This window comes from Artibeus jamaicensis, unplaced genomic scaffold, assembly GCF_021234435.1.
Source record: "Artibeus jamaicensis isolate MK-2021 breed Jamaican fruit bat unplaced genomic scaffold, CSHL_Jam_final contig_387, whole genome shotgun sequence".
Lineage (NCBI taxonomy): Eukaryota > Metazoa > Chordata > Mammalia > Chiroptera > Phyllostomidae > Artibeus > Artibeus jamaicensis.
The window spans coordinates 10,631,110-10,692,057 of record NW_026521812.1 but is presented as its reverse complement, the minus strand read 5'-3'; the positions used below and the strand labels follow the sequence as shown (position 1 = coordinate 10,692,057).

General features: G+C 38.8%; 1 long non-coding RNA gene and 1 pseudogene across 1 annotated transcript; both read right to left on the bottom strand.

The window, feature by feature from the left end:
• Positions 1-697: 697 nt before the first annotated feature.
• Positions 698-28,664, bottom strand: LOC119045014 (X-ray repair cross-complementing protein 5-like; annotated as a pseudogene).
• Positions 28,665-33,445: 4,781 nt separating this feature from the next.
• LOC128627360 (uncharacterized) lies at positions 33,446-43,380 on the bottom strand. The gene is made up of 3 exons (XR_008391534.1): positions 43,208-43,380; positions 36,685-36,779; positions 33,446-34,431 (listed from the first exon to the last, which is right to left on the bottom strand). It is a non-coding gene; the product is annotated as an uncharacterized LOC128627360 (long non-coding RNA).
• Positions 43,381-60,948: the final 17,568 nt, after the last annotated feature.

Genomic DNA, 60,948 nt, shown 5'->3' with positions numbered 1-60,948 from the left:
CACCAAGATTTAGGCAAAGGGTCAGCACAACATTTTTTTAAAACTACAGACAATAAAGATTTTAAACTTGCTTACTATACAATCTTGGTTACAACTGCTCAACTTTGTTATTGCAGCTTCAAATCCACCATAGACATGGTAAAAATAAATGGACATAGCTGTTTTTCAATAACACTTTATTATAAAAACAGGTAGCTGGCTGGATTTAGCCCATGGGCTGCATGTAGTTTGCTGACTCCTGATTAGACTAAACCTTGTAATGTTGTCTATACCAATATAGAATCATAATTGTTTATAAATATAGAAGAAAATATCTTCCTTTATTTTCTTCAAGAGTCTCTAGTTGTTGCATATTTTATTCTAAATATAAACATATACCAAGGAACAAAATATTAAGAATTCAAATAAACAGGCAGATAAAAAAATATGCCGTGGCCATCAGATGAAACCGTTTTATTCCTTCATTAATTTATTTCACATTTGTAGGTAGCCTATGGTGCATAGGTCACTGTGTTCAATATTATAAGGGATGCAAATGAGGATAAGATCTTGACTCTTTCATTAGTAAGTTAAGAGCCCAATAGGGAAAATAACACATTCATAAACATGTATAATACAAAGTAAACAAGGAAATGTATCACAGAAAAAATAAAGATACATTTTCTTTACATGAGGAAGAAATTACTTTTGGCTAGCTTAAGGAAATATTGAGGTTTGGGAGAGAGTTCAGAGTCCCTTTTGTGAAGGAAATGATTTATACACCAGGTCTTGTGGATCCAGGCAAGCAGAAATTAGAAAGGCACCACCAAGAGGAGAGGCATAAAAAACAAAGAGAACAAATATAAACGAAAGGCCAATAGTTTTTATAAAGCATAAACAGTGTGGAAGAAAGATGAATAATTATTTTTTATAGGACGAGAAGACAGGCCGAACATAGAGAAAGCCGAGGATTTTCACAGGAGCACAGTAGTGGGTGTCTAACCCGCTGCTGAGTTGGCCTCGACTCCTGACCGCTCTGTGAGTGGATGATGTCCGCATGTCCCTGCACAGCTCAGCAGGCTCCTGCCTACAGCTTTTTTTACGGAGCCAGTTCATCTCATATTTGTTCTTCCTCTTCTCCTGCTGCCTTGTATGTTTCCCAGCATGGTTGTCTTTTCCAAAGAGCCCCACCAACCCTGTCTTTTCATGATGTCCCTGAAGTAAGACACAAGACATAGGAGGAATTAAAAGGTGTCAGAGCAAAGTGGATCCAGAGAGACCAGTCTGAAGCTCACACAGTTGTTTGGAGCCCACTTAAAAAATAATAATAATAACTTTATGTATAAAATTAATACATATCGAGAACAAGAGAAGTAGTCACAACAAATTAGAAACTTTTAAAAGCAGACAAATAATACAAACATCACACAAGGCAGCGGCTGTGGCAACACTTGGATTCCATGTCCATCTTCTCGCTCGCTGCTCCCTATTGACTGGCTGTGCTCTCCAATAACATCTCCATATAACAAGGAAGAAGACGCAGCTTTTCTTCTAGCATCACTGATCCAAATGTGTTCATTATCTATACCATGTAAAAATGTCTTTCAGTTTCACAAAATAGTATTGATAATGAGTCAATTTTTAGAACCGCTATCAAATTTAGGGCCCTGTGAATTAGGAAATTTCAGAGCATACCAAAGTTTTCTGTGCAGTGACTAATTATAAATATTCTTTGGACTGATGACAAATCAATCATGAATTACTGATGTCCTTGTTCACTGCATATCATTAGTTTCATATTTTCTGTGTAGGAGGAAGCATTGTGTGTTAAGAATTTAATTTTTTTATCAATGTGATCATCTGAATTATGTCTTGTCATTAATCTGATTATCTAACAGTTCAAGAACCTATTCACTGTTTTCTTTTGCAACATATTCTTTTCTCTTAGTGAACTTAGAGGGCAGCAACAGTAGAGGGTGAAGAAGCCTTTAGTAAGGCAATATCTGTGGGTCACTGAAATAACACTTTGAATGATTTTAATTATGAATTATATATTTCTACAGTTTGGTCATCTTATTACCTATTTCAATGATCAGTTGTACTCATGGCACTTGAACTGTTTTAAATATTTAAACAATATAAACAAAAAATGTATTATCTCATAAGGTCATAAAATCATTAATGTTTTCCCTGATGAATAACAGAGTTTATCATGATATATTTTTAGTGCCATCTAGTGTTTAAAACACTTCATAGATAAATAAATAATTGAGTTTTAATATTTCTGTCAACATATATTCTTTGGTTCCACATCTCAGTGATTCCTTCCAAGATTTTATATTAAATAGTAATAATAAAATGGATAATGATAAAGCCAAATTAGCTTACATAAATTAAATTAAATTAATTCTAGTGCAATAAAATGAATTACATTATCCCTTCACTATTCTAGGAGATGTCTGGCAGGACCTCAGCCACCATAAAACAAAGAGACTAGTTCTCATTAAAATGCAAAGTCAGAATGTTTTCATGGACTTTTAAGTCTAAAAGGATTTGATTCAAACCATGTTAAAGTTAAGTTGTATATAATCATTATAAATACATTTTTATTTTATTACTAACTGTATAGCTATATTAAAAGCAAAAAAATTATTTGGCAAATTAATAGATTTTTGTCACAATCACCAAAAACAAATGTTTAAGTGCTGCTGGGAATCGCTCTGCCTGGTTTCAAGAGTTGTAACTGCCCTCCATGGATAAGGCTGAGTGAGCAACCTCTGGACTGTGAGCCATTAGGAGACAAAGCTTATCTTTCTGGCAGGAGCACTGCTTCTGCTTCATCCTCTGCCCCCAGTGCTTGGTCAGTTAGTCAGTGATGGGTAAGACCCCTCAGAGTGGGGCAACCTAAGCCAGACAGGATCACTTGGGAGGCCCCCAAGGAAGGACTTGGGGGGCTACAGCAAAGAGTAGGTTATGGACCCTCACCCCCCTGGCTATTCTGACAGAGCCTGAGTCCCCATTTTTGTCTGGGAGAAGCATTCCTGGCTCTAATCCATTTAAGCCTAGGAACCTAGGATGGGGAAGGCAGTGCAGCCCTTTGCTGGCTAGAGTGGGTTCTGGGGTGATCGGCATGAGAAAGAATTCACAAAGTCCTGTGAAGCCTGCTTTGCTAAGAGTGCTTTCATTCATATGATAAGGGTCCAAGCAGGAAATGAGTATGTCTCCCAAAGTTTCTGCAACCCCCTTACCTGACAGACACTGACTCAGACTACGCCTTCAGATCTCTTTGAAATGTTATCTATTGTTTGATCCTTGCCACCTGACATTGATTGATGAGCTTTACCCGTATTCCTGAACCTAATAAATGCTGTTGAAGAAGAGATTCTTGGTCTTTCTCCTTTGAGAGATTGGCCACCTCTCCTCCCCAAGCAGATCATATCTTGGCAGTTTTATTTTCAGCCATGGAGGATGGGGGACTTGCAGGCAAAGTTGCCCCCACAAAGCATTTTAGTATTATAAAAATAACAAAGCTTTCTTGGTTTTTATACTTTTATCCTATAGCAAATAATACTAGATTAACAAAACAAAAGTGTACTTAAATTATATTATTGCTATGTATGAAATATAAAACTAAAAGTAAAAAAATTTCTATAAAGTTAACATGAGAAATAATAAAGTTTAGGCAACAGACATTCTTTGTTCCCCTCTGACTATGAATTCATGGACTATATAAAAGAGCTGAGGTTACCTATTATTAAAGTCACATTGCTCTTATATTCAGATGATGTACATTGAGAAAGAAGTCAAAACAAATTACAGATTTTAACAAAGTAATGCATACTACAAATACCACAAAATCTTCAAAATACCATAATTTTTTACCTGTTTTTAATCTTGGCTAATTTTTTAAAACTCTAAGTAGGAAACTTCACTCCCTTTGTTCACAAAGACCTTTGTGAGGATGTGATTATGCCACACAGCAGGCACCCTCCTTGGACACCAGTCCTTCTAAGTGGAAGTGAATGCTCACTCTTCAGTCCTGAGGAGGCTCAGCCCCACGGTCACCCTCTCTGTTTGCCTGACTGCTCGGTCTGGTCCAGGCCTGCCCAGACCAGGAGCTACCATACCAGGCATTACAGGACAAAACCGTTATCATCTGCCAGGAAGGCGTGGAACAACAAGTAAGTTATCGATCAGCAGTGTGGCCTTCTAAACCCTAGTCGACCTCAGGGAAAGACAAGAGAAAGCCAAGCGACAGTGGCTGGCTGGAAATTCCCTTGACTAAAACAGAACCCTGGACAGCAGCAGCAGCAGGAGGTGTGTGGGGTTGTTTCTGAGAATCTGTGTATATTGACAAGGGACACAGGCAGGCCTCTCTGACTGGGAGTCCAATACAGTACATTGCGCTGTGAATTTATCTCTGATCCATAAACATATACTTTCTCTCTCTCCAATTTTCTATCCCTTCTAGATACTCGGTAAATACACTTGAAGTGATTTCTCCCTTTAAAAGAGCTAGTGCAAATGAGAAAACCTTTTATGTATAGAAAAGCAACTTTTACCTCATTAGTTTCTGCTTAATATAGGCTCTATTAAATTCCACCTGCTAATTAGAGTAGACATTTTAAAAGAGCTCCCCCAAAATGTTCCTCGAATTACTCATTTTTAACCTTAAAATTTATTCTGACTGGCAATTCTTACTTAGAGTCAATTAGAACAGTAGTCCTCAATGAGCTGAATATAAAGACAAACAAGAAAAAGAATTATAAATTTGACTTGCTATTGTGTTTTGCTTTAAACATTTCATTAAAAATTGGTTCAAATGTGACATAATGGTACCATATAAGCAAAACTTTTATTATTGCAACATTTTCAAATCACATGTTATATATCTTTTTATTTTTCCAAAATTGATTTCTAGGAATGTCACATGTACATCTTTTATTTTTAAATACTGTTTTTCTTTAGACCATCTATTCTATCTTCTTTTTCACATAGAACCATTTCAATTCAATTGCTGGCAAATGAAAAGTTATTTTAAAAAATTGTCTATAAACTCCCAACACATTCATTAATCCATTTCAATATTTCACAATGTTCTCTGTACCAAAATTCTTTTAAACAACTAACTCTGCTGTTCTTGAATATATATAATTGATACCCAAGATAATTTTCTAAGGTCCTGCGTTCAAAGAAAATCAATATTAATGCATCATTCTCTTTCATGTACATGAACCCCCCCCCCAGAAAGATGCCTTGTGAACTCTGCCTCTAGGTAGTAACAAATTGTCTCTTTTTTCTAGGTCTTCACTGAAAACCCTCTAAGGCAAAGTAGTTTATCTACTTAAATATTTATTTCCTTGTTTATTCATTTAATATTGAAATCCCTTTTTGATTACAAAAAGTTTGAGGCATTTTACCATTTTAAAAGATAGTTTTTAAAATGAAGCACAAAGGAAGGCAGAGGCAAGTAAAATATTTAAATACTAAGTAAACAAGTATCACCAGAGGAGGAGGAGCATCTGCCTCCCGCTCTGTTCATTTGCTTTGAGTCTTCACAGCCTCACGCATCTCTGACAGAGCCTGGGATGCTTTTTCCTTCCTACTACAATGCTCTTCCACCTCACTCCACCTAACCCATTATCTCTTTTTTATTTTATTTATTTTTTGTTTTATTTTGCAATTACAGTTGATATCCAGTATTAATTTATATTAGTTTTAGGTGTACATCATAGTGATTAGATGTTTATACAATTTACCAAGTGATCCCCCTGATAATTCTAGTACCCCCTTGGCACCATACATAGTTATTACAGTATTATTGACTATATTCCCTGTGTTGTATTTTACATCTCTGAGACTATTTTATAACTACCAATATGTACTTTTTAATCCTTTCACCTTTTCCAACCATCCCCCATCACCTCCTTTTTCATGGCTCAGTTAATTTCTAGTCATTCTTCAGGTCTGTGGTGGGTTGTCTTTTACAAAAATGGCCACAACAGTACTTCCCATCATGAGCTTTCCCAGAGCCTTGCCCTCCTCCCATTAGAAGGTAGACTCCACATCCCCTTCCCTTACATGTGGGCTGACCTTTGATAACTGCTATAGCTTCTATCTGGCTCTTTCTCTCTCAGGATGCTTGGATCTGGAGCCCAGTCATTGTGCTATGAGGAAGTCCAGGCTTTCGGAAGAGGCCACCTGTGGCTGCTTTGGCAAAGAGTCCCAGCTGAAGTCCCAGCCCACAGCCCCCAACTGACTAAGTGCTCAGCTGATTCCAGTTCCCAGCTTTAGAACTCCACCCCACCTTCCTCCACTCCCCTTCCCTGACACACAACCATCTTCTGTTTGAAGCTCCAGACACCAGGGATCGGGCACAAAAAAATGTCTGCTATGTCGTGACCAAATTCATGACCCATAAAATTTATGAGCATCATAAATGGTTGTTTTATTGCCACCAAACTGAGCCAATTTGTTTTCCAACAGTAGATAACTGAAAGAGATTTCACTCAAAGTTCTCCTTCCACTAGCTGGGTCAGACCTCACTCCATTACAGGAAAAATTCATGTTTATTTATGCCAGTCCAAGACCCTCGTTCCATTCCTAGAAGCTGTTTTAATATTAGTCCAAGCCTAAATGAAATTCTAAGTTACATCTGATGAGAAAAATATGAGGATTGTAGTCAATTTCAGAAGGATCAAATCAAGGGGCAGCAGCAAGATCTTCCTGGGTTGTAAAGGCCTCAAAACCTTAAGCTTAGAACAAGAATTATATGTCTCAGAAAACAGGAAGATAGATACAGAAATGTTTTATTCCAATCTCACTCACAGTAACCCACAGAACTTCAATGAAGTGAAGCTAAAAGCTACAAGGTTGCAGCCCACAGCTTTCTCCACGAATTAGTTGTTTGCGTGGGCAGACCTGTGCTGAGTTTACCCTCACATGCTCATAGTGTCTCACTGAGCTCCCTAATAAAAGACAACACAAAGATCCACAAGAAAACTGCTACATATAGCATTAAAACACAAGACCACACTTCTAAATTGGATTTTTACATCCATTAACATAATTAAAGGCCTATCTCTAAATGCAGAAATAGTGGCCTAGCACTCACCTTCCTCAAAGCTGGCATTCTTCAACCTGCCTCATTAGAACATGGAAGTCTTCAGCAGGACTCACACTTCAAACCCAGAACACGCCCATGGACAACAGACCTGCAGATCACTTATCTTTACAGCCACGCCCCAGGCAAGGCAAGATGGCTTCATGCAGCAAATGTCCTCTTATAAAATAAAACCAGAGACAAAATGAAGGCCCGTTCTATCCATGCTCATTTCCCCATTTGGTTAAATGCCAACAGATACAGCCGCTGGCTGTACTTCACTTACATCCCTTGATGCAAAGTGACCTTTTTCCAGAGGGGTCAGCAGTGTTCCTGCCAAGCCACCAGCCAGCTCTGCTCGAAGGCCGTTTGTCACAGAGGGCTTGAGCATCCGGACACCCAACCCATTAGGAAGGGGAGGATGCTGCTGTGTGGGGTCAGTTCCAGATACATCTGTCCTACTAAGATGGCATGAGAAATAACAGCCCGAGCAGCCTGGGTCACTGAACTGCCCTTTCTGGGGGGACTGCTGACCCTTTGGCACTGAAATTTTTGTAGAACATATAAACATGCCCACACTGAAGATGTCTGCCAACAGTAAAAGCAGACCATGTTTCAAGGTTTACTGCAGGACTAGTTTCAGAGGTAAAAATCTCTGTCACACTATATGGCGCTTTCTGATCATGCTTATGTCTTTCATCTTCCAGTCCCAGCCTAAACAGGGCCTAAGTGTCATTCAGCTCACAGGGGAGAAAATAGCAGGGTTCTATTATGGCTGATAAACTTTGACACAAAATGTACCAAAGTTTCCAGTCAGTTCTGGTGTAGTAGTCAGAAAAGCTCTCAGAACAAATAACGTTATTTTTTTCTTCGCTATAAAACACTGAAATAAAACCCAACTCATGTTTCAGACTTCCAGTTTTTCTGAGAACGTTTCTTTCTGAGGTTGGGAAACGGCATGTCCTAGTGCTAAGTGTCCTTCTGAGTGTATCTAGCTAGTAAGGGACAATTTTTAGGATCCATTGGTTCTAAAGGATGCCACTTAAAACAAGACAGTATGTGCAAGTTCCAAAAACATTCCCATTAAATAAAGAAGATCCCCAGGGTCAAAGAATACTTGGTTTGGGGAAATCTTAAACTTGTGAAACTTGTTCTGAAGTTCTGTATCAGAAAAAAGTTAAGATCAAATTTTATATACTTAGAGATTAAGACTTGTATCATTAACCCCACTTGTCGTATTACTTTGACTAAATAGAAAACTGCAAAACGAAGGTAACAACAACAAAAAGTCACTACGAAAAGGTGCTAGCACTGGAATGTTCCATTCTCTGTGGTTCGTATAGTGGCCTACGTACTGCATGTCATAAAGACGAGTCCCTAGGTAACGACTGACAATAACCACTCACAGGGAGAAGTGTGGGCTGCTCCTGCATGGTTTCCACTTTGAGAGGGCTAGCATCCATACAGTCTCCCCCAGCCATGACCTGCCTGCGAGGGGCATAGCACGCTGGGCAGGTTCCTCTCACCTGGGTGACGCTGACCTCAGCCAGGCTAGAGAGACTGAGATGGGCTCCCCTTTCCTCAGTCTTCAATATTTTAGAGTTGGGCCCCTCTTCATGCCTGGAAAAGAAATACATGGGGTTTTCCCCTTAGAACAAACAATACAAAACCCAGAATTACTGATGCGAAAAGTACGACTTTATTTTTCAAAGGTCAGAAATAAAGAGCCACACTTAGACCCCTTTACAGGAGCCTGCGCGCCTGGTCCTGCCCCGGAGCTCCTGCCGGCCTAAGGGCAGCGGCCAGCTGCTCTCGGGCAGCACAGAGGTCACAGTGGCAGCAGCCTCACAAAGCCCTCTCCAAGGACGACACTGCAAACACAGGTCATGGAAACGACATCTCAGTAAGAAACCCATGACCCCTCAGGTACTATTGACTGGTTTCAGTCTCGGAACTATGGTGATAGCTGTTAGCTTTCCATGCACACAGAGGACTGCTGTGTCTGCTCCATCATGTATGTGAGACCTTCGAAGCTGCTACTTACTAGGCAATCCTTGATTAAATATATAGCAGATTGCTCTTAGAGAAGTCAAACGACAAAAAAAATTTAAAAGAACCACTCTCAAAGAAAACTTTTTATTTGTTCTTTTATCAATCTAATTCTGTTTGGCGCAACATGCTAACAAAGTCCAGTAGCATCTGTGTGGTAAGGGGAAAGATGCCTCCAAGGAAGCATATCAAACATCTTGCTTCCCCAGTCACAGTCTGGCTTTAGTAGCCTGTCTTGAAGTCAAGAGAAGGTCAAGTTAATTGCAAAAGGAGAAGAAAATCAAATCCAAAGGCTCTGCCCATAATCTCCCTTAAGCTACTGAACATAAAGACATGAAGTTTTTCTCCCAGACAAATAATCAATGTGGGGCAAAAGGAACTGTCACGAAATGGCTGAATGAGAAGGAAAATTACTAAGAATGAGTGTTTCTAAATATGATGCATTTTTGTTCCAAAGCCCAACCTTCAGACAATGAGGCATGAAGAAGAGGGTATCCTAAAAATAAACCAAAGAATAATAAGGCATAAGCAGGTTTATTCAATGATATTTCAATAATGAATTTCCTTTTACAGCTAGATGAAGAACCAAAGTAATCACAGAGCCTTACAAAAATGTGAATTTAAAGTTTTATTACTAAACATCTTTCTTATTCATCACTTGCCTTTTTTCCTTCAAGAATTAAAGAAATGACATTAGTAAGAAACTGAGTAGAAGACAGAGGATGAGGACTAGGAAACATTAAAAGGGTGAATCATCCTGAGCTCCTTCTTTTAAATAAATGGAATAAAGAATAAACACACCAAGCCTGATGGCAAAAATGGAGGAAAAATGCATAAACCCAAGGAAGCATAAAATTCCATCAGAATCTGAGTCCATTTAAAAAATGCAGCCCATTTCAGTTAAACTTTGCTAGTTGTTCTCACAAGACAAAGAACACAGTACTGATGTGATTTGGAGACAAAAGAGCTGGCTGCTAGTCTCAGTCAGGCCACTCCCTCCCCTTTGGAATCCTACACCTTCTAAAAATATTGATTCTGTATTAATTGTATTTTATCTAAAGTTCAGAGTCTAATAAGTTACTGTCTTCTCTGATCTTCAGTTTGCTCTTCAGAAAAAAACTATGATAAAAAGTATGAGTACATTGCCCCAGCTGGAATGGCTCAGTGGATAGGGTGTCAGTCTGCAAACCAAAATGTTGCTGGTTTGATTCCCAGTCAGGACACATGCCTGGGTTGCAGGCCAGGTCCCCAGTTGGGGGAGAGCAAGAAGCAACAAATTGAAATATCTTCTTTTTCACATTGATGTTTCTCTTTCTCTTTCTCCCTCCCTTACCTTTGTCTAAAAATAAATAAATAAAATCTTTAAAACAAAAGTATGAGTATATCAACAATTTATCTGTTCTCTTCCAAAAATACAAATTAATATATATAGTAGCATTAAGAACCATAAACATGCAAAGCACTATGCTAAGTTCTGTGAGATGGCTGAATGAGATAGAGAATTTCTTAAACTTTCCAAGATTAGATTCTAGGGAAAGAAAAATAAGAATATATATATATATATTCTTATCTTTCTCACATACACATATGTATGTATGTGTGTATACCTATATATATTATTATATAGGGGTATATATACCTATATATACACCAATATATAGAGAGAGTATATATACCAATTCTCTAAAACTGAGCAGGCAAAGACAAGCCCAGGAATAAGCTTAAGATTGGTAGTGAAAATTTAATAGGATTAATATTCTCAAGATTAACTCAATAGCATTATTAGGAATCCTACATATATTAAACTCACACTGTCTATGTGAAGTAGGAAAGGGCACCAGTTCTCACACTCAAGTTGTCTGTGAAGGTGTTGAGCCCTGAAAATCATCTGTGCAAGGTCACAGTAGACATACAGAGGTTGAGAGCTGCTGCATGTCCATATCGGGACTGGAGGTAATTTGTTGGTCTTTCTCCTTATTTTTCTCCTTGTAATTCACTTATTTAGCCAACCGTTTACCTAATACTATGTGTCAGCTACTAGGCTGAGCTCTAGACTCTAAATATACAAAAATCAAGGTAAAATCTACACCTTTAAGAAGGTCAGAGAAATGAAAAAAGACAAATACATCATGGACAATTAACAGAACCTTGTGGCCAGCAGCACAGCCCTGTGAGAGGACAGCAAGCAGCTGTCTTGGGCTGGGGCACAAGGTGCATGTTGGGAAGTAGTGAGAGATAAGGGCAAAATGTATCTAAATTACAGACATAGAAACTGTGAGAGAGAAGCTGGTTTTCTAAGCAGCTGGATTATAGATAAATGTTCTCTTCCTTTCTGCCAATCAGAGTTTTCTCATTTGTGTAACAGAGAAAACTCTGTTGTTTTGCTCTTAAGCTGAAGGTAAGAGAGGTATTAAATAAAGGTCTTTTTTAATCAAAGGTCCAAAGATGGCATTGAGGAATGCATGAACGCTCTGAAAATATATGCAAAGCGTAGTACATTAGCGTATTTTCCTGGGTAGACAGTTCACAGTTTCTTTTTTTAATCAGATTATTAAAAGGGTCCATCTCACACATACACCTATATGGAAAGAGAGAAAAAAACACAGAGAAAAAGAGATTAAGAATCATTACATTAAAAAAAATTTAGCAAGGGAGTAATGCAATCAGATTTGTTTCTTAAAAAACAGTTCAGGTAGGAGAATACAGAATGGACTGGAAGGGATACAGCTGGAATGAGGGAAATCCCTAAGGAGTTGTCTCAGTAAAGCAGAAGCTAACCTGAGGTCTAGATGATAACAGCCGTGGCAGTGGATGAGAATAATAAAAGTTTGCCTTTTTTAAATGCTTGCCATGTGCTAGCCACTATGCTAACCATATTTAAAATATCTCAGTTAAACTTCATAGCAATCCTAGGAGTTAGTTATTATTGTTCTTTTACAAGTGAGCAAACTGAGCTTCAAAAGGGCCTGACCTTGTCTAAAGCACGATTAGTAAGGAGTCCACAGCTAATCCTGAGCTCTTATTAACCACACCCCTACCCAGCCTCCTGAAAGGCAGTTGTTTGATATGACGACTTGACGGAGCAGCTTGCCAACTTTTAACCCACCATTAAAGGGAAATGTTTGGATTTGATCCAAATTTATCTGATTTCAAAATCAATGCTATTAGCCACTATACTAACCTGAAGTGAAAGAAGCGGGTTTGAGGTAAATCTAATACATCTTGGTAAACCAACTAGATATGGAAAATAGGGAAGTGATGACTCCCTGGAAACTAGGCATCATCCACTAAAATAGAGAATAATAGCATGAAGAGGGGTTTAAAAGAAGTGTGGAAGGAGAGAGAAGATGACGAAGTCATTTCTGGACATATTAAACTTGAAGTCATAACAGACACCTAAGATATCCAGTGGATAGGATGGAAAAATGAGAACTATCCAGAAAAAGGCCAGCCATTGTTAATACAACAAGAACAGTTTGCACAGCATCAATATAACCTGGTGGCTGAGCAGAGTGGACTGGAATGTACCTGGGTAAAAAATGACCACTTCACTGTATGAGTCAGTGTGGGCAGTAAATGGTTTTGAGTGAGCATGTGCACTGTGTGGCCATCCCATTCAAAATGACTGAGTTAGTACAGCAAAAAATCTGCATCAAGTTTTGCATTAAGCTTGAAGATTCCTCCACGGAAACTGTTTGGATGATTCAGAAGGCCCCAGCTATGGGCACCTGGTGATTGGCAGCTTCATGAGATGATATGCCAGCTCATGCATCACATCGCATGCAGAGTTTTTTTTGGCAAAACATCAGATCACCCAGGTGACTCAGCCCCTCTACAGCCCAGATTTGATTCCTTGCAACTTCTGGCTTTTCCCAAAACTAAAATCACCTTTGAAAGAAAGACACTTTAGACCTTCAATTAAATTCAGAAAAACATGACAGGACGGCTGATGGCGATTGGGAGAACTGTGTGAGGTCCCAAGGTGCCTACCTTGAAGGGGACTAAGGAATAATTGTCCTATGTACAGTGTTTCTTGTATCTCGTATCTTCTTCATTCAATGCCTCTATCTTTCTTTTTTATAGATTTTATTTATTTATTTTAGACAGAGGGGAAAGGAGGGAGAAAGAGAAGGAGAGAAACATCAATGTATGGTTACCTCTTGGGCACCCCTGCTAAGGACCTGGTCTGGCCTGCAACCCAGGCATGTGTCCTGACTGGGAATCAAACAGGCAACTCTTTGGTTCACAAGCCAGTGCTCAATGAACTGAGCCACACCAGCCAAAGCCAATTTCTCTATTTTTCATATTACTTGGTGGATACCTTCTGAAAAGACCTCATACTTTAGGATGGGCAGATACTCAGTAGGTTTTGAAGACTTGCATGTGAAATAATCAAAGATCTTAGAACACCCATTGCTAATGCAATGGGGCATGGTGGTTGAGAGGGCAAGCTCTGGCATCAGACCGCTTACTCCAACATGTGACCAGCTGTGATCTAGGCCACATTTCTTATCTTCCTTAAGTTTTGGTATCCTATTTCACGGGAAGTTCAAAAGGATCCAAAAAGCTAATACATATAAAGCAAAGCACTCAGCACATACCTGACTCCAATAAATGTCAGCTTTGTATAAGAGGAGTCTTAAAGAATATCAACATTTAAGGTTAGTAGGAAAAGAAAAGCAGCCCCAGAGGACTCTGAGCAGGAGCTGTCAAAGGTTTAGACAGAATCTGCAGAAACTGAATTTAAGGAGGGTATGTAACTTTCAAGAGGCAAAGAATAATTGACAATATCAAGTGCTACAAAGAGGTCAAGAGAGAATAAGACTCTACAAAAGTGAAATAAATTTAAGCAGGCAGTGTCATTTGGAAGACCAGTCAGGGAAGCAGTGGGGATAGAGCCCAAGACAGTGAGTGATGGGTAAAGGAAGCAGGTAGACTAGACTTCCAATTAGCCTGGCTTATGGAAGGAAAGATGATAGGTAGTAATAGAGGGAGGAAGTCAGAGGATTGTTTTATTTCATTGTAGAGGAAAGAAGTGATGTGTTAATGTGTAGAGGGAAAGGGCTGATACAGAGAGAGAAGCTGAAAATACAAAAAGAAGGAAGTAATTAATAATAGACTAAGGTACCAGAGACAGAAGATGGCATCTTAGGACATAGGTGAAAAAATTTGTTTGGGCAGGATGATGTACCCTCTTCCCCTATGACAGGAAAGAAGGAACTAAAGGTAGAAGCAACGTAGATATGTTTTTACATAAGATGGGCCAAAAAATTGAGGAGTTCCCACCCACCAGCCTCTGTTTTCTCTATAACACTATCATCATCATCATTGTCGTAGTCATCACAGATGTGCTAGGGACGTGACTAGGATTGTGTAAATCATTTCCTCACAAACACTGTGTGCATTCTAGGTGTTCGGCATTGTACTGATTCTAGAAATACAACAGTGAATAGATGTATCACTCAACCAACACTCATGGCAACCCTTTGAGACAGATATTTCCATCATTTCTATTTAATCGTGAGTAAATTGAGGCTTGTCAAGGATAAACTACTTGCACCTACAGGCACCTAATGGAGCAAGGGCACCAGCTCACACCATCTGACTCTAAAGTGTGATGTCTTAACCAATAACCAGGTGAGGTTGGCTGCTAAATGGAAGTGATGGAGTCTTAGGGAACTTGAAAAAGTAGAAAATGTTAGAATATCTTGCACAGAGACAAAAAGAAATCAAGCTCACATATCAGTTAGTTACACAAGTAAAATTAGACCTCAGATATCCTAATTCTTTGCACATTCCCTGTCCAAAAAATGACATTTTCATTTCAACTAACATTAAGAAAAACAATGTTTTTATATGATAAGGATAACATTTAGCACTACAATATTTTTGAACTACAGTGTTACATGGTGCTCTTAACCTCTTAAAATGAAGACATCACTTCTAACACTAAGGTTCCAACAAGTTCATCAGCAAAAATAGATCTTCTCAAATGTTCGATCCTTTTTATTAGTAATGATACTGTTGTTGCGTGGGGTTTTGACTATTGCCTTTCCTCCAAACAGTTCAAAGTGGTTTAATATCTGTGACTTTATTGTTACAAGATCTCTTGAGATAAGCCTGTTTTTAGATGGAGAAACTCTCACAAAGTAAAATTATTTAACCAAAACCAAATAAAGAGTTCAAAGCTGGAATGAAAACTGGCGATTCCCAGCTCAGGGCTCTTTGTCTTAGCCTCTGACACTTACGGGACAGACATTTACTCACTCCCCAGTCTGTGTCCCTCACCCCTACCCTGGAAATACCCTGGATACAGGCACGCTGAATAGGCACAAAAAACTAGAACTAGTTGTTAGCAGGTTTTTTTCTCTTTAAGGAGACCACCTCTAAAGCTGCTGGGTGACTTACCATAGAAATTAAGGGTTTTAAGAACCTTGTAGAAGAGACTGAATCCTTCTTCTTAAATACAGGAAGTACTCCACAAATATTTGTTCTATGCATCATTTCTGCAATCCTTAAAAACTCCGATTTCTAAAGAAAGGGTAGAGAATGGGAGTGTGAGTAGGCGTGTGCGATAACTCTCAGGCCCCGGCAGACAACTTGGTTTGGTCAGACCCAGATGGGAACGCAGAACAAGAAGCCAGCACACTGAAGCTTCCAGAAAGAGTGAGTGGTGGGATTAGAGCTGAAGGTGTAGTCACAATAGGGATCGAATCACAGAACAACAGCTTCTGTGTTGTTTTCACTGGTTAATTTACATTTTAATCAACAGAAGAAGGGGAAATAACCCCTTTCTTTCCCACAACAGAAGGTAATCAGACCATGAACTGGGGCCTTAATGCACAGACAGAAAATAGCCAGATGACTGCGTTAAGGCTATAGCAGGGCTGCTGTGGGTAGAAAGGACTCAAAATTTTATTAAAGTGTTCTAAAATATGAATCCAGAGGGATGTGTGTAGATGAGGATAGCAGAGGGAAAGTAGGTTTTTAGTGACAGCCTTCCTATATAGAAGGAGGCAGGACAGACTGAAGACAAACAAAAACTCTCCAGAATGTGTGAGGGATGCACAGGATAGAATCTGTCAATCCCAAGATTTTTTTCTTTTTCAATTCTGACAAAGCTGGGGGTATTAACCTCTAAAAAGCCGCAGAAAACAAAAAGCTTTCTATTCAACTTGGAAGATCATTCATTAAATTAACAATTTGCGGAACCCTGTGAAGGTTTCTGGAAATTACTCAATTCTATTCCAATGGGGTATTTACAAATAAAAAGCTTTATTTTATCATTGAAGATAGAGCTGTGGAAAGGAAATCAAAGGAAAAAATGTGGTCTAAACCTAGATCTCAGAATACAACCTAAAGAAATGAATAGATTATTTTGATTTGAGGGGAAAAGTCACCAAAAATACCAAACCTAAATCTGAGTAAAAATCAATGTTATACACCCAAATGATTCTGGATAATCAAAAACAATTTCTTATGATTTGTTTTTGTTTTGTTTTGAATGGAAATTGATGAAGATATTGAAAAGAATTTGATGAGAAGAAAAAACTGAATAGCTACCTGAAAACTTGATTTTATCTGAGAATTATACAACCAGCACGTTGCTATCCTTGAGGTACAAACATCTCACTGATGGGATAACCAAGTACATCACTGACGCAGACCAGGCTTTTCATTCTCTTTCCCAATTTTCCTCCAGAAATCTCAGTGACATTCTACTGACACCTAACCTCCCAGACGAATAACTGCATGACCTTTGGCCCTCTCTTCTCATCCCCAGCATCCTATTTTAAAAAATGATAAAATTTAGCCTTAGATAGTCAAAAACTGTTTATCTTCCCTATATACATAATTCACCAAGAATTTGATGCTTATCAAAAAGTCAACAGCCCAGAAAGTAGCTCTACATTCTAGATGAACGGCAAGAATAAAATAGACCTACAATGGACAGATATGAAAAATCAGTATTTTCAATGCAAGGCTCAAAGATGAAAAGGTTTCTTTTCCTCGCCATTGTGATTCCACAGACCCACATGCAGCCCTTAGGCCCAGAGCCCCAGCCTCTGATTAGCACCAGTCTTATGTAGGCCAGGGTCAAATACAGCCACATGGAGTACTTACTTATCTTGGAAAATGTCCTGAGTCGCTTCATCCTTTCTCTTGATGGCTTCGCACAGAGGGAACAATGTCTTTATTTCAGAGAGAGGAATCTGACATTTAGCTGTCACTTAGTGGGGGGATCCAGCATATTCCAAACTCACTGCAGAGTTGGGGGCAGATGCTTCTGGGGGTGTAAGGCTCTGCACAGCAGACACTGTGCAGGAAATGTGAGAATTTTAAAATGCAGCTGTAGACATCAGATACGGCTTCAAATCTTTTCTGAACAGGCACCCTCCCCACCTTTAGCTCGGGAGGGCTGTGCCATTCCTACGATATAAAGAAGAGAACAAAGAGAGTGCGCCCAGCACCACCTTGTTAGCAGGGCCTGGATAGTGTCTGAAACCAGCTGGAAAACAGACCCAAGCAGCACTGTCAGCGGGAGCCTTCCTGGAAAAGAGCCTCGTCTTGTAAAGAGGCTGATATTTTAACTACTTGGAGATGTGAAGTCCCCTAAAACATGTAATTCCAAAGACCACTGACAATGTGAGATTATGACTTTTATTATAATCCTTTTACCTGCCTTCACAGGGTTTGCTATCTCCCTTGCTTAGTCTTAGAAAATGATGTGTGCTAGATGAAGCAGGTGGCTAAGGGGGAGCTGCCCGTGCTCAGTGAGTCCCAGGAGGAAATTTGTAGCAGAGAAGAGAATGCAGGTCTGTCCCAACCTCCCCAGCCAGAGTGCTGAGTCTGGACTATTCTGCACCAGTCTCTTTACTTCTGTCCATCTCCACTACTGTGGTTGCCTCTTGCATGCCCCCTACTGGGGACCTGGCCTGCAACCCAGGCATGTGCCCTGACTGGGAATCAAACTGGCTACCTTTGGTTCACAGGCTGGTGCTCAATCCACTGAGCCACAGCAGCCAGGGCACTAAAGCCATGGTAAGGCAAGCTCCTTGCCCTTGTAAAGTCCTACACAACATCACCCCTACACCCTCCCTTATCGTATTACCTGCCACCCTCCTCCTTAGAGCAACCTGGCTAGACTGTACTGTTCCTGTTTCATTCTTACGCCAAGCCGATTCCAGACTTTGGGCCTTGTGCTTAAAGCTCCCTCTGTCTCTTCTGCCTTCCTCTGGATTTCAACAGGGGTGGCCTCTTTTTTATCATTCTGTTCTTCACTCAATTACCACCTCCTCAGAGAGTCTTTCCCTGAGACTGCCCTACCATTCAGTCATTCTATGTCATTAAACTTGTTTTCTCTTTCTGATAGAACTTACCATTAACCAAAGTCATCCTATTAGTTTTTTAGTTTACTTATCACCTTACCTTCCCCCTTGAAGGTAGAGATCTTGTTTGTCTAACAGATATTGGTTGAAGAAATAACAGGAATGGGGCAAAGATTAAGGCCAGGGAAGGTTCTCCATTGCTCACATGAGTGGAAATCTGGACAGCAAGCCTCTTCTGTTCAACCATCTGTACTGCTTTCAGTTTACTAAGCTGGGCCTTGGTAGTAACGGTATCTTCCCAGAAAAGTAAATACTCTAAGAGGAGCACAAATAGGTAAGCTAAAGGATGGAATACCATTCAGAAAGCAAGAGAAAAAATTAAACTATCAATCCATTGACATTCTCCTTTCATTGCTAGAGAATCAATTCAAAGATTAGGTTGGCCAACAAGGCTCCTACTATTTCTCCCTTTCAACAACTTGGACGTTAATAATTTTGAAGAATTACCAGGCAGCTGAATAGCTCCTACATTTTCAAAACACTATATCCTACCACAAAGTTCATGATTTATACCACCCCATGAACTACTTCCCTACCCTGCAGAAATGTAAGCTAGAGGTCTCCATTCTAAGAAATAAAAGATACATTGGCTTAAATAGTAAATATCACCGAAGACTCGGTGTCCTACAAAGTCAGAAACCCCTGAGGCAGGAATTAAGTACCAAATTCCTCTGGAAATCTTAAGGGTTGCTCCCTTGTTATAAAACACCAATCACAAGTCTTTCTTCTCCATAATATGTCCATTTGTTTCAGAGCCCAACTAGTGTTTTCCTCTTTCCTAATTACTTGACTTTCCCTTGAGCGTCAATAACCTTGGGTCTATTTAGTGTGAAGCAAAAGTGGAACCCAGAATGATCCCAGACCCTGTGAATCTACCGCCAACTTTCTTGTGCATAATTCTTAATTCACGATGCTCTCCCTCAGGCCAATAAAGTACCTACAACAGCACGGAAAGCCCTTAAAGATGTAAGCAGTAATTGAGCACCCAGTATAGCTGACTACATCTCATGCTCTGCAAGATTCTATCCCTCATGTTCAATTGGCATAATTTGGACAAGAATTAGGAGGAACAATGGATACATACCCTAGCTAGGCTCCCGGGTTTTCGTTAGGAACTCTAGGCATTTCTTTCAAGTGCTGTCATCATCCATAAGTCAGGAATAAAAGGGCCGCAAGAGATCTTCTAAAGCATCAACCTCTCGTATTCTTAAAGGTTACATTTTAGATAAACCTAAATTGTATACTTATAAAATTCACTCAATTAAACTATCCCAATTCATTTTTTTAAGGAGGTTATAAGGCCTTTCCGACATGGCTCAGTGGGTTACTTATCGTAATGCAAACCAAAGGGTCACTGGTTTGATTCCCGGTCAGGGCGCATGCCTGGGTTGCTGGTCAGGTCCCCATCTGAGGAGTGCACAAGAGATAACATGGATGTTTCTCTCCCTCTCCCTTACCCTCTTTCTAAAAATAAAGAAATAAAATATTGTTTAAATGAGGTTATGAGAAAGTGATACTTTTTAGTAGCTGAAGCTTAGATGAGTCCTCAACCTGCTTATTTGTCTTTTAAACAACTGTGATTCCTTGATGTGACTGTTACAGTTTGAAAAATACTATAGAAAAAACAGCAGACCACATGATTAGCTCTGAAATCACTAATATGTTGGTTTTAGTAACACTGCATCAATTATGTAAAGGCAGTTTTGCCCTGACTGCTGTGGCTCAGTGGGTTGGGCGTCCTCCCACAAACTGGAAGGTTGCTGGTTCTATTCCCAGTCAGGGCACATGCCTGGGTTGTGGGTTAGGTCCTCCACTGGGAGCCTGCACATCAGTGTTTCTCTCCCTCTCTTTCTTCCTCTCTCTAAAAGTAAATAAAAATAAAATCTTAAAAGTCAATTCTAACTGCACACTTGACAAAAGATGTATCGTCATCCTGTCTTTCCAAAATTAGAATTCAATTAACCTCTTGCCAATAAATTGACTATTAATCTCTCCCTCCTTCTGACCACTACTCACAGCTCATTTACCCTGGTTATAAATATTTAATTTAAAAAGGAGAAAAAGTTTTCCTGAGTCCCACATCTTCCTGTAGCTTCCTAGATATTCTCTCTCTCTCTCTCAGTCCCCTCTTTCATCAGTGAAGCTCTCCCCTCCAGCACGGAAACCTGGCTCCCTCCCCATTTGCTGACAATGGGTCATCAAAGTCATCAAAGACTTAACAACAAGGCCCTTTGCCACGCCCTCTGGACTCACCAATGTGCGCAGCATCCAAGGTGATCCTTTCCTTCTGGACAGCCTTCTTCTCCTGTGCCTCCGAGGGAACGGATTGCTCCTAATGCTTTCTACTTCGCTGACCTTTTGGTGGATGTGGTGAGGGAACAGGGGAAGGGGGACATTTTTTAACAGTTCTTCATTAACATGTTGTTGTTAAGAACTTTGTTTTCTTTTCTTCTCACTTCACATACTCTCCCAGGTGATCTACCTGAAGGAGAAGGACTCTCAAATCTGTTCAGTCCTGAATCCTCTCTTTTTGGGAACCTTTCTGCCTGGTTTCAGGAGTTGTAACTGCCCCCCATGGCTAGGACTGAATGAGCAACCTCTGGAATGCGAGCCACAAGGAGACAAAGATTGTCTTTGCTTCTTCCCCTGCCCCCAACACATGGTCAGTTAGTCCAGGACGGGTAAGACCTTTCAGAGGAGGGGCAACCTAAGCCAGACATGATCACTTGGGAGGCCATCATGGAAGAATTCAGGGTGCTGCAAAAATAAGGGAGTGATGGACCCTCACCCCCAGGCTATTCTGACATAGCCCGAGTCCCTGTGTCCTCTGGGAGAAGCACTTCCTGGCTCTAATCCATTTAAGCCTGAAAACATACGATGGGGGAGGTGGTACAGCCCCTTGTCAGCTAGAGCGGGATCCAGGGTGATGGGGCATAGGAAAGAATTCCTAAAAATCCTGTGAAGCCTGCTTTGCTAAGAGTGCTTTCATTCATATGTTAAGGGTCCGAGAGGAAATGAGTATGTCTCCCAAAGTTTCTGCAACTCTCTTCCTGACAGACACTGACTCAGACTAAACCCTCAGATTTCTTTGAAATGTTATCTACTGTTTGATCCTTGATACCTGTATTCCTATGTGTTACAACCCAATAAAAGCCATTGAGGAAGGGGCTCTTGGCTTTTGTCCTCTGAGAGATTGGCCACCCCTCTGCCCCAAGCAGATCATGTCTTGGTAGTTTCACTTTCATCCGTGGCGGACAGGGGCACTTTGCAGGCAAAGTTGCCCCCACACTCTCCCAGGCTCCGCATCCCAATTTTCAACTTCTCACTGAGTGTCTATACAGATATCACAAGTTTAGCACTTGCAACGGCAAATGAATTACCTTTTTCTGTTTATTCTATTGTATATGCCTTATCACAGTGATTTTCAGTCACAGTACTTTTTTATCTCATAGCACACAAACTAATTAGCAAAATTCTGCAACACACACAAAATATATTTTTTGCCTATGTGGCAAATAAAATAGAAATAATTTGAATTCATTCATACCAGGTGGTGGCTGCTGTGGTGGCTGTTTTTATTTTTTCACTTGACAATCTAAGGGAAAAGAGGTCAGTGCCCCTGACTAAATAGTCAGGTATTGCATGTTTTAAAAATTATTCTGGCATACTGGTTGAAAATCATTATCTTATCACAATTCGTGGTGACTAACACCATCCTTCCGGTCATCCGAGCTAGGAGTCTGTTATCCTCAATTCCTGTGCAGAAAATGTACTTCTTATCAACTGCCATCTAATCTTTTATACTAATTGAGATAAAGAACAATTTCCAGGGAAACCACAGTAGAAGGGATGAAGCCGAGAATCAAATCAATAAGTTGGAATATAAGGAAGCAAAAAAACAATAAATAAGAACAACAAGAAGCAAAAATATTCCCAAAAAACAAGGACAGTATAAGCAGCCTCTGGGACAACTTCAAGATATTCAACATTCACATCATAGAGGTGCCAGAAGGAGAAGAGAAAGAGCAAGAAATTGGAAATCTATTTGAAAAAATAATGAAAGAAAATATCCTTAATTTGGTGAAGGAAATAGACATCCAAGTCCAGGAAGCACAGAGAATCCCCAAATAAGATGCATACAAAGAGGCCCATTCCAAGACACAGCATAATTAAAATGTCAAAAGTTAAAGATAAACTGAGAATCTTAAAAGCAGCAAGAGAAAAGCAGTTGGTTAGCTACAAGGAGTTCCCATAAGACTGTCAGCTGATTTCCTATCATTTCCCCATACAGCCAATTCTCCAACCTAATGGAACTATTTGCGGACCCCCAAACACACTACTCTTCTCTTCCTTGTATTTTGATGCTTGTGTTTGTGCTAGTCCCTCTTTCTGGTGTGCCCTTGTCACATCGTGCCTCCCCTTTTCCCTCAGGGAAGCCTTCCTAAAGTCACCCATGTGCAGGAATGTCTCTTTCCTCTTATTCATGTGGCAATTTTGTCCCAACACTGTTATAACTATTACTTTTATATCTCTCTACCCTTTCACTTCTTCTGAGGGGTCCTTTCAAGTAGTGAACTTCTAGTACCTTTAGCACATGGCATGTTGTTAGTACACATTAAAGATTTGTTTTATAAAAACTGAATTCCATTTATAAATGCCCTAGTAATGACACTTCTTTATACACATAAGCCATGTTAAAAAACTCTCCTCCACAAAAGAAAACAAAGTGGATAAATTATAAAGGTCAAAGTTGCCAGTTCTTAATAGCTCTGAAAGATAACAATGCCTGTGTTCATGACTTACATCTACTCACTAATCCAACGAACACTGAAGTTAAACAGAAACCACCCGAGGTAAATCTGCCAAGTATTGAAAGTTTCTATTCCTCACCATAGTAACCTGTTTGCAAGCTTTCCACACCAACTGGTCTGATCTCCCTTCCCTACAAATGGCAAAAGCCATTTTGAAGTCCAGTTGACAAAAATACCAAAGACTTATATACAGGTAATTTATACTTGATTACATGTAGAATACTACAGCACATTAAGCTTCATATTTCTAATTTTACAACAAAAGTTACTTTCCCCCCACTACTTAAAGGAATTGTAAGTATCAAAAATTTAAAAAAGAACAACAGGCAATTTCTCTTGTGTAGGAGATCTCTCAATATCTAAACAGGCTGTAATATGAACCTGAGCTACTTAAGGATGCTTTGAGAAGTGCGTCAGGAGTGTAACCAATGGTCTCTCCATCACACAGGCCCCTCAGAGACAGGCCCTCCACTGCTATATAGGGAAGAGTTTGCCTGAAAGCGCTGCTTGTGATTTTTCTCAGCTCGTGGGGACTCAGAGAAGCCTGCGGTCTACCACCACCCAGCGACCCCAGGCCTGGAGCACTCCTCCCCACAGACCCTTCCTCAGCACAAGTCAGTGCTCCGCCAGGTTCCCAGGCCCCCTTGATCCAAGCTCCACCTTCCAATTCTTCCAGCCCAGGATTCAGAAATTTGTATTTTATGTTTTCCTGTAATAATTTCATACTATAACCTCTTTATCTGACCTTGCGCTACCTTTAATTATGACATTGTTGATAAACATGGCACAGGAACACTTCTTCCCCAGTAGTAATTACTGTACAGCTCATGAAGACTCTACTATTTAGATATTAAAAAAAAAACACACACACACTCATTCACATAAAATAGGGGAGAAAAGCCTAGAAAAAGCATAAAAAAGAATCTGTTTTTTATTAAGCCCTCCTGAAAAAACAGTAACCTTCCTCCAGGAAAAATTTAGAAAGCACCCTAACTTGACCTTTGTCTTCCTAAAAGCTCAGAATATTTTTGTCTTTTAGAAGAAAGAAGGTAGTATTTTTCCATTAAATAGACAGGACCTCACTCTGAGGGGATAAAAAACATTTGTGACTGGCCAATTACCCTAATTTTTCACTTGGTTCACTTTCATTAAAAAAAAAGCACAATTTGCTCATCTTTCCTTTCTCACCTGAAATAATCTCTGAAATTGGGGATTTAGGATTTTGGTGGTTGGAAATAAGTCTTTAATGGCATTCTCCTCTTGATCTTTCTTAACCAAGCTCATGGAGTCAATCAAAGCATTCACGGCGCTCAACTGTGCTTCTAAAACAAGGATACACAAAGAACAGAAAGAAAAATGACCACCTGCATTATTTTCCACTAAAACAAGTGTTTTCCATTCACAGCTATTCGTAGCAATGTTGGCAGGTTATACAGCCTCACTCTGCCAAAAAGAGTCTCTAGTTATACAAATCATCTTACTTGACTCTTGGTTTCCTTATTTGTAAAAGAGAGCATATAGAGTAGCTGGCATCCTAGGTCCTTTCCAGCTCTACCATTCAGTGAATGTTTTTAAAAAAGATTTTATTTATTTATTTTTAGAGAGAGAGGAAGGGAGGGAGAAAGGTGGGGAGAGATTCATTAATCCTGGTTGCCTCTTGTACGTTACCGACCTGTGAGATGACCCAGTCATGTGTCAGACCAGGAATTGAATCAGTGAATTTTCAGTTTGCAGGATGATGCCCAAATTCACTGAGCTGCCAGTCAGGAGACATCAAAAGGGCTCAGTGAACTTTTGACAATGGAATATCATATCAAAAGCAAAAGAGATTGTTCCAGAGGAATGCACCACAGCCACACAAAACCCAACTTGCATATGACAATTCAAAACATTCGGAATTCACTGAATTAATATTTAAAAGAAATTAGTGATTAGTTCAAGAGGAAAACTACCAAACTCACAACCCAGGAATGTGCCCTGACAAGGATTTGAACTGGTGACCTTTCGCTTTGTAGAACAACATCCAACCAGCTGAGCCACATTGGTCAGGGTTCTGAAAAGTCTTCAGAGCAAAAACATGACTTCCTTTTCTTTATGTCTCTCCTAATACTTAAAAGAAAGCAAGGGCCGCTCAATAAAAATCTACCCTAGACAACACAAATGACACGACCCAAAGCAATGCAGATGAAAGGCAACTCTCCCCAAAGTGCTTCTGCTTTAACTGCCATGTGTAGCTTTCATTATGCTGATTCATACAGCAGTTCAGCTGCTAAGAGCTGAGGTGCTATTTCTGGGTCATTCACAGCCACTAGGCAAAAGGTAGAAAAGAATAAGTGGTTCCTAAAACACCCGTTATGCTTCTGTACATCACCTTTTCAAATTTTCCTTTTGAACAGATACTACAAAATGGAAGAGCATACAGGTAGGTATTCATCGCGGAACCTTTCTATCCCATCTTTGGTCTTTCTAGGGGAGGCTTCAGGCAGGGGCACAGCCCTCACCATCTGAAGCTGACGACTGCAGGGTCCACTTGTGTGTGAAAGCTTAGCGATCTCCATCTGCTATTAAGAGCTAGTATCAGGCCAAATCACCCTAGCACGGCATACCCGCACATAAACGTGGGCTTGGAAAATATGCCAAACACTTTTAATAATACATTTTTCTAGTGGAGACTATGCAAAAATATGTTAACTCACAGAAAATAAATCAACAGATCGAGAGAAATTTAATGTTTTAGGTCCTGAGTGAATGGTGTATGTCCATAATTTCTTAACAGATTTCTCTTTTTTAAATCTTCTACTCATTTAAAGTTTGGAGACATAGAGATAAAATAGTCTAACACACTGGCAGCTTCTGTACATTGAAGTCCATCCCTGGCTCCACCACGATGTAGAGCGACCCATTTGTAGAAGGAGGTAAAGATATAAACTTTAGAAGTCTTTCTTGGCTTTTCTCTCCCACACTTCTCCCAAATGATCTAACCAAAGAAACAGAGAGAAGCCAGTTTTGAGACTCACTTTGCAATTCCCTAATCCTACACTGACACAGATATAAACTTGTAAACCAAAACATCTAGTCATTGTTCTCTGCTCTTTTTGGTATGTTTCCATATTTGGTCTGCTATTATATTTTATTACAACTGCCTTCAACTGTGAGCTCTCTGGAAGATGGGACCTGTGTCTGTAAGAATCATTCTTGGTAGCACACTGACATTTGTAGCCAGACTCTTAATAAAGGCTTTTTCTCATCAAGCTCAAAGTAATTCCTGGAAATAAGGAAAGATGAGAACTACAAAGAAAGGGCAAAGGGAAAAGGTAATTTCCAGCACTATTATGTTTCAAGTCAAAGTTACAATGTATTTTATTTGGACACTAAAGTCTCAGATTTGATACTGTAGGCCAACTCACTTCAGGAGAGGGCACACCTGCTCACAACTGGAGAATGTTCATCCCCTGCTAGCAAGCTGCTCCCTAAATACAAGCCCTACAACAGAAGTGGGAACCTACAAGTGCTTGGAGCATTTAGGACAAACCTATCCCTACTACTGGGGAAAACACACAGTGAACCATCTCCATCATTATTGTGTACGATGTGACTTGGATGTTTAGAGCCAATTAGTGAACAAAATGGAAATAAACTCACCCACGGGACTGCATTTCTTCTTATTTGTCAAGGATGCAAACATGTATTACTGCCAGTCTTCTATGAAAGGCAGCTGCACATGTGCTCAATACTAGTGAGAAAAAAAGGAGGTAAAAGAAAAAACAAGCAGATCAGTGGAGAATTATAAAACTGGCCCGGAATGCTGTGAGCATTACGCAACAAAAGCATTTTGAAAATCAGAGGGCTTAGTGCTACTACATGGAAAGTGAGGTGTTTTGATTTCCACTATCAGCCGTACACAACTGCAAAACAGCACAGACGCTATGACACATACAAGCACGCTTCAGAGAAAGACTACAAAACGAGTGGCCTGTGCATCAAATGGGAAGAGACAGTGCAACCGGGAGGCTGCTGTGCAGGGCGAGGTGTTTGTGGTCTCTTCCCCAGTCCTGCCACAGGCTGGAAAGGCAGATAGACCAGTGTTTGAAATAGGAGAGCCCTACATAAAATGAATTTCACAAGGATCACACAAAACCGCGTTCTCCACCTTTATCCATGGTACATAGAGCGTGTTGAAATAATAGAGGCAATCTACTTCCATTAGGTTCCAAGACATCAAAGAGGATGGGGACCAAGAGAGTCACTGGACTGGGCAAACAGGGGGTCATGGTGAACCTTTACTGATGTGATAAAAAGCTCCTTTACATACTTGCATTAATTCATGTTCTTTCATTGCAACGTTCATTACTTGGGGGTTTGTGGAAAATGCAGCATCCCGTGCCCCACTGCAGAGTAACAGAATCGAAATCTTCATTTTAACAACGTTCCCCAAGTGACTCCTACATATATTAACGATTGAGAAACACTGTTTAGGATGAAGAATCTGAAGAGGAAAAATTGAACAAAAGACTTGTGGGTTTTAACTTATAGGTGTCCTTGATACAAGGAAAAGCCACTCCAACTTGCGGGTTAGCTCTTGTGTCATAAGCATGTTGACCTATGACCACCAGGTCTAATTCCTCCAAAGCATTAATCAGGAAGGAAAGGGCTGCTGCTGCTGCCTAGCAACAAAGATGCCTGCGTGAACACATACCCAACCCGGGAGAATCTCCACAGCAGCACCACATACTCCAAAACTGTGTTTCGCTTCCTTCCTGTTTCAGATTTTTTTTAAAGTGCCCCTCAATCTATACTGTACCCATTTGCATTTGATCACATTTACAGAACCTCTTCTGGAACTTTACTTCATTACCTAAATCCTCTCTCTTATCACTTCAATCTTCTTTTTCCTCTGAATTCATACCTGTACCCTCTAAATAAACTCAAGTCTCAGCCTTCCTAAACAAACTCTTTTTATGCCTTTCCCTCCACAAATTACTGTCTGTATCTTTCTTCCCTTTCACCTTTAAAGTACTTGAAATAATGGCCAAATGTCTTACTGCTCCCTGCTTAGGACGCAATTATTCTTCAACCTAATCTAGCGACTGACTCAACAGTCCTACTGAAATCATCCTCTGCAGTCACCCAAAGCCTCCCAATTACTGAACCCTTGCTTCCCGTTCTATTTGACCTTCCAGCAGCATCTGAGCATCACTTTCTCGACTCTTTCTCCTTCTGTGGCTTCAGAAACAACACTCTCGCTGACTGTTATACTTTGTGAGTCACTTCTGCCCTGCTTCTTCTTTTCTTCCAGCTAACCTCGAAATTCTGCTTTTGACCTTTCCTTTCCATCCGCTTACTCTAAAAGTCTACTTTGGGGATTATTTACCCAGCCTCATGAGTTAACCAATCAAAAGTCTGTACATTCAGCTTTAACACTCTCCTAAGACTCAGATGTATGTGCCTACCAGCTGGTAGGAATCTCAGGATATACCTCAAGCCCTCAGTCTGTCTTTGAGTAAGAGGAAAAAAACATGCAGCTTTGCTCCAAGAAACTAAGAAGCTTGTATGTGAGAGACAGAGTCTGGGATCCAGTATTTATTTGTTCTTGTCAATCTGTTGATGTCATGTATTTAATTTAAAAAATAGTCTACTTTTATATATGCCCTTTTTATTTCCAACAAAAAATTAATAGAGAAATGTATGGTTATGTGATTAAGAGTAGTATAGAAAACAAATGTTTTTTTTTCTAAGTTTTCTGTCTTCAGACCCTTCTTACTTAAATCATTCAATAGCAATGTGAAAATTCTAATGAAAGCTATCCTAGGATTTTTTTATCATCTATTAAAGGGTAAGTTAGTAACCCTCACTTTTATACACGGCAAAAAGCGCGGGATAAACTACAACACGGGACAACATTCCTTTGCCCGTGCACACTAGTCCCTCTGACTAAGAAAGAGAACTCTGCATATTTGGGGATGGACAGTGAAGGACCGACACAGGGAGTGGGTGAGGAACTGCGAAAAGTCTAGATGAGAAAAGATGTACATCTATTCCCTTTGAATTTGAACCATTTTAACTATTCCTTCTCCATTGCTCCATCGATAAATTTCTCTTTTGCCTAAGATAACCAGAGCTGCTTTTTTTTTCTGCTTGGAACCAAAGGAATTGGCACCCTCAACTCTAATTGTTGCTTCTCCCAATCTATCCTACACCCAGCTGTCATATTAATCTTCCTAAAACACAGCCCAATGACACTCTGCTTGTCAAAACTATGCATGACTCTGTGTTGCTTTTAAAATTAAGGATAAACACTTCAGTTTATTATATAAAGCCCCTCCTAATTCAGAATAGCTCATAAAGTCACAGACTGAAGTATGACAGCCCTGGGTTCAAATTCTGCTAGTTGCTAACTGTGTGACTTTGTTTTGTTTTGTATTTTTTAAATTTATTTTTAGAGAGAAGGGGAGGGAGAAAGAGAGAAAGAGAAACATCCATGAGAGAGAGAAACATGGATCGGTTGCTTCCCATACATGCCCTGACCAGGGACCAAACCCACGACTTAGGCATGTGCCCTGACTGGGAATTGAACTGGCAACTTCTCTGCTTTGTAGGATGACACCAACCAACTGAGCAACACCAGTCAGAGTGGCTGTGTGACTCTGAATACACTAATGAAAGTCTTTCAGCCACAATTTCCTTATCTGTATTACTAACATAACAAGAGTGTCTGTTTCGTTAGGTTGTTGTGAAGATTTTTAAAAGAGAAAACATGGGTTACCTATTAGATACAACCCTCTAGCACTAATCTGTATATGATCAGTACACCACCCCAACCACCTGATATCGTGAGAAGGTCCCCTACTTTCCTGGTCTCCCACATTTCATCACGCTATTCTTCCTACTATGGGTGGGCCATTATACTAACATCGAATGAGTCTCAAGTGATGGAGCCATAATTATAACCCAGGTCTGACTCTGAAATTCATGTGCTTAAATTAACTACACTACACTGACTTCGATTAAAGAATTACTCGAGATGGTCTGGTATTGATTACATTCTACACATAATCCCTCAGGAGAAGGAAAGAAACCATAACCACCACCATATTTAACCATTTTCCCCATTGCCTCTACAACACAGACAAATGTCCACAAACACTGCAATACGGTGCCACAGATGAAAAGCATTTCTTTCAAGGCTGGCAAACTAAAACTATGCAGGGTAGCACACTGTCTGGCAATAAATATGTACAAAGGCCCTGGTTTCTAATTTAACCATCATTTGTTATCTTCTAATTTTAGCTCTTGGACCTTCAGGTGCTCTCAGCTAGTTTCTCAGCCTCCTGGACAGAGATACCATCTAAACACACTATACAGATGGAGTGGGTAGAATACACAAGGACAGCTTCAAAGAGCTCAGTGGACACAGTGCAATATAACAAGCACAAATCATTTCTCTTATCCCCTAAGTTACTTTCAGGGAGCATACCGGGCACTTAAAAATAATCTAAAATTGGCACTCAGAAAAATAATCACTGTGGAAGTAAAAAACAAAATAGAGTAAATTAAAAAACCTGTCTTGGTCACATTGTTCTAAGCATTTCCCTAGCTAGTAAGTTTCAAGCTTCAAAACAAAGCCAAGAATCAAGTCCTGGGCATGAGACTCTTAAAATTCAGAGAGAGGGACACCCACGTGCACTCTGAGGAGCCCCCCCCCCGTCTCACCCCCAGCAGATAAAAGGGCTTGGTGTCTCATGACCCCTTCAAAGAGCTGTGGTCCCAGAACTCAAAGAAGTATCTCTCAGCAAATGACAATAAACAAGCCAAGCCTGCCTCACATCACCGGGAAGAACATCTCTTTTAGGCAAAAATGGAAACTCTTACTGATATGCCTTGAATAGTATCTTCTTCAGTTCAGAACTTCAGTTGCATCATCTTCATTCAAGGAATAAATAGTTTCTTTTTATATATCTTCCTTTTTTAGGGTTCTTACACCCACAACTGTACAAGACTCTCTAACTTTCTCCTTCAGAATCTTATTTCAAGTAAATGAATAAATAAATACAGAGAAAGCTAGTATTCTAGTTAATGAAGGGTAAAAATCTAATATACTCCCTACTTTACAGAAAACATCCAGAATAATTAAACTGGCTGGACTGTTTCATTTGTTCTTGTCTATTGTAAAAATTTTACATTATTTCAGAATTCATTGTACATTTCATCTTTCCCCCAGAGTAATCCACAGGTAAATATTAATATTTGTATATATTCAAAAACTTTTTATATCAAAACCTCAGGCCATCTAATAAAAAAGGCCAAATATCTTGTTATCACAATTTTCCAATAAAGAAAGGGAAAGAAGTCTATCGGTAGTCAGAAATCAGTAAGAAAATTTGAAAGGAAAAAATAACTAGGAAGAAGAAAGGAAGGAGACCATTCTCCATTCTGAGGAACACTTTTCTAGGCCTTGATGGAACCATAAGGAAAGAAATACCTGCAAAATCCCAACATAATAAAGGCCGTATATGACATACATATATAAAATACGGCTATATTTTACTACAAGGGGTAAAACTGAAAATGTTTCTCTTAATATCAGGAACAGGACAGGGATGTCTCCTTCCACTACTCTAATTCAATATAATACTGAAAGGCTTAGCCACAGGTATCATACATGAGAAAGAAATCAAAGGCATCCAAAATTGAAAAGAAGTAAAATCCTCACTATCTGCAGATGACATGATAAAGAGAGAACCCTAAGGACTCTACCAAAAAACCCCTACTAGAACTGATAGAAGTAAAGTAGCAGAATAAAAAATTAATATGCAAAAATAAGTTGCATTTTTATATACCAATAATGAAATATCAGAAAGAGATAAGAAAACAAGCCCATGTATAATCACAACAAAAAACCCTAGAAATAAATTTAACCAAGTAGGCAAAAGACCTATACTCAGAAAAATATAAGGCACTAAAGAAAGAAATCAAAGAAGATAGAAATAAATAGAGACATGTACTGTGTTCACAGATAGGAAGAATTAACATCATAAAAATATCCATACTACTCAAAGCAATCTATAGATTCAGCACAATTTTTGTAAAAATACCAACAGCATATTTCATAGAACTAGAACAAATAATCCAAATATTTATATTGAAACAAACACACAAAAAAACCTAACCCTGAATAGTCTCAGCAATCTTGAGGGGAAAAAAAAAGTTGGAAAAATCACACTATCAAATTATACTGTATGACCAATCACATTATCAAACTATACTGTTAGGCCATAGTAATCAAAACAGTATTACATGGGCACAAAAATAGACACATAGATCAGTGGAACAGAATAGATCCCAAAAATAAACCCATGTCTATATGGTCAATTAATATGTGACAAAGGAGGCAAGAACATTCAATGGGGCAATGGCAGTCTGTTGTTCAATAAATGGTGATGGGAAAATTGTACAGATACATGAAGAAAAATTAAACTAGACCACCTCCTTACACGTTATACATGAATAAACTCAAAATGAATTAAAGACTTAAAGGTAAGACACAAAACCATAAAAATCCTAGAAGAAAACATAGGCAATAAAATTTGTGACATTTCTCTCATATATATGTGGTATTGGGGCCCAGAGTCAAAAAGGTGAAGGGGTTAAGAAGCACAAAGTGGTAGTTACAAAATAGTCATGGGGTAGTAAGTAAAGCATAGGAAATGGAGTCAATAATATTGTATGGTGCCAGGTGGAATACTGGAAATATTAAGGCAAACACATTGTAAAGTATGTGATTGTCTAACCACTAAGGTATATACCTGAAACTAATATATCATAAAAGAAGAAGGTGAAAGTGAAGGAGAAAGAGAAGGAGAAGGTGGAGGAGGAGGGAAGGTGAAAGAAAAGGAGAAGAAGAAAAAGAAGAAGAAGAAGCAGCTACTGCTGCTTCAAAGATTTTATGGATTTAGAGTGTGTTTTGGATTTAAGTTCCTGAATATACAAAAAAATTTTGAATGCATAAATCTACATAAAAACATGTTTTTGTACTTTGTATATTGAAATGTTTTATATATTTATTTTGAACATTTAAATTAAAAAGGCAAAGAGGGTAATATGGAGGCATAGATCAGAGACACATAAGCAAACCGAAATTAACAAATAATTAGCTAAAGTAACTCATTTTTGAAAGTATGCTATTCTGTACAAACACACATGTTTTGCAAAAGGTAATTTCACAGTAACAAGCGAACATTTGTTGATACTTCACAGATACTGTGACTACCAGACAATTAATAGTGGGATTACATGTGACTGAGTTTTCGATACTCCACCTTCTTAACTGTGGGGCATAGCCTACAAGTCTGCTATGATACTGTAATGACACAACTTAATGCATAACATTTTCTTTCTCTAAAAAAATGAGAGCGAGAGAAAGGCTCGGAACTCATGATCAACAATTAATTATTAATGGAGAGAAAGGAAGAGGAAGGAACCAATCTCCATCAGAGACAATTTATAAAACTTCCTCGTGTTCATGCCTTTTCCTAAAAGACAGATCTGATACAAACAGGGAGGGCAGTGAGAGAAGCAGCAATTAAGGGACTGAATAACCCATGCACGAACTGTCAGTTCCTCATGTTAGCATATTTGCCTGCCAGGTAACATGTCTTTAAAAAAAATTGTACTGACAACTCACTGATTTATAAGCTAAAATCTTTACAGAGAATTTGGAGTCACTGATCAGCTAACAGGGCTGGGGCACAAAAGACCTCTTAATCTTCTTAGACTCACAGTCATCTCAGACTCTCACTTAATAAAGAAAAATATACAATGAAAACAACCATTGTAAAATGTCATCAGTGCTAAAAATGATGCGCTTAGTTTCCCGGAATGAGACGTGAATGGTGTTGATCACAAGGAGAAGTACAATGGCGGTGGCAGGAATGAGACCATCCCAAGCTGGGGGAGGGGTGGGTACCAGCCGAGCTGGCTCAGGAGGATGCAGCTGAATTCCTTTACCGACAGATGAAAACGGTCAAGTCCATCTTCCCCTACTCCACCTTTCCTTTCCACTCAGCCAGTTGCTCTTGTCATTTTTTTCAGGACCAAGGACATTCTGAGGATATGATAAAAGCACATTCATAAGTAAGTTTGAATACACCATGAAGGGCTCAACAAAATCCCTGAAAACGGCGGACCTGGGGGTAAGACCCCCTATCTGAGATATCACTGGGTGGGCACCACCCTATAACATCACTGTTCACGTACTATAATTCTTATTTAATTCCCATTCTCTTATGTAAAAGGCATGCGTATCTGCACGTGATGGAGAGAGTTAAATACTCTCCAGGGCCTAAAGGAACTTACCAGTCAGTATTTAATCTTAAGGTAAAGCAGATAGAAAACTGTAGGTTTCTTACTGGGGACTGAGGGGAAACGTGAAGGGTAGAAAACACAAAGTAAAGTGTTACTTCATTTGAACATAAGTCCAGATCAATCTATATTTATCTGGCCTGCAATCAAACACAACACAGAAGATGATGGGTGATATTTGGAATCTGTGGTATTCACTAAATAAGGAACAAAGAAATTAATGACCAAACACATTCAAAGCATACAGTCTAGACTATGATTGATCCTGTTGGTACAGGTAACAAATGTAGCTGCAAAAAGATAAAGACATCTACATGACATTATCCAGATTTAGGGACCAAGAGGCCTCAAGAGACTCCAATTTTCAGAAATAATTTACAATGAGTAGCAGATATGCTACCTGACCCCTTACTTCCAAGGTTTATGGTACACCTTGCCTTCGAACTTGTTGGGGAATGAATGGGTCTGAACCAGAAATAATCTGTCTCATTGGACACCGCTAGTCTAAGTTGAAGTCATTTCTAAAACCATCATGAGGTTTGGATTCTGTTCCAGAGAAAGTTCTAAAGACCAGCATCTGACACATAACAACGGAGAGCAACAGCTCTGAAGTAGACTTGAACCTTCTGAGCAAAAATCAAGGCATCTTCCTAAGGTCTTCTGGACGTGGGTAAATCTAGTCCCGTGCTCTCCAGCACCTCTTTCTGTGGCGGTGTAGATGTTCTGTTTCTAACTGTGCCCATCCCAAAACGCTACTGAGCACATGAGATAGTGTGACTGAGGGACTAGATTTTTAATTTGACTTAATTAAATGAACTTAAATTTAAATAGCCATATATGGACAACAGAGTCTCTCTTCATTAGAAACTCATGGCCAAGCTCTGGTCCACACCTCTGAAGCAGACTGAAAGCCGGCGTTCAAACTGCTGGGATAAAACGTAGTGATTTCCCTCCTAACTATACTAGAGGCAAGTAAACTTTTTAAACAGTAATTTGTATTGGCTTATAATCTTTATTTCTCATACGATGGTGAATATCTCAGCTTAAGACTCGTATTCCCATATTAGAGCAAGCCATAGCCCAGTTTGAAAGAGAAGTAACTCAGGAACAGAATTATGACCACAAACCATCACTTTACAGGATTCTCTACTGATTCTTTTGCCAACTCCTGTGAAATTATAATTCAATTACCAAAATTCCCATTTGCTATAATTTTTCAAAGGGCATCTACATTTAGAAAATCAAGATGGATTACTTGACAATTATACTCACCAGAAATAGTTAAATATTGTGGTTGAGAAAAGAAATTAGATAAGATATACAGTATAGCTACTCAAAAATCCTAATTGTTGCAGATTTAATTCCATTAAGAACTTTGTTTAAAATGCCTGTATTTTATGTACTTACCGATTAACTAGAACTAATGTGCAAACGTCAAGTGGCATTCGCCCTGAGCATCTGAAACTACACCAGCCACACTGCATTGGTACCGCACTGTTCCCACCGCTGCCCAACCAGGCCCCACACATGCTGCTCCCGGGGCTGCCGACCCGCTCAGGCCCTCTGCTCTGGACACGTGTGCATCCAATTCCAACCACGAACAGCAAGAATGAAGGAGAGAATCTCTCCCACAGTCCTTAACTGGGAGGTTGAAAGAAGTATCACTCCATTGTTGAAGTACTTCAAAGATTTCATATTTCCTAAATCATTCTGCCTTTATAAAACCCACATGAAATAAGCAGGTCATAAATTCTTTACATTTTGTGGTTTTCTGTTTCGTTTTGCCTGACCGAACTATTTTTTGTCCTAAAGCTTTTTGAAAAACCGCTATATTATATACCTTGCCTCCTGAATTCTCAACCAGAGATGAAGAGGATATTGAATGTTCAGATCTGCCACCACTTTTTCTAATGAAGGATGTGTTTTGTGGGTATAAGAAAAGAAAGGACCCAAGAAGTATGCCCCAAGCTTGGCATAAAGAAATACTCTCTTTCACCTTTTACATTTTGACTTGTTAAATATTTTGTGGTATCCATGCATTTCCAAACTTCACTGACAACGTCCAGGAAATCTTGTACCAACCACACAAACCTAAAAAAAAAAAAAGATTAAGGACTGGTGTACCATTTCTTTAATTAAAATAATTTATTAGCAGTTAGTAGCTAGCAGTTAATCATTTATTAAAGAATAACTACTAATCCAGGAGTAAGCAGCCCAGAAGGAGAAAAACATTAGAAGGCCCTCTGATTAAAGAGAATTTGTGTAGGTACAATTGAAAATTATAATCAAAGTTTTTGCTTCTCACCTGAAAGATTAAATTTCATCCAGCCCATCTTCACCTTCCAAAAATATCATCGCCCTTTTCACCACCTGGATACCTCCTCGCTGCTCAGTAATTCCTTTTAAAGGGAAGAAGGGTCCGTGGTGGTCCACGCAAGTGCGAGCTGCCCACTCCTCTATCCCCAGTTCCATCCCCCTTGCCAAGTAGGAAAAGCAAACTCAGGAAAACATCTGCAGGGGTTCAGAAGACCAGGTCTGAAGCCACGAAGTAAACTGGGTTCCATCCTCTGTCACTCACTAGCTACGGGAAAATGGGTGTGTCACTCAACCTCTCTGAGCATTAAATTTCTCATCTGGCAAATGGCACTTGTGTACCTTAGCCAACATTCCATCAGTTTCAAGCAGCCAAAACCTCTTTGGTTTGGTAAAAATGGGAAATTTATTGGCTTACATCACCAAGTAATTGAAAAGACAGGGCCTCAGGATGACTAGTCTCAGACATCAAGTTATCTGACCCTCTCTCTCTCTCTGCCCCCTTATCTGTCTCCACTTGCTTTTATGCCGGCTTCGTTCTCAGACTGGCTTCCTCCACGTTGCCCCTGAACACAGGCAAGCTCACATACCCGACCCCACTGCCAAGAAGCAGCTGATTGTTCAGCTTTCTACTCTCAAGTTAAAAACAGTGACGTGAATCCCTGACAGCCTGGGACCAGACCTAGTAGATGCCGGCCCTCACTCAAGCCCTGAGGTTAAGTTCAGGAAGAAATGCTTTCTAGAAAAAGGCTGGGTGATATGCTAGGCGGGCAAAAATAAATGAAGTCGCGCTGATTAATGATCCCTCAAGGTTACAAAAGATTAGAGAATGTTTATAAAATACTTAAAACTCAAACAATGTTATCATTATTATAGATAATTCCTATGCAGAAATCAGGGAATTGCTAGAAATATGTAAAACCAATTTTGTTTTTGTATCTCACTCCAGTTGTTTAACTGAAATGAGACAAAAACTGGATTGGGATTCAATAACCAATATACAAATTGAAAAATTAACCAACCGGACATATTTTATGATAATACTGTATGACGCTTTACAAACGCTTTCACATAAACAACCTGATCTAACCCTTACATATCAGAAGGATAGACATGTCTAATTCTTTCTTCTAAAAAGAAACTGAAGCAGGGCGAGAACCCGCTTCCCTTTAGGCGCACACTCCAAGGTGCCGGAGGCAGCCTGCCGGCCAGTTTGTCCCCAAGGACGCCCTTGCTGCTCATTTCGCATTTAGACCTTGGCCCTCTCTCCAGCCTCCACCGGAGACTCTGCGATGGGCCACGTCTCCCCTGTGCACAGCTGTCCTGAGGAGGAATTTCAAGCGCCTACACATCTGAAATCCCAGTGTGGGAAGTATTAATGCAAAGAATTCTCTCCACTCTGACCATGACACAGGTTTACCAGGAACTCTTTAGTGGATTTATTGTTCAACAAGGTTAACACTTGGATCTGATAGAGGACTGTTGAGAGGGAAGACTATTAAATGAAGATAATACGGCCTTTCAGTCTTGTAAGAGCTTTTGGATATGACTGAGGGAAGCACCGTATGGTGATCACTCCACAAAGCAACAAAAATGCAGCAGTTAATAAAAGCTGGTAGCATTCATGGGCAGTCGCATCTGCAAGACCTGTGTTTCATTTTCAAAACAGAATTAGATTTTATGTGTAAAGTTCAATCACAGTTAGGACTTAGCCCCTAAAGCCTGCAAAAAGGCCCTGAAGAAATAAATGCGGAAGATGCAGGGACAGATGCGACCAGGGCCCAGCAAGACAGTGTGAGCTCCAGAGTCAGGCAGGATGGTCTCGCCGTCCCTGCTTGGCAACGTCCAAGCTGGTCACCTTGGGCAAGGCGCTGAACTTCCCTGGGACGTTGTTTCCCCGAATATAAAGTGTGGATAGTTATAATAGAAGAACATATGTTGTTCGAATTGGGGTATTTTGAAGAGTGAAAGGGGACATTGCTAATAATTACCCCTGGACAATAGGAGTTAATGAAGACGGCCTGGAAGCCAGGAAGTAGGGTTGTTCTCTCAGGGTAATTGAAAATCAGTGCCTAACAACACAGGGCTGTTGACACAACTAATAGAAACAAAACACATAAAGCAAGTGGCATGCCATAAACCCCAGGTAAAAACCGGCGTCTTTCTAGCCTGTCCTTCCCTTTCTTTCCTCCTCCTCTGAGGGATTAGAAAAACACAGTTTTTTGTGTGCTTTTAAAAAAAGGGATCAGAAGGACACAATTCATTAGTACTCATTACTAGGTAATGAAGATTGCCTCACACCTAATGGTATTTATACTCTGTCTGCTCATTTATTCTCATTACTAGGCAATGAAGAGATTGTCTCACATCTAATAGTATTTATACTCTGCCTGCTCACTAAAATATTATAAATTACAATTTACCTTATTTTAGCAATATACCCTGTACAGTGCAGAAACCTGATCTCACTTATTGAGGAGTACTTGGGTAAATGAGTCATACATCCCTCTTTTTCTGCTTGTTTCTACCTTTTACCATGTGTTAGTGGAGAGAAGACAGATTTGTAACTGAGACAATCTCGATACCTGGTTGTATCAGTTATATGATCTTGGGAAAGTCACTTAAGCTTTTTGCGCAGCAATTTCCTTTTTGGTAACCAGCAAGCACTGGGATCTTTGAGAGAATGACTGGCAAATACGTAGTACATCACCTGACATATAATAAGTGCTGAGTTACATCAGTTTTTTTCTTCTTCTTCCTTCCCTTATGCTGTTCCCGTTTGACCCCTAAGATGCAAAATGTCTTGGTCCGATACAAGTTCCTTAGAAGCTCCTGGTATGTACAAAAATCGTGTGTTTCCAGGAAGTATCTTTCCCGGTCATTACATGCTGCATTTCAGGTAAACTGGACAGTACCAAGCTATACAAATTAGTGATTTACAGTCACATTTCAGAAATTTAATTATGAAAATATGGAAAGAAATTCTGGCGCAAATCTTGGAACGAGTTCCTGGTATTCAAAATTTCTCATGTCTACCAGTAACCAGAAGAGGGCGCTCCAAGATTAAACTAAAACTCGAGCCTTCTTAAAACTAAGATTACCAAATTTTCAATAAGCAAGCTCTGAACCAAAATTACCTAAATTATATAATAAATCCAGAAAGACAGCATAAATTGAGTCTCTGTCTAGAGATTTCAATATGTAATAATGTATCACTTTTCTAAAAACAATATAAACTCATTTTCTTAAGATGAAATGCTTTCTTTGAAATGCATGTTACAGAAGAGCATGTCAACTCATATATGAGAACACATACAAGTGTTTCAAACGCTTCTCAGTGTAACAGGATGTATAATTTTTGTGTTTAAAAATGTTAGGGAGTGTGGGGTTGTTTTCCTTTATGTTACATGCTTCCTCTAGCTTAGTTTCTCCTGGTTGTTCAAGTTTAAGGCCACATTCCTAAGGTTTTACAAATGCCTGAGTTTTGTGAATCTCAGAAAAATTGGATTTTTATCCATTTATGGTCAAACCTAACTAATTTTTATTTTTCCTGGTGGTTATATCTACCTAGCCATCTACGTATCCAACTAAAATTTCGCCAGTCACACCTTGAAACTATATATTGGCAATTTACAGAGATCAACCAGAAATTATGAAAACCATAATTATTTCACAAGTTGTCTCCAGCATAGTTACGTACACAGCAGCAGAAGTAGATCGGGTTATGAACTACTTCAACCATTGCAACTGGCTAAAGTATCAAGAGGAAGAAAAGTTAAACTTCATTCAATCCATGTTATGGCCTAATCACATTTTTCACAAGAAAGTAAAAATAAGGGATTGGGGGACTTAACTATGGTTCTGCCACTATCTGTGTGGTTCTTCAAATGAGATTTCCTCCATCTCAATTCTGAAATAAAAAGAATAATTACCATCTTGCAAAACTGTTGTGTAGACTAAGTGAGATAACTAACAGAAGTGGAAGTTCCTCATATGGTGTCTGGTAACACAGCAGGTCAGTGGAAATGACTTTCTTCTGTTCTAATTTTACAAGTCCTCCATAATTAAAGTTTTTATACCAACCACAAACAGAAAATTTTGCTAATCAGATTCTGATATCAAAGCTTTATCATATACAGAATAGTTAATGATATATTAATAGCAGCAAGGGACTGTCGAATTCTAATAAAACATGACACTGTTTTGACTAGTTTCCCAGGTATTGTACACCATTAGTGGGAGTTAATTCATGCATCAGAAATCTTTTGGGCGAGGTCATCTTACTGTCACCCTTTTACCCCTGAAGGCAGGAGAGGCTACTTGATCAACTCAAAATGACACAACTAGTGATCAGCAGTTTGATCACAAAAAAACAGAATTCTTAGCCGTTGCCCTTTATTGCTATTCAGAAACGCAAAATTTGCCTATTCATTATTTGCAGTCGACTTTCAGCTCTCAAAACAGTTTAACCAATTGATTGTATATATGTGCTGACTGCTAATTTGATTAATCTAAACATCACAATTGCCAACCCTAATTTTTCAGATAAAGGTTTCTGTACCATCATGACAATTTTGTATGAGAAAACAGAAAATCTAATAAACAAGTAAATTCAAAGTAAAGCTATAAAGTATGGACATGGCCAGAGTGTTTTATGCATAAATGAGTAAGGATAATAGTCTCTGTATTCATTACTGATTAAAATTCAGCAGATATTCTTTGCAAAATTAACCTGTTTTGTTGAATGATACTCAAAAGTATGTCAGGCAGTAATTGCTTCCCTGAAATCAACTCTCATTAACTCATTGACGGTTTCATTACTGTTTTAACCAACATTGTTTTAGTCAGATGTCTCTATGTGCTGGACTAGAGATGTCCTTCTGCATCACCGAAGTCCACTAAAGTGAAGCCGAGGCTCAGACCCGATTCTCACCTGCTCCATTGGAAAGCTCTCCCTGGCTCGTCACACTCTCTACCTTAACTTGACATTGTGAGCACACCATACCTATTTATAACACATCCTGTGTGCCAGGCGCTGTTCTAATCAGACCCTAACCCGTTTAAACCTCACAGTAACTCCACAAGAGGAGCATTTTCACTATTCCCATGTTATAGCTGGGAAAACAGAGCCAGGAGTAATTAACCAATGAATAGCAGAGGCAAGATTTTAGCCCAAAAGTCTAGCTCCAGACGTCATCCTTTGAACCACTATGTTATCCTTCACACTACCTCCCAAGCTGATTTCCTAAAAGGCAAATCCAATTATAGAAAATTAAATCAAATGTCTTAGCTTCCTATGCAAGTTCCTTCGCAATCTGTCTTTGACAAATTGCCCCCACTTCTTCGACTACTGCTCCCCAACCTCCACCTTACCTGAACCCTCACCAAAGATTTCAGCCACCCCAACTCCTAATACCGCATGTATCAAGGCTTTGCAAATCTGTCTCCACTGATTAAAAGGACCATTCACTTTCCTTTGCCTGCCTCCCATCCTTCAAGTCTGGAGTCAAAATTTGCATTAAGAAGTCTTTCTGGAGTATTCCTGATGAAGTTAATCACTTCACTCCTAAGCACTTCATTTATTTGTGTATGTATGTATTTGTTTATTTATTCGTTATCACACAGTTGTATTATGTTTTATTTCAATGCTGGGAGTGTTGCTGCTTGAGAGTAAAGTCGCCATCTTTCCCCCTGAGTGTCACTGGTACTTACCTTGAACAATGATTTTACACAACACTGATAATTGGCAACTTTGAGCAGAGTGCTCACGGTGTGCAGCAATTTCAGGGTTTCTCCCTTAAGTATGACTAGCCCTTCCAAAGGTAAATATCCTCCCCACTTCACTCATGAGAAAACTGAGGGTCAGAAAAAGACACAAATTGCTTAGGTTCTACACACAAAATAAATACACACACAGGAAAAAATTTCTAATGTCCATGTAAAAGACATTCAGTGACAAGGAACTTTTGCAAATGTTCTAAGCAGCCCTCTCTACTGAGAGTAACCAAAGAGCTATTTATACTCAGTGTAAATATTATCATAAGCATCTGAAAATTTGCATTATTCAGTTTGACAAAAATACTAATAGAATACCAAGTGCATATAAGGAATTAAAATGGAAGGAAACCCCCCAATAAAAAAACAATGACACAAACCACAACGTTCAAGTTCTTTGAATCCTGGGAACGGCATAAGAGAGCACTTACCAGGGCATATTGGCACCTCTCTGTCACTAGAAGGCCTAAGGACTTGAGCCATCAGGACCAGTAACTATTACGAAAACTACTCAAGGGCTGAGACCATATGTCCGCCTCCCTAATGCACACAACACACATTTTGTTATCACAGGTGAAGAGAAATGGCCAGGAGAGTTGGCTCGGTGTGCTTCCTTCTTCTTCCTGGAGTGACATCAGAAGCTCCTCCTAAAAGTCTGCAGTTTATTCATTTGCTTATTCACTCACTCCTGCTTCCCTTCAGTAAATATTATGCAGTTCCCACTGCAAGCCAGGCCCTGCCCTCCGTGCCAGAGGTACTGGGAGAGCGAGGCCAATGACAGCCTTGCTTATGCAACTTGCCCGTGTCCTGTTCCTTAGAGGTAGATTCTCCTGTAGCAGTTCATCACATTAAGGTTTTTGTTTATCCAGCTTGTGATTTTGCTTAATGAAAATCCTTACTAGCTGATAAAAAATTTAACTGAGTTCCAATAGTATCAAATACTGCTTGGAAGTAGACAGTTAAGATACCTGGTTAATATAACCAAAAAAGAAGTCCTTTAAAACCTTGAACTCTGTGATATAATTTCAAAATATCATGCTCACATTTTCTAAATGGACAAAAACAGCCAACTTGGGACACAGCTACAGAAAGAAAGAATCTGATCAGCGGAATTGGAAGTCTGCCTTCTTTACAAAGAAAAAGAATGGGAGCACTCCCAGAGTTCTGTGTGAACAGCTGATAACCAGCAGGGACAAACATATATAATACGAAAGGCATGGTTTTTGTCTCTGAATTATAATAGTGCTCTCTTTTAAATAATATAAAAATTTCCTACAGCAATTGGTACAACTTCCTAATTATTCCTTCCAAGGTGGTAATACATGGCCCCCATCAACCCCAAGGACAGAATGTGCCACAGGTAAGACACAAGTGGTTGAAAGTTATCGCAGGACAGCTGTGCCTCCGGATGACCATTTATAGACCTGACTCACCGTGTACCCTTAGACACACTGCGTTGTTTCCTTATTTATAACATGGGGTTCACAGAACTTGTTAGTACAGACGTGTGAATCCTCAAGGAAAATTTAGTACATGACACCTCATGCTCAGAGTTATCACATTATTACCCAAATTGGAACTGGCTTCGTGACAGATTTCAAACCCCAGAATTCTGCAGAACAACTGCAACAAGTCTGTACATTCCTAGCAAAGCCGAAAGCACATTCAAAGTGTTGGTGCCTCTGGTTCTTCCCCAAGGCGGCAGCTGCAGCTGCTCGCTTTGCTGTGGAGTCTAAAGCGACAGCCCCCTCCTGGCTGGCAGTGTTACCATCGTTCAGGAAAGAGAACACAGAGCCCATGGCTTTTCTGTCTCTGAGGAGCAGCTTACAGACATCTTACCCAATGGCATATCAATCAGACAAGAGAAACCTGCAAAGCAGGAATGCCTTCTGCTGCGCGTGGAGACCCAACCGTCCCTGTTGGGACCAGGCAGGCCCAAGAATGAGAGAAAAATGCATCTGAAATCCCCACCTCCTTAGGTTTTCATTTACAGGAGACAAGCAAACCCAGGGTTTAAAACGAGAGAGAGGGAGAGAGAGACCTTACTTGAAATGGCTCCACCCATGAGGCTGGGGAAGTTTGAGGAAACCTAAGCAGACTACATTTCCCCCTCCTTTTTCTGCAGTTTCTTTCTACACGGGATTTCCTGGTCACATCATGAGGACTCTGTAAATCTGCCCCCTTTAACTTAGTGGCAAGAATCATTTCCTGTCTGGTCCTTTCAAGGAAGATGAAAAGAGCCTCCCCCCTCAAACAGCCCAGAATGGAAAGGTACACACTATCCTATAAAATTCAACCAGGAAACCTTTAAAAGAGAGACAAGCATTAGTCTGCAACTCGTTCAATACTTCGTTGCTTTTGTTTTGTTTGGTGTTCTTCTTTGGGTTAAATACACACTTAAATGAAATACACTGGTATATCCATTTTGTCATTGTTGTTCAAAGTAAACTTGCTTCTTGAAAGATTTAGGTCTTCTCTCAAGCCCCAAGTACCTTTTTGGTTGTTGTTTTGTTGTTTTGTGAAAGAAGAAAATCTTCAGTATTGGTTAAGAAACAAAAAAGTTCTAAAATAATTTTCATACCAGAACAGAAAAAATAAATAAATTCACGGAACTAGATGAATCACTTGCCTTCTAATCTAAAATGAATCTCTCTCTCCCCGCCCCTTAACTCTTGCTCTCTCGCTCTCTCTCACTCTCTATATCTCACTTACATTGAACACTTTCACATCAGTGCTATTCAAATCCTTTGGACAGTAGCCTAAATGTTTCAGCCATTTCTGCCTACTTGAAATGTTCTTGGAATTTTTCTAGCTCCAAATTCCTTACAATTGTTCAGTTGCTCAGTGCTTATCTAAGCAAATGGTTGCTTGCTCTCTCTCTCTCTCTCTCTCTCTCTCTCTCTCTCTCTCTCAATATATCTAAGTGGTACTGCTGTTTAATGAAACACTCTGGGAAATGCTATTCTAAATTAAGAGCTTTATAGTTTCCTTTAACTATACCAGATATTATTTTGCTATAAGCAAATATGTGTATTAACACGAAGTATCCAGACTCTGGCTTCTCACTTTTGCTAGCAAGGCAAGAACGAGTATCTCACAGGATCATGTCATATCGGCTTGCTTACATTTTTGGTTTTCTTTTAAATCAGCAGAAGACAGAAGAGCAAATGCCTCTAATATTCAGATCCAGATGAGCACCAACATAACTAAGAGCTTTGCAGATATCTGAGGGCTATAATCTAATGTCTGTGCCCCCAACAAAACTTATACACTATGTTGAAATCCTAACACTATGTATTAGGAGGTGGGAACATGGGTGGTGCATAGGTCCTAAAAGCTGAACCCTCATGAATGGGATGAGTGATGTATAAAGGAGACTCCTGAGAGGTTGCTGGCCCTTCTATCAGGTGAGGACATGGCAAGAAGATGCAGCTGAGAGACCAGGAAAAGAGCCCTCTCCAGAATGCGGCTGTGCTGCACCTTGACCTTAGACTTTCAGCTGCCAGAACTGTGAGAAATCAATGTCTGTGGTGGATAAAACACCCAGTCTGTGGTATTTTGTTATAACAGCAAAATAGACTAAGATTTCAACTCATAAAGAAAGCAAGAGAGAAAGAGGTCTGTTGTGAAGAAAACTTCAAACTACTGTGCACCGAATCCATGTTTCGGAGGTTTATAATGCATCATCAAGTATTAAAATCAGTAGTAAGGAAACTGCCTTCATTCCTTTTAACCCTGTGTCTCCCAAAGTTCACAATGAAAATTTTTTAAAAAACCTTAACATCCTACAGAGTCTGTGTTCTTTAAAACACCCTTTAAAATTCACAAATTTAGAACAATTATAAACTGCACCAGAAGAGAGTTTGTAATCGAATTAAAAGAATTTGGCATTAATTGTCAAAGTAAAAAATGAGGTATATTTCCCCCTAACTAGCCACTGTCCTAGCCTGTGATGCTCTGATCACTACAACACTTGCCACCACTTTAATTTACATTATGGCTTCAAGTTCAACCCAAGGGGCTTATTCTTCTGCCATACATGTTCTTCCACAAAGGTACTGAATGATTTTACCACTGTCATAGATGCCTACCTCAGTGATCCAAACCCCAAGGCCTCTGCTTTATCAGAGAATGAGACACCAATTAATACCCCACTCAGTCCAAACTATTTATTAAATCAACTATCCATGAGCTATTTTAAGATGGAAGCACTAGTGTAAATTTTTCAGACATCAAGATGGCTACTTTACTTACCATTCCTCAACCCAACTCACACCTTAGCCCCTTTCTAATTCACCCAGCTCCCATCATACAGCCTTAACTCTCTTCTGTGGAAACTTAGTTTATAAAATAAGTAATGTATGATATTAAAATATTTTGTGGCTGTCACTTAACTACGACGATGTTTTAAGACACGACCCTTGAGCTCAAAACCTGGAGATGAAAAGAATGCATAAACAAATAACAACTGAAGAGAACAATAAATATCATGCAGACATACTGCGGAGATATTGTTGGCTCAGTTCCAGACAACCACAAAAAAGCAAGTACAGCAATGAGGTTAGCTGTGGTCTTTTTGCTGGTAGAGGGTCTTGCCTTCAATTTGTAAAAAAACGCAACATCCGTGAAGTGCAATAGACTGAAGCTCAGTGAAACCAGGTTTGCTAGCAGGAAGGGTCTGCAAGAGGCTGCCTGCGAGCACAGTGGGGAGTGACTCAGCCTCAGGTGGTTCCGAAGGATTCACAGAGGGGGTGAAGCAGGAGGCAGATCTCCAGAGGCGTAAAGAATGAGTCTGTCTTCGGGATTGTCTGTGTGGCTGAGAGGCAGAACATAGATTAAAACTGATAGGAGATGCGACTGGAAAGGTGGGTGAGGGGTACAGGTGAAAACACCCCTCGGCCAAGCTCAGAGACTTAGCCTCTTCCCTGAAAGAGAAACAGCCTCGGGAAAGCTTTACCCAGAGAAGTGACATGATGAGGTGCTGTTCTTCTTTAAACAGATCGTCAAAGGTAATTAAAGGTGTTCCCTTAGTCTTTAAAAAAGCCTAAGTCAGACTTACTGCCTCTGACTATGACCTGCTCTTATGCACACAGCAGAAACAGAAGTATAAAGTATAAGTCTCCGATCCACATCTCCAGGGGGAGTGAACTCCTTTTGATTAAAGCTCTCAAATAAGAATTGTTGCCCTATTTTTCTCTTAAAGAAATATACTTCTCTCAACAGGTTTTATGTGGAAACTACCAGTAAGGTGCAGCTTTGCCTTCAGGCAAGTTTTCTTTTGATTCCAAAGCCTATAGCTATCAGTAGGTGTGTGAACTCTTGAACTCTTTCCCTCCTTCTATAACAAAACAGCCTCACTGAGATCAGAAAGCATCAAAACCTACCTTGGGCATAGGTACTCCTAATAGATTTCAGCCAATATATAAACCAATTTTGTGACACAGAAATGCACTCAGGAAAGTACCCTTGAAAAGTCTTTTCTTTCTATTCTGTCCTGGTCAGGAGTGAACTCCTAAGGCGTTACATAGTCCTAGATCAATTAGATTTAAAGCAGCAAGATCTGATAGCAGATTCCAAAGGACAGACAGGTGGGACCTGGCCATCATTGGAAAGGAAACTTGTTACAAAAGCATGAAGTGCGGCCTGACAGTGTGGACAGAGGAAGTGGGGGTGGGGAACACAGAAGACAGAACCGACGATCCCAAATAAAGAACCATCTCCTCATCTCATTTCCTTCACTGTCCGTGCATGAAATGGGACTGAGAGCAGTGCCTTCTTCACTGCTCTCAGTGAAGAAGTTTTAGCCCTTCCTGCTGAATGACTGAACATAGACTCCGTTCAACACGGACTTATGGAGCCACACCCGCTCCGCTGTTGCTCCATGAATCAGTCAGTGCATGTGTCTTTCTTGCAATGACAAGTCCTGACTCTAGAATTTTCTATTCAGTCCATCGTGCCCTGGAACCATGTAATTTTCTTGCCTTCATATTCAAGTACTAGGAGTGATAAAGGTTTCAGTGATGTAGGTGTCAGTAAAGGTCTATTAATTTTTTACTCTAATCTCAGTTTTATCTCTCTGTGATTGTCCAGTTCAGTTCTTTCCCCTAAAATCTTCTTACTGGCTTTCATGACTGTCCATGTCTGGACTCCTCACCTTTACCGACCATGTTCTTTGGCCTTGCTTTTCCTTCTTCTCACCGAGCAGAGCACTTTCCAAATAAGAATTGCTGCTTATTTTCTTCCTTCCTTGAAAAGCCCATCTGTCTCAGGTCTTTAGCCATCGGGTTTTTTGGGGGTGTTTTTTTTGGTGCCTGATTTGTCCACTAACCCCCAACCCCATCAAGTCCCACATGTCTTCCTGTTACTCAGCAGTGACACCATCTGACCACCCTCTCAGTTGGAAGGGATTAGCACTGAAGTCTCCGGTTCCTCCCAAGATTCGTCTGTTATCACGGACAGGACCTTCTCAGTTGCACTGACTTCGTAGAACCTTTACTTTGTTCTCTCCAGTCTTTTAGGAACCTTTTCCCCCCCATCACTCAGTTGCCGGTTCTGTTGCTTTTTCCTCTGTATTACCGCAGGGATCCGCTCCTTCCTCTCCATGAAGCAGACTGATTCCTGAGTCAGATTTTCTTGTCTTTGACTAAATTGGCCCTCATTACCCTATGCAGCACAGTTCTCAGTTTCAAATTCTTGAATTATCAGATAGTATCACATTTTCCATCCCCTTAATTCTTTACATTTTCCTCTGGACTGTTCTTTTTACTCTGCATTTGTTCTATGTCACTTGTTTGAAGAACTTCATCTAAAGCAGTCTACAAATGTCACCTCTCTTCCTCATACTCCTATTCTTTACAATCCAATTACAAGACCTTGTAAAACTTCATTACTAATGTATAGTCTACAAATAGCATCAATGTCTGAACTTCCAGGACTGAGACTGGCCTCAATCAGCACTGCCCAATAAAACCTACTGATGATGAAAATATCTGCATTATTGAATGGTAGCCAGTAAACAGGTACTGGGTGCCTGAAATGAATCTAGTCCATTTGAGGAACCGAAATGTACATTTTAGTTAATTTTCATTTAAATAGGCACATGCGGCTAACGACTACTATACTGAACAACACAGTCTAAATCTAGGCCCTAGGCTATGAGATGACACTGTAAGAGTTCAACCCATTAAAACCCAATACACTCTTCAAGAACATGGAGAAATATATGAGACCTGAAAAATATTAATACAAAATAATAACAAACTTCAAAATTAAAATTAATAAATGTTTAAATTTTCCAGCTTTAAAAAATTACTTAAGAACTCAAAAATCAACATTGTTTCCAAATAACTTGTTGTGTATAATTTTCCTGTTCACAAGAGTTCCAAATATATATAAATACGAGAAATTGAATCATAGCCAATTATAAGTGAAATGAATTTCTCATGGCTAAATTCTCTCCAAAAATTATATAAAACCCTAAAAAATTTCATAGCAAAAATGAACACTTAACATGTACATTTTTAAAAGATTTTATTTATTTTTAGAGAGAGGGAGAGAAACATCAACATGTGGTTTTTCTCTCACACACCCCCTACTGGGAACCTGGCCTGCAACCCAGGAATGTGATCTTACTGGGAATCGAACCAGTGACTCTTTGGTTCACAGGCCCATGCTCAATCTACTGAGCTACACCAGCCATGGCTAACATGTACATTTCTGATATGTTTCATATAACAGGAGATACGGCCTCTGTAACATTGCCTAGCCTACGTTCAGATGTAACCTACTAGTCTACCTAATTCAAAGTAAGTTCCCAACTGCACACCCAGTCTCTCTTTCCCTTTACCAGGCCATCTTGAACATTTATAGGACAATGGAGAGTATAAACAGAGCCTTTTCTCCCATACCCACCTAACTTTCCATTCTACTTCACCCAAGAAAGAGCTCATCCACATACCTATGAAAATCTCAGCCCAGCCTCCTTGCATTCAGAAATCAACCCAGGAAGGTGCACACCTGTGGCTCATCCTTTTCTTTAAGTGCAAACAACATTAAGAGCAGAAAATTCTGTAATTGCTAATTTGGGGTAGCCATGACCCTTGGCCCTGGATACTCCTTGCTTTGAGGATGGAGGTACAGCCGAAGGACAGAGTACAGTCCTTTAACGTATGAGGCCTGTACTCCTTTGTCAAATTTAACAGTCTCCGAAATATTCTTACATTTGTTTCCATTCTTGTTTTGTTTTTTCTTACTATTACTATCACTGTATTAAAAGAAGCCTGTTCTTTTTATGAATAACAGGAATCCTGATGATAAGATAGCATCTGACTTAGAGCAGGTATTAAGTAAATATTTGGTGAAAAAATGATTTGTTTTCATAGAAATTTCATATGAAAGAGTGGCATTTATATTGGAAAGAGTGTTGGTTAACTTAAATTGAATTCCCTGTCACCTAATTATTAACCATACCTTGTTTGGTGGGGATACGAATAAAATCTATTCAATAAATTTTCTCCCATTTCTCCGAATTTCTCACTTCTTTAAGATTTTTCTTCCTTAGTGTGTTTTCTGTGCCAAATTGTGGTTATGCACCTGTAGGTTACCAAACAATCCCACACTGAAGTTCCCAAAGTGTGGTTCGTAGAACCTGGGTACTATCAAGATATTTACAGGGGATTCATGAGGTCAAAATTACTTTTATAGTAATACCAGGATGTGCTTGTGCCACTGACATTTGCAACACAGTGCATGATATTCCAGATCATGTGCAGAAGGCGTTGTAGATGAAATGGCAGGCCCTGAGCAAAAATCAAGGCAGGAGCACAAAACTGGACCAGCAGCTGCTACACTCTTCACCTTAACACACTCAGTTCAAAAAAATGATGATTTCAGTTAGGAATGTCCTGGATCAAACAGTAAAATAATCCATTTTATTAAATCTCGACCTTAAGTATACATCTTTTCAATATTCTCTGTGACAATATGGGAATAGTTTTCTCAAGGAAAATTCTCATACAACTGACTTACAAGATGAACTACATACATATTAGATGACATACCAATTTTACTTTGAAGAACAACTCTGAAACTATTGTTACTCAGGCTAATGTATGTGACCAACACTTCCTTGAATATGAGAAAAGGAAGCACATATTATCATCATTCCATTATAAAATTCAGGATTTCTAGCAAAAGTTGGAATTTCTGAAAACTGTATCTACTGATGTGAGTTTGACAATTTCCCAGTATTTAATGCCTTTTCTGATGATGGATGGTGATATTAATAAAAGCAATTTTGATATTACATAATTCAATACATAAACATCTGAAAATTTTTTATAACTACTACTACTTTTGGAATAGTAGTAGCTTACTATTTTCCAAAAGACCAATGCATAATATCCCAAAATCATGCATAGATACAAGAACTATTCAAAGTGCGAGACCAGCCAATGGATTTAATAAAAGTGTACTAAAAATTTATTGACACATTGTATAATCTGGGTCAATAAACTTTTTGTACACTTTTATTATATGTATGTGTGTATATATATATGTACCATGGAATATTATGCAACAATAAAAATGAAATCTTGCCATTTTCAACAACATGCATGACCTAAAAAATAATATGCACATGAAATAAGTCATAGAGAGAAAGATTAATAGCATATCAGTTCACTTAAATGTAGAATCTAAAGAAAACAAAACAAATGAACCAATAAAACAAGACAAAAAAAAACTCATAAAAATAGAGACCAAAGGGATGGTTACCAGCGTTGGCAGGGTTAGAGGAATGGGGAAAAAAGGTTCAGGGGAATAACATAAACAATAATATTATGACAAAGCATGGTGACAGATGATTTCTGAAATTAGTTGGGTAATCACATTGTAATGTATTTAAAAAGTCTAGTCATTTTATACATAACTAATATAACTAAATAATATTGTATACCAACTATACTTCGATAAAAAATAATAAAATGAAAATCCAAACTCTGTTAGAAAAGTTCATTGACATAGTTTGAACATAGTTCAGATTTAATGGTGCAAGTAACCTTTGAGAAACTACTACTCATTGAATTTTGGTGTAGTAACAGTATCCACCATTATCTTCAAAAGGCTCTTAAAATTCTTCTCCCTTTTATAACTATGTATCTGTGTAAGGCTGGAGCTTTTTGTATTCTTCAGTGAAAACAATGTACCTCAATAGACTGAACATAGAAGAATGTAAGAGAATCTCACTGTCTTATACAACAAGGGGATTTGCAAAAATGTAAAACAACATGTCTTTTTCACTAATTTTTGCATGAGTGTTCTTAAGAATATTTTTCATAAAAAATAAGTGTATGTTAACATATAATGGATTTATTATTGTCATTTGTAGATAAAAATTTTAGTTATACTTTTAAATTTTTTAAATTGTAAATATCAATATGTATATGCCATATACACAAAAGATTTTTAGGGGCTTTAATAACTTCTGAGAGTACAAAGAGCTCCTGAGACCAAAAGGTTTAAGAACCACTGACTTAATAGTTTTTCATGAGAATTTTTAAATAAACTAGAATATAAAACAACAATATATTTTATTACCAAAACGATATTGTACATTAATTTTATGTTTTACATGATATGAGTAGATACAGATTCATGAAAGCTTTGTTTGAGTTATGCAGATATATGTACATGCAAACTGGGTCACAAGATAAAATTTATTTTTTACTGTTGCAGTAAAAAAATTGAAAACAATGCACTACATCATCTGCTTCTTAAGAGAAGGACCTTAAGAGAAGGACTGTGCTTTCTTACCTTTCTACGTAAGATACTTAGCACAATGTCTGACCTCTACACTGACTCAATAAGTATGAAATGGATTCTCTTTCTCTCGATTTGCACATCCTATATACCCACAAACTTGTTGGTGTTGCCTTCAAAATCTGCTCAGTACCTGACCACTTACTACTACCTGTTCACCCTTGATTCAACTTTTTTGCCTATAGTCCATTCAGAGCACAGACTCCAGAATTATCTCGTTTCCTGTCTCTGATGTCAATTCCTGTTATTCTTCCTCTCTGCTCCTTCCCCTCCTGCTACCCTGGCCTCTTCCTTGTTCCTAGAACATGAAGTCCTATCACTAAGACTTAGAAATCATCATAATAAATTCTCCATTTGTATCATGGATAATCAATTAACACCCTGGCTCTTTACTGCCTTTTGACACCTGCTTCCTTACATCACAATTCCCACATTGTTAGGTGAGTTTTCCACTATACTCTGGAGTCCTGTGTTGACAACCGCACTCACCTTCTTAGTAAATGAGAATGCCCATGATTTTCACTGAATCACATTAACTAAATGCTAATGAAAGCTTAGCAGAAAAAAACAGTTGAGGAATTAGCAGCCCTCACATCTGGATATTGCCCATAAATCAGATGTCAACATATACTAAAAAGGACGCTTAAGTGAGGTCATGTGAAATTCAGCGATAACTCAAATAATATTTTTTAATATAAAGCAAACTTCTTCACATGGATCCATTCCAAAATAGATAATAGGAAAGTTAGAAAACAGAAATGTGAACTGATATTCCAAGGAAATAATTTTAGTAAATTAACCTGTGTCTGAATTAAGAGAGAGCCATAAGTCTATTGACAAGTGATGTTAGAGTCAGACTTGTCACTAGGGTCACAGAGCAGTTGTGACACAGTGGTCTCTACCCTTTCCTTCACATCGACCAAGTTCTTTAAGTTATTTTTATATTAAAAGTAACTTAGAGTTTAAATGTTAATATATTCACCCAACTAGAGTTTTAGAAATTGTCTATTTAATTATACTTCTACATTGTCTGAACATTTAAAATCCTTCTGTCAAATTGCTATAATATTTTTTCCTAAAAGTAATGTATAAGCATAAATTTCATTTCTGTGGTAATTATAATCCCTTTTAGGGGGAAGTAGTAAGAAAAACATAGAGAAGAGTAGACATACTAGTTATTTCCCAGACAGTTACAAAATTTTTTTTCTATGATCGACAATGACTAACTATCTATACTAGTTCAGTTCCAAAATGATTACGAACTCTATCAGATCACTTTCACAAAGTAGTTACACTTTGTGAATACTCTTGTAGGGTTTTAAGGACAGAAAATAATGCTAGAAGTAATTTTTAGCTTGTTTATGATAAAGGGAATGACCGAAAACTGAAAGTGAGGAGCAAAAAATATGTCAATAATTAAATGTAAATTAATGCAAGAGTGTATAAATTAAGATGGCTAAAGAAAAAAGAAGCAAATTCATAATAGAAAGAAGTGAATTGGCAGCATTTTCAGACGAGTCCTGACAGCAGGCTGACACTCACTGATGTCACCTTCAGCCTTAGTCCAGCATTTCTTAGTAAATACATTGTTTCCACTCTGGCATGTCCAAACATCAATCCCTGGGATGACTCAGAACGCTCTCAATCAACACAGGACATGGGATTGCAGCTAGGATTAATCATTCCCACAACACAGAGATACTGAGCCTGGAGTTACAACATGCCCAGTATTGTGACTTCAGTACCTTAACTAATTTCTTAAATAAAAGAATTTAAAATAATAATACATAAAAATGAATGGGAAATAGATGATAAAGATAATCAAGGCTGAATCAATATTCATGAGCAATGAACAGGCAGTTTGTAATTTTTCTATTCATTCTTTTATTTATTCAACAATCATCTTTCATGTGCATACAACTACTGTTGGAAAAGCATAGATGAGACATTGTTCTTTCCCTTAAAGATCTTACAGCTTACTATCTCGTTGTACCTGCAAACCTCAAGGCACCATAGTTAATAAGTTTCTAATAAGCATAAATGAATGTTTGCTATTTAATACTTAAGTCTTAAGTATTAAAGAATACTGTGAAGAATATCTGAAAATAATATCTCCTAGCTCAATTTTCCAGGCATTTTTGAAGCAGTAATTTGGTGAACAAAATCTATAAATTAGAAGGAAAAATGAAGATTATAGCATAATAATTTTAAAGTTTTGGGGTTGTGATATCATAGCCATTCTGTGAGTTTGGGTTGCTGTATTTTTTAGAATAAAGGAATCAGAAACAATAAGAGAATCATTCCTCAGAAACTGGCTCCAAAGAAGGCAAACCTAATTCCATTTGTAGTTTAACATAAGCCAGAGAGTGCTGACCATGAGAACCTTTTGAGATTTCCTGAGCTTTTACTCCTCCTCAACATAGTATTTTTTTAGAGAATATGAAAAAAACCCTCAGATGAAGAGGTCCTGCATACTCGTTTAGTGACGAGTTGACACCTTCTTGCGTGGACAGCTGGCCAAGGGGAAAGAGAAGCCATAGGGTGCTCTTGACATTGGTAAATGAAGGTAAGGAAGCTGCTGATGCCTGAGGTTACCCTGGAGTCTCTAGAACAAAAGAAAGATAAGGAATCAGTTTAAAGAAGACCCTAGGGCTTTACTAAATGTTCCTATGTTCCTGTGAATTTCCCTTTAAATGTGTCTCAGCTTGGCCTTCCAGGGGAAAATACTTTACATGCTTATGTTGTGATAAATTTATGAAAAGCATGCAAAAGAAAAACAGTAAGCTCATTCTTTTATTATGGAATAGACAACTTTGGATTTTATATAGTAACGGTTAACATTGATGGAGTGCACATTCCATGCCAGGCACTAAACGCACTGCTCCATTTAATCTCATAGTGACTCTGTGATGAATGCCCTTCAATGAAACTCAGTCCACAGCAGAAGAAACTGAGCAGACTAGTGTCCCTGGTCTTGCAACTCCTTAGTGCTGTGACTGGGGATCAAACGTTCTAACATGTTAAAAGGTACTGCCTGAGGCTTTTTGGAGCCCTTTCCTAATCTTGTTGTTTCAATAGCTGTCATGTTTGCTGAATTTGTTGGCTCTTTGTCTTCCTGGCTGATATGATTTACACCACAAGTAGCCTGTAAACCTCCAGACTCCTGTTGCAGCCATACGGCCATGGACCCCACAGCACAGAGAACAGCTGTGGCAGCTCCTCAAGTCACAACGTCCTCCCAGTCTCAGCCTCTTTGTAAAATGCAGGAGTCAGGTTGATTATCTTTGAGCCGAAGGATTCTGTTGTTGATTTTCCATTCTCGGAAAAATTATAGACATCACAGATACCTCCAGAGTATGTTTGATTAAATCTCACAAGATCACATTTGTCTAAGAATAAGATCCAGAATGATGCTAGAGTATAGAAACAAGCAGGAAAAATTTTTCTTTCCTCCCCATCAAAGCTACTTTTCCATAGCTAGGAAAATCAAAAGGCTGACCAGAAAAACATCGCATTTTTATGATTTGATCACTCTAAGTGTGTAGGGCTCTGTTGCACTGAGCGCATTCACACTGTTGTGCAACCATTACCGCCATCCACCCTCCCTCTTTTCCTCCAGCTGAAACTCCTTACCTGAGAGGCAGAACCTCCCTTTCCCCTCCCCACAACCCCTGGCAACCATCATTCAGCTTTCTCTGAATTTGGCTGTCCTAGGAACTTCATATAAGTGCAGTTATACACTATTTGTCATCTTGTGATTGGTTTTATCATTTATCACGTTTTCAAGGTCCATCCATGTTATAGAGGTGTCAGAATTTCCTTCCATTTTGAGATGGAACACTATCATGTTGCAGGTACACACCACATTGTGTTAGCCCATTGCTCTGTTGATGAATACCTAGGGTGCTTTCACCTTTTAGCTATTGGGAATAATAGTGCTACGAATATGAGTATACAAATATCATTTGGGGGTCCATGCTTTTACTTTGGGGGTATGTCCCCAGAAGTCTGATTGCTAGATCATGTACCAATTCTATGTTTGATTTGTTGAAGAACTGCTGTCCTGTTTTCAACAAAACAAAGCAAAATGACACAAAACAAAACTGCATCATTTTATATTCCCACCAGCAATAAACAAAGGTTCTAATTTCTCCACATCCTCCCCAACACTTGTTACTTTCTGTTTGTTTGTTTTTTTCATAATGGCTATCCTAATGGGTGTGAAGTGGTACCATAGAGGTTTTGATTTTCAGTGTCACTAATTACTTGAGATGTTGAGCTTTTTTTTTCAAGGGTTTATTGGGTACTTGTATATATTTTTGGAAAAATATCTGTTCAAGTTTTTCTCCAATTTTTAACCAAATTGTTTGCTTTTTGTTACTGTTGAATTGCAGGAATTCTTTATCTTGTATGTTCTGGACCAGTTTTTTATCAGTGACAGGATTTGCAAATGTGTTCTTTCATTCTGTGGGCTGTGTTTTTACTCCGCTGCTAGTGTCCTTCGATAACCACATATTTAATGCTGATGGGGGAATATCTATTGTTTCCTCTGCTTTCAGTGTCACAGCCAAGACATTATTGCCAAATCCATGGTCGTGAAGCTTTCTCCAGTTTCTGTTAAGAGTTTTATAATTTTAGCTGTGATATTTAGGTCTTCAATCCACTTTGAGTAAATTTGTATGTATGCTGTAAGGTAAGAGTATAACTTCAATTTTTTCGCATGCATATATCCACTTCTATTAACATCATTTGTTGAAAATATGGTCCTTTTCCTTTTAATTGATCTGTATTCCACTGGTCTTATGTCTGCCTTTATACCAGTACCATACTGTTTTGATTACTGTAGCTTTGCAGTAAATTTTGAAATGAGAAACTGAGACTGCTAACTTTTCTCTTTTTTAAAAAGATTATTTTGGCTATTCATGAAAACTAATTTTTTAATGCAGAAGTAAATGCACTTAAAGTAATGTTAAGCATTTTGTCATAGGCATGCAACAAAAAACTCTATTAATGAATAGCATCTTCTCAAGGGGCTGGTTCAGTGGTGGGGGAGACATGTTCTAAGGTAGACACTACGTAAAAGTGCAAGGAAAAAAACTAATAACTAAGCAGATTTCAGAGAAGTGATAAATTATTTCATGTGAAAGTAAGCAAAAAAGATTTCTTTGAGGAGGTATTATTGAACTAGATTTAAAAAATAAGGGATCAAGATGAAGAAGAGCATATTTGTTGATTAACTGATTCTTCTGCCTTTTACTTCCAGTTTGGTTCTATACGCAATGTAGGATACTTCCAACCTGCTCTTACGTTATTTTAAAAACTCTGGTTAAAAAAGAAAACTCAAAAATAACTGCTTAGATAATATTCTATTCTTTGTCTCAGCATGTACTTTCTCAATTTTGAGAAACAACTACATAAATTTTTTAGTATACTTTCAGAATTTTTTGATTTTTAAAAAAGTCATATTTTAAAAGTCCGTTTTCTCACCCATCACCCAAACCCCTCATCCATCTGGCAACCATTGATTTGTTCTCTGGGTGAAAAATTAAAAAAAGGTTAAGATGCACAAATAGCCAGTTATAAAAATAAATATGGAGATGTAAAGTACAACTAGAGAATATAGTTAATAATATTGTAATAACTTCATGTGCTGTTAAATGGGCATTAAACGTATTGGGGTGATCATTTTGTAAGTTATATAAATGACTAATCACTATGGTGTACACCTGAAACTAATGTAATTTTGTATGTGAATCACAAATGAAAATTTTTAATAAATAAACACAATATTCTGTTTTAAGACATCATCAGAGAAGATATACAGATGGCAAATAAGCACATGAAAAGATGCCCTGCATCATATGTCATCAAGACAATGCAAATTTAAACAGCGAGATACCACTACACACCTATTAGAATGGCCAAAATCCCAAAGACTGAGAACACCAAATGCTGGTGATGGCATGAAGCAGAAATTCTCATTCATTGCCAACAGGAATGCAAAATAGCATGACCACTCTGGAAGACAGTTTGTCAACTTTTTATACAACTAAACAGACTCCTACCATGTGATTCAGCAATAATGCCCCTTGGTATTAACACAAAGTAGCTGAAAACTTATATGCATACAAACACCTGCACATGGATGTTTATGGAAACTTTATTCATAATTACCAAAATTTGTAAGTGATCAGGATGTCCGTAAATAAATAAATAGTTAAATAAACTGTGGTACATCCAAACAATGGAATATTATTCAGCACTAAAAAGAAATGAACAGTCAAGTTGTGAAAAGACATAAAGGCATCTTAAATGTGTATTACTAGGTAAAAGAAGCCCATCTGAAAAAGCTACATGCTGCACAACTCCAACTCTGTGACATTCTAGTAAGGCAACCCTATGAAGACAGTAAAAAGGTCAGTGGTTGTCAGAGGCTAGAGGAAGGGAAGAATGAATAGACAGAGCACAGGGAAGGTTTAGTGCAGTGAAAATACTCCAAACTCATGAAATGTATAACACTCAGAGTGAATTTTCATGTAAACTATGGATTTGTGATAATAGTGTGTCAATGTAGGTTCATCAGTTGTAACAAATGTACCTTCCTGGTCATGGATGTTGATAATGGACGAGGCCAAGCATGTAGAGGGGCAGAAGGGTATGGGAAATCTCTGTACCTTCCACTTGGTTTTGCTGTAAACCTAAAACTGCTCTAAAAAAAGATTTTTAAAGAAAGAGGCTTATTTTGAGTTTCTGTTTGAGATCATGAAAAAGTTCTGCAAATAGATATTGATGATTATACAATATTATGAATGTCCTTAATGCCGCTGAACTGTACACTTAAAATTGGTAAAATGGCAGATTTTGGTGTGTATATTTTACTGTATTTTTAAAGGCCTGTCTATTTCCTCAGACGCAATTCTATTTTACTAAATGAAAACTTCTACAGATGTTGTTGAGAATAAAACAAACATTACATGTAAGTGAGGGGCTGTGGGAAATACGGAGGTTATAATAGAAGTCCCAGGAGTATTGATCATGGCATCTTATACAAGTAGATCTATGCTCCAGGGTAGGTAACTGAGATATGAAGAAACAAAAGGGCTTCCAGAAGATTCTGGAAAGTCACCCAGAAAACTTGAATACCCCATTTAAAAGCAATTAAAGGGAAAGATGATTATCTTATTCCTCAGGATAAATCCTAGAGAATATAAACTTGAACTGAAAAGTCAAGTTAATGGAGCAATTTTTATTTAATATTTATTATATTTTTTCCATTACCACTTAGTCTCCTTATACTTCCCTACCCCCAGCAATCACCACGTTGCTGCCCATGTCCTGACCGTAGTGCTATGGA